The sequence below is a fragment of the Centruroides sculpturatus genome, unplaced genomic scaffold (genome assembly GCF_000671375.1).
Source record: "Centruroides sculpturatus isolate CEXI.00-Female unplaced genomic scaffold, Cexi_2.0 scaffold562, whole genome shotgun sequence".
NCBI classification, from domain to species: domain Eukaryota; kingdom Metazoa; phylum Arthropoda; class Arachnida; order Scorpiones; family Buthidae; genus Centruroides; species Centruroides sculpturatus.
The window spans coordinates 72,707-144,795 of record NW_019384698.1 but is presented as its reverse complement, the minus strand read 5'-3'; the positions used below and the strand labels follow the sequence as shown (position 1 = coordinate 144,795).

General features: G+C 31.2%; 3 protein-coding genes and 1 long non-coding RNA gene across 6 annotated transcripts; all 4 read left to right on the top strand.

Moving 5' to 3' along the window:
• The first annotated feature begins 28,984 nt into the window (after positions 1-28,984).
• LOC111627499 lies at positions 28,985-31,967 on the top strand. Its single transcript, XM_023371080.1, has 2 exons — positions 28,985-30,479; positions 30,576-31,967. The coding sequence occupies exons 1-2, from the start codon at positions 29,069-29,071 to the stop codon at positions 31,784-31,786; spliced, it is 2,622 nt and encodes an 873-aa protein (XP_023226848.1). The 5' UTR covers positions 28,985-29,068; the 3' UTR covers positions 31,787-31,967.
• Positions 31,968-42,452: 10,485 nt separating this feature from the next.
• Positions 42,453-43,853, top strand: LOC111627486. The gene is made up of 3 exons (XR_002757013.1): positions 42,453-42,665; positions 43,077-43,224; positions 43,311-43,853. It is a non-coding gene; the product is annotated as an uncharacterized LOC111627486 (long non-coding RNA).
• A 10,164-nt stretch (positions 43,854-54,017) lies between these two features.
• LOC111627485 (DNA-directed RNA polymerase II subunit 1-like) lies at positions 54,018-55,003 on the top strand. Its single transcript, XM_023371061.1, has 2 exons — positions 54,018-54,717; positions 54,841-55,003. The coding sequence occupies exon 1, from the start codon at positions 54,061-54,063 to the stop codon at positions 54,691-54,693; it is 633 nt and encodes a 210-aa protein (XP_023226829.1). The 5' UTR covers positions 54,018-54,060; the 3' UTR covers positions 54,694-54,717; positions 54,841-55,003.
• A 5,374-nt stretch (positions 55,004-60,377) lies between these two features.
• Positions 60,378-61,464, top strand: LOC111627482 (DNA-directed RNA polymerase II subunit RPB1-like). Of its 3 annotated transcripts, none has more exons than XM_023371058.1 (2): positions 60,378-60,696; positions 60,802-61,464. In XM_023371058.1, the coding sequence occupies exons 1-2, from the start codon at positions 60,381-60,383 to the stop codon at positions 61,149-61,151; spliced, it is 666 nt and encodes a 221-aa protein (XP_023226826.1). In that variant the 5' UTR covers positions 60,378-60,380; the 3' UTR covers positions 61,152-61,464. The 3 variants fall into 3 exon arrangements, with proteins under 3 accessions (XP_023226826.1, XP_023226825.1, XP_023226824.1); XM_023371057.1 differs by having other exon boundaries at positions 60,378-60,801; positions 60,844-61,464; XM_023371056.1 differs by having other exon boundaries at positions 60,378-60,990; positions 61,033-61,464.
• The last annotated feature ends 10,625 nt before the right edge of the window (positions 61,465-72,089 follow it).

Sequence of the window (72,089 nt, the reverse complement as noted above, 5' to 3'; positions counted from 1 at the left end):
TTTAGATTGTTTTAGAAGTTCACCCCGTCCCTCTTGAGATTTTACATACTGGGAATTGTTCTTCGGCTATATTCAACGGTAGTTGTAGGGCCGAATGGGCAGTTTGTCCTCCTTCCATAAGTGTGGCTGCAATGCCGGATGATGCCAGTGCAAGTGTGATGTGTTTTTTAGCACGTATTTCCGCCAGCAATAGATTTATTAGAAACGTTTTCCCGGTGCCGCCTGGTGCATCCAAGTAAATAATTCCACCAGTGTTGTTGATCAGGTCCATGATAACGTTGTAAATTTTTTTTATTGTCATTGAAAAGTGGTTTGTTGTGAGCAATGTATCGAAGTAGTTCGTTCATGTTGTAGCTTTTTTCCTTCGCAATTTCGAAGTTTAGCACGCTGAAAGCATCTTTTCGTGGAATGTTCCACGATGATCTGGGATGTTCCGGGATGTTCCCGAACGTTCCAGAACATCCCGGAACATTCTGAAATGTTGTGGAATGCTCTCGAATACTCTCGAATGTTCTGGACTGTTCTAGAAATATCTAGAGGGCGAAACTTCCGGCCCTTATATCTTCAATAGCACGCCCTTCGGGTAAAAACGGGAACTTTCTTCATGGATAGGGGATAGAGGGCTACCACACCATATAACTCCCTTGATCGTACCGGGACTCGTTTTTGAGTTTTAGCGGCACGCACATTGTACATTTACCTTCATAATATACATTGATTATGGTATGCAACTTTATTCATACAATAACAGTTGTATATCATAATTTGTTATAAATTTATATGAAAGATTGTTGCAAAGTTGCATAAGTTGCAAGGTTCCATAAACACAAGTTATTGTAAAGCTGCACACCATAGTTTGTTATTAATTTATATATTAAAAATTGTTGCAAAGTTGCGTAAGTTGCAAGGTTTTATAAACATAAGTTATTGTAAAGTAGCATACGTTAAGTTGTTGGAAACCTTGCAAAAACTTATGTTTATGAAGCCTTGCAACTTATGCAACTTTGCAACATAGCTACTCGAATTTCAACTGCTGTTCACTTTAAACTTTACGCATACATTGCAACTAACGCAGCACAAACTTGCAACATATTCTATCAACCTTGATTTATGCACGATTTTAATAAAACATCTTAAACTAGAAACTAAAAATCTACTAAATTAACTCCAAAAATACACCGAATAATTTAATAATTAAGCTTAAAATTCGAAAATTTCCTACGATAAGTCTCCTTTAGAGAGACTTACAGCAAGTGAAAGTCATTTTCTTTTAGTTTCGTGGAGAAAAAAGTGAAAGGAAGTGACTTATTCTCCCTTCTATTAAGCTGTAAATAAAGCTGGAGCAACACGAACTTCGAACTTTAACCCGAAAACCAAATGAATAATGCCTTCCAGTGTTAAAAATTAAGACACGAAATTAATAGAATAACTTCACAAAGTGTAAAGTAAATGGTGGGGGAGGGCATTTGCAAATTTATTAGGTGTTAAATTTAACGACTTTTAAGTGTAACAGATGTCAATGGTAGGAAAAACCACCGTACATAAATTTAGGTTAAGATTTTGCGGATGGACCGCACCAACAGCTGTCCACCATCTTTAATCTTTAACGTATCGGCTGTTATGTATGTACCGTATATCACAACAGTTAAAAGTTCTATGGCATCTCGTAATGTGTCTGTGGTTCTTCGATAAGCGAGACGTTAAAGATATATTGTAGAAGTTAGGGGGTAAAGTTGTACGATCTGTTGATATTTTACGATTTAATTTTTGTAAAATGACCCCCCCCATCAAAGGGGCTAGATTTGCAAGTAATCTAAACTATCCCCAGCTTAGGGCCTGATAATACACGGCTACATTTTAGAGCCTCGAGCTTTTAAACACAACGTGTAAGAGGCCCTTTTGCCTTTACAATATTTTAAAGAAAGGCTTCTACGATATTCTAGGAAGAAAGGCCTCTTAGATATTAAAGTTTAGGGCCGTATCAAATTTAAATTCGTACCTCCTGTCATAAACTTTGATAGAGATTTAACATGGTATTTTGTCTACAGTATTGTGAAGAGTATCTTGACCCTCTCCTGATGTTAGAGCAGTGCCATACCATAGGCCTTACCTATCAGGAATATTGGCAAGTTTAATTATGTAAAATTTATAAGCCTTAAAAGCAGAGGCAGGTGTGTACACAACACGAACAATCTGCAGTTTAGGGCCTCACGATACAAGGCCTACACTTTTAAATTTAACTTGTAAGAAGCCCTTCATCCATCACAATATTGTCTACAAAGGGGGCCTCTTATATATTACAGTTTAGGACCTAGCAAATTTAAATTCGTTAGAAATGGGACAGGTTATTGCGAAGAAGGCCCTTTTCTAGTGTTACAACTTAGGGCCACAACACCGGCCCTACCTAATAGAAATATTGGCAAGTTCAAATAAATCTACTCCGCCTATCAGGAATTTTATTAAGACGATAAGAGACACGTTAAACATTGAACAGGTTGGAAGTTTCTTATATTTACTCCATTAAAATGAAAGTAAACATTGTTAATCACATTTTTTTTTCTATATAAAAAAGCGTTAGCTCTTATTTAAAATAAGAGTTGATAATTGTTCGGAAGAAATATTCCAACGGAGCGTAAGAAACGAATCCAAACAAAAGAAGAGCAAGAAGAGGAAGAGAAAGAGAAGATATTCAACATTACTAAATGAAGAAAGTTGGAGTTAAGAAAAAAAAAATACTGGAAAAATATAAAAAAAAAATCACATTTATTTAAATTTTTTAAAGTGTTTGGCTTCTCTCACACTAATTACAAACACAGCTTTGGTAGGATTTTATTGATCAATTGAATAAACTAAAATTTTTAGCCCCTTTGTACACGAATCTTTTCTATCTCTTAAAGTAAAAATGTAATGAATTCAGCGACTTAAACGTTGAAGAAAAAGAAGAATTTGTGATGTTGAAATATGATTTATTCTTTTACGAATTTGTTATTCTGTTTTTTAAATATTTTTTACATACATTTTTGTATGTTTTTTTTTATTTTGCCTCTTGTAAAACAATTTTTTTTGCAGTATTCAAAAGAAGAATTCGTTGTTAAAAAAACAAAACAGTACAACAACTGTTTTATTTTGTTTCTTCCAACGGATAAAATTCTTTTATCCAACTTCACATATTTTAAAATTCAATTGTTCTACTGAAAAGACATTTTATTACATTTCTTTTATTCTAATTGAATTTATTTTTTACGATTAAAGTATATATAAATTTATATATATATAGATATCATTTTAACTATATTTGTTGAAGGTATCAAGTCTCTCTCTCTCTCCCTCTTTCTCTTCTACTTTTTAAGAAGAAAAATTGATAATTTCCTTTACATAAATTGAAGAATATTGATTTTTTTTCGGTAGAAAAATGACAAGAGAAAGAAAAATTCGTAGTTTGTTCCAAAGTTTTTTGTACATATTTTCTTGTATTATTATTATTTTTTATTATCTGAAATCTCGAGACAATCATGAAATTGGAGAATTGAATGGACTGCAATATTATTTTTCCCTGTGTTTTATGATGTAAACTGATAAAAAAACATTTGTTATTGGAAATTCGTGATTAAAATATTAAATATTTAAAATGTATTTTGTGTTAAGTGTGATGTGAATATATTTATATTCCGATAGAAATATCGAGTTTTGATAGGGAGATAAAGCGGGTGTTTCGTTTGTTTAAACGTTATAAACATGCTTTAAGTAGGTTATTGGATTGATAGACGAAGCAACATTAAACAAGGGAGAAACTAGTCCAAATTTAAATGGATCTTTCGGGGGATTTCTATAAGAAATTAGGTGAAGAAAATCCGAAAAACTGCACGTCGACAGCCTGTTGGTGAAGTGCGAACACTCAGCCAACTCTACCAGTGTTCGAGTGATTTTTAATCCATTCGGCCATTGCTGGACCTTAAAATAAGGGAGAGATAATGAAAATAATATATAAATAATTATTTTTTAATGATTTTTTTGTATTTTTCCTGAGGTTCAACACTTACATCACCTGTCATCGGATAAAGATGTAAAAATTTTGTTAATTTGTTATATTTAATAGAGGAAAAGTATGGCGATCCGTCAAAAAATGACCCACTCCCGCCATGATTTCAAATATCTTTTGAATCAGGGGACTTTAAAACGTAGAGAAATGGTTTCCTGACTCCATAGACACAGAAAACCCCCCAAAATTTGGGTTTTTTTTAATGTATGTGTTTTAAAATAAAATAAAATAACAAAAGGAGCCACAGACAAGTTTAACTTTACTGGAAAAGTTACGCAACTGGGTATTAAAATTGCTAAAATAAAATAATTTATAAAAGAATTTTATTTTTATTAACGTATTGTAGAATTGTTATACGATAAAATGGGGGTTTTAAAAATATATAAATAAAATATTACGTTAAAAAAGAAGAAGAAAAAATGATAATATAACTTTTGACAGCCGATAAAAATGTATTTTATTTACTGCCTGACAGATATAAAAAGCAAAAAATACACATACAAAGTTTATATAACAACCAGGTAGGAAAGATAATCAAGAAAAATAGATGATGCACTTTTATGAAAACGTCGATCGATTTCAAACATTAGTAAAAGATACGATTAAAAAAAAATGATGTTTTATTTGTTATACAAACTTTAAATATATTTTTTAATCATAACGAAACTGTCGTTAAGCTATTTTTAGGGGTTTTCACAATGCGAGGTGAAGCAGAATATTTTAATAACACCCTTAATAAAAGTTAGTGTTATCCAATTAGAATGTATAAAATTTTAGAAAAAAACAAGACGTTTACTACCTTATAAAAGCTGGAATTATTCTTTCCATTCTAATAATTGCTACCATCACTTTTAAGGGGTATTCAGAAGGCGGGGGATCTCCCTATTTTCTTTATCAACGTTTCAAGACCTTCCTAGTCCGAAAATATGACTTGTGGATCGATTATTTGACCCTTTACTACACTTTCCAACTGTATAATTTATAAGTTTTAACACTTATAAGAAAGGGGAGTAGTTCTTTTAGAAGTTAAGTAGACGTGTTTTGCCATTTTTTTTTTATATACCTTTACCCAATTCCGAAAGGAAGATAAATAAAAAAAAAAAGGACATCTAAATGCAGAAGATGATAAAGAAAACATTACAGAAACAAAGAAAAAATAGGGAATTACGTATTGAAGCAAGACTCTATTAGGGAGAAAACCAGAAAGGATGAGAAAGACGTTCGTCGATCCATGACAGAATTTTCTAGTCTTCTTCCAGAGTCGATTTTCGAGATCCAGACAGCATTTGCATGTGAAGTTATTCTCTCGCGACATCTAGTCGACTTGAATCTCAGATCACCTGCCTCACCGTGACAGCCAGTTGCCACAAAGTGCAATTTTCCAACATGACGGATCGTAGGCGGCACTTATTTTGGCAGAGCTGATTGGATTGAAAAAGTCAAATGCCAAAACATATATATATATATTTATACTCAATTTTTAACTATCTTTCAATTAAAATTATATATATTTATTTATATATATTAAAATCTTAACGTAAATATTTAAAAAATATAATCCCTTTATCGATTGATTTCGTTTAAAATTCACAACTACTTCGGACGTGCATCGATCCAGGATACTCCTACATCATCACATTTATCTATCAAAATATCATTTATATTAATTATTATACTAAAAAATAATATAATTTAATATTATTTTAAGATATAAACATAAAAATTTTATCAAAAATTATATTTAATAACTTTTCTTACGTGGTTTGGTGTCATGGGTGCAACACGTGGACGATCTTCTAAGGGGGGTAACTTCTACGAGAGATCTAGTTAGTCCCCTATTTTGGGTGTTAAATAGGTGAAGAAAACACGTGGACAGCTCTAAAGCTCGTGAACCCTTGGGTAATCAGCCAAGGTGGTATTTCTTGGAGGAATTTCAACCCCCAATTTGGGTGTATAAAACACTGGAAACTGTACGTTGGCGAATTACGAACAAGCGACAAGTGTTCGGCGCTCGGTATATCACACTTTATATTAAATTCTAAGTAAATTTTTCTGCCATACTTCCTATTGTATCAATTTAATGCACTCGCAGCGTCAATCTACATCACTTTACGTCAAGTATTATTTTCATTTTCATTTCATTACTTTAAAAAAAAAAAGAAAAAAAGGAGAATGAAAATGTCAACTTTAACTTTTCTAAAAATGCATTTTGCAAATTTACGACAGCTTTATTTCTTTTTTATTTTTTTCCTTTTTAATCTAAAACTTCTAACCTGTTACGAAAAATAAAATATATTTATAAAAATAAAAAAGTATAAATTTTTATTTCTTTATTCACTCTCACACCTTTTTTTTTTTTTAAGTTTAGCTGCAAATGAGAATGTCCTTTCTGATTACTTTGTTAGTTTCTAAAAATAGCAAAAAAAACAAAAAATGGGGAGTCGTTTCGTATTTCTGACAGCTGCATTATTGCAATTCTCGGCTTTCATATTTTTATTAAAGACGTTTAAAAAATAATTACTTTTTAAAATATTTTATTACAATAAATACACTTGGTCTGTGAGTACTGAAAGGATTGTAGGATAAGGCAAAACGCATCTGTTATGTGTTTCTACGAGAAGGAATTTCTGGAGGATAAAGAATTTTCGGGGGGTGTTTTTATAGGAAACGGGCCGAATTCAGGTGTTAGATACTTCTCCAAGTCAGGCACTAACCAACGATTTTTTTTAACTCTTTCCACTCTGTGGGCCTCTTTTTGCAGATTTTTTAAAACTCTTTTCCCTCTGTGGGTCTCTTTTTGCAGGCCCATTATGGGTTAAGTCCACAAAGGGGCTGCCAGGTGGTGAGGGACGGGGCCAGAGATATTTTTCGGGGGACCAACTCCCGAAAAATTCCTAGGGATTTTCGACCCGTTCGGATTCGAACCCGGGTCCCCTAGAGCGGTGATCTGCCACCTTGACCGCTCGGCCATCCGGCCGCTACTAACCAACGATTAGTGTTGAATACTTTTATCACTATTGTAATAAAAATTGAATTGTGTTCCCTGGTTTAGTCAAAAATCTTTAATATTTAGGCAGTTTTATTATAAAATGAAGGCAGAATTTATTAATTTTGAATTGTTTTTGATATAGAGACTACGTAAACTTCATTAATATTAAAGAGAAAATCTAGATAAACCCTATAAATCTTATAGAAAAATGACAGAATATATATATACTAAATTACTGAATATTATTAAACATAATTTTTAAGAATTCAAAATATATTTCTACCCGAAACATTCAGTAAATTTAAAGTGAAAGCTGATGTAATTAGTCGATCCCATAATTGACTCGAACATAGAAGTTTATTAATGTTTGATACATTTATTTGAATCTGTAATCTATTAATTCCTCAATACATATGCATGAAGTTTGAAAATTCTCAATTATTCAATTTGAAAATTTATTAATTGTCGATATATATATAATTAATAATAATGTGTACAGTGTTATTTTTGCTTAGTTCTTGTATAAAATTCAAATTTATGAGGATTTTTTTTAAGATAAAAACTAATCTTAAATCTTATATTCAGAAATTCTTGAATTTATTCTTAATTTAATATTTAAATATTCTATAAACTTATTCACTTAAGAGTAAAAATTTCTTACATCTTCTATTCATTTAAATCCTATTTATTGAGTGTATTATACAATTAGAATGGGATTTTTTTAAGAGAATTATTTACTAGAAACTTAAAATTTCTCATGCATACAGTTTACTGAAGCTGAAAATTTAATTATTGCTTTAAGATATTGTATAAGAAGTAATCAGAAATTTTTAAAAAATCAGCAGAATTTCTTATTTTTTCTGTGAATTTACACTCGATATTCATTAGGAAATTATGTATAAGAATCTCTTTATAAAATTCATATGTAACGAAGTATATAGCGAGTTTACTTATTGAAATATATAAAGATTATCATTAATATATCTATAACAATATAATAAACTTGTAAAACGATAAGCTGTAAATGAGTGTTTTAATTTTAATCCTAGAATAAACGGATGAAAACACATTAAAGAGAGTATCCAGATCAATAAAGTGGCATTTACAAGGTCTGGTGTACATAACAAGCACTTCATTCCGAGTAGTGCTCGAAACTCAAAGACTAATTCAACAACAATACAAAACCATCTAAAAAGAACTTGAAGTGGGTGGAGATGTAATGACCAAACAGTAGCCGTATAAATGGATATGCTTCCGTCAGATTTCACATGACGCAATACATCCACTCTGTTGGTCCATTGTCTAGACTAGCAATCATCATCTAGCTGGGGATTTTAGCTCTTGAAGATACGACGTCCAGTCATTTGCTGGCAAAGTCAGGAGCAATGGGCCGAAAAGAATAACTCCCCCATTACTGTTCACTCAATTCTGTTTAGATGTAAGTCCATTTTCCTTGTTGTGTTCGTTGTAGCATCTTCCGTCAAGCATATCTTGCGTGTGGAAACTAAGAATTTATTACTCGTAAAAACTCGTTAATATCTTTGAAGAAAACAAATTCTGTGATTATCATCATTTACAACTTTCATATTTTCTAGAGTTGTAACTTTTTCCCCCCTGAATAAATAAATAAAACAGCAACGATTACGAACTTCTTCTCTCCGAGTAATTTAATCCCGAATAACAAAATAAGCAGCAAGTTTTATCAGATTAGATATACTTTTCTACATTCTTTAAAGAATCTTAAGAAGAATTCAACAAATCTAAATAGTAGCATTGTGTTTACATTTCTTTATTGATTCACTTCATTACGTCTTATTACGATTCTCAACACTGCGTTGTTACTGCAGCAGCACCAAGATAAGTCATACTTCACTGAAGGGTGATGGAAATACGTAACAAGTACTAAGCAATTCCTTATTCTTTACAGGATAATTACTCAAGACGTACGCAATGTTATACATCAAACAGAACACTACAAACATTAATTACTTTAAACGCCTAATAAAAATAAATAAATACACTTTTTTTCGGTTTATAAACGTCTTCTTATCTGAATTAATTGTTAAAATTACTAGGAGGCTTCCAAATGGTCGAAGAAACAAAGACAATTTGTGTTCAAGAAGAGGAAGGAAAAAGGGCGAATGTCTTCAAACAACCCGCATTTGGAAAGAAAATACATTCGTTTGTCAGACTGCATCTACCTTTTTTTTTTAACTTTTTTTCTTTAGATTCTGTGGACCAAATCGTTTTGCTTCGAAGTGCAGAAGATAAAGTGGCAAGCATCATCATTACAGCAAACCAAAGAACCGACATCGTCGTTGTATTCACTTCTTCACTGGCTTCAATTCATTTTTATTGAAAAACTAAAAAAAAAACCAATTGTACAATGAGTAAGATATTTTATAACTACATAAAAAAAAGATNTTACAGGATAATTACTCAAGACGTACGCAATGTTATACATCAAACAGAACACTACAAACATTAATTACTTTAAACGCCTAATAAAAATAAATAAATACACTTTTTTTCGGTTTATAAACGTCTTCTTATCTGAATTAATTGTTAAAATTACTAGGAGGCTTCCAAATGGTCGAAGAAACAAAGACAATTTGTGTTCAAGAAGAGGAAGGAAAAAGGGCGAATGTCTTCAAACAACCCGCATTTGGAAAGAAAATACATTCGTTTGTCAGACTGCATCTACCTTTTTTTTTTAACTTTTTTTCTTTAGATTCTGTGGACCAAATCGTTTTGCTTCGAAGTGCAGAAGATAAAGTGGCAAGCATCATCATTACAGCAAACCAAAGAACCGACATCGTCGTTGTATTCACTTCTTCACTGGCTTCAATTCATTTTTATTGAAAAACTAAAAAAAAAAAAACCAATTGTACAATGAGTAAGATATTTTATAACTACATAAAAAAAAGATATAAAAGATGAGAGAAATGATAGAATAAATCGAATATTTTACAAAAAATTGAACACATTAAAACATCTTGAACTATATCTGAATAAATGTAACCAAGTATACGTTGTATACGATACCGTAATCATATTATATTCGATCAATACTTAAAAGTGCAAGCAAAGATTTACTTCATCTATGATTTATAGATGATAAAAAAGTATAAAATAAACATGTTTACTAGTTTCTTAATAAAATCTTTCATATTTATGCACATATATTACACGAATCGAATAACCTATAAACAACAAAGAAAAATAACGATTTAAAATTCAATTTTTTTTAACCCTCCATATTTATGAATTTAGCTGGAGTAATGTGTTTTTTTTTGTATACACAAAGAATTTTTTACGGTAGAAAAAACACTAATGCATAATTAATGTAATTAATAGGGTCTGAAAAAGTAAACGACACACTAGTTTTCACTTAACGCCATCTATCGCCTGTAATAGTAACAGTTTCAACACTAGAAATTTTGAATGGAACACCTGTGTTGTTCTTACCGTTCTGATGAGTAAGGATTTAAAAAAAAATCGAATTTTATTTAAAGAAAAAACATGGATACTTAGTCTAAAATCGATCCTTTTTTTAATATATAAGGGTAGTGAAGAACATGGGTTGTCTGATATTTAGTAGTGTCTTTGATCACACATGTACATACATAAATTTTTCCAGTGTATTTATTACTTTATGAATTTTACAAAGTCTAAGGTTTCTAAAATTGTGGCTAGCATGACCAGAAATTATAAACAGGATCAAATTTAAATATGTGCATGTGTTATCAAAGACATCAAAAGATAAAAGTAAACTGTATTTTAGTATATTATATCGATACTTTGCCACTGTATTCGGATATTACACCCATCTTGCTAACTGTACTTAATAAAATACTGTACTTAAAAGTTTTATTAGTACTTTATTATTACAAAAATGCAACAACGAGTTGCGTAACTTTCCCGGCGAAGCATTTAAAATTGCGTATGGCGCTATCTGTTATGAGGTTTTATTTAAAAATATTTTATAGTAGTATTTATATAAAATGGCAGACAACTTAATTTTGAAGGTAGCGACGTGTTTCATAAGAAAAAAAAATTGTAAATGAATAAAATCTTCATTAAGTTCAACCTCACTCATAAATGACACTCCTCTATCTCGACACCCCTTTGACCTTTAACCACCAAAATTTAATAGCATCGATCCTCCTTAAACACAATCCTTCCTACAAAATTTTAGAAAGTTTTGACAAAAGGTACAGGAGTTATTAAGCATCCACACATACAGAAAAAACACCCAACTTTTCTTTGCACTTCTGAACGTTTAAAGGCCGTACTTTTCCTCTGTTATAAATAATAGCCAAGAAACTAAAATAAAGCAGAATTTTATTTTATTTTGAGTCATATTTATTCAGCGAACTTTGAAGTACTTATGACTTTGGACTAAGTTTTAAGATCATTAATTCAAAAACTTTAAAAAATATGATCTTTCAGAATTCAGTTTTATTATCTAAAGTTGGCCTTTTTTAAAAGAGGAAAAAGTATTCTGTTATGCCAGTAGAATAGTTGGAAAGCAACGAACTTAAATATGTATTCGTCTGCCGAACGTGTATAGATTTGACAAGTTATTTAGACAAAGGAAATCTGTGTTTGGAATACCTTAACTCGAATAAGCCAAAAATTATGATCAGTTTCTTTGTTACTGTCTTCATTTTTTATAGTTTTTTTAAACAATTTTTCCGCTTCATTAAATCCTTATTAAGTTACTCACCGAACTCAGCAAGTTAAGAAGTACAGGCCTTTACCATTGGAAATCGAACCTGTATCATACGTACTTTCTATCAGACATCTTTCAAGCATTAATACGTGACGTTACCTACATCTTAATTAGAGATTTCTGCTATAAAAACTGGTCCACTTTCTTCTTAAAGTATGTGTATTATTTATATAAGGGGTGAAGAATGAGTGGCGCCATCTAGTGAATCGAAATTTGAGTACTGTAGGATAATTTATCAAAAAATTCGATTAAATCTTTTATTACGTATTCATACCTTTTAAAATAATTTTAAGAAAAATGACGTAAAGAATAAATAAAAATTTATTCTCATTTTCAATTCTTCTTTTATTATTTATGCGTATAAAATTTATTAAAAATTTAATTATAAATGCATTATTCTAGTATTAAGACAATTTACTTTTACTCAAGCAATTTATTATTAGTGTGACGCGTTAAAATTTAATATAGTTTCGCTTAATGTATGCCATAAAGAAATAAACTTATTAGCTTTAAACATTTATTAATTATACTGAGAGGGAGATTAATTAACAAGGTTTAATTTTGTAATAAGTTCAATCAATAAGCATTTATTTTTACATAAATTTTTTGGAAGAAAAATATATTAATTGTGTTCCATTTTAATCATCTTTTCTTCGAAAAAATTAAGTGGTTAACGGTGTTAAAAAATTAATTTTCTTTTACGGTTATACATCAATATTTAATTTAAGAATAGCAATGCCTTGTAATGTTAATTAGTGGAAATTAGATAAGAGATGCTTACTTTTTAACTAATTTAAATGTGATTATCGATAAAAAGAAATAAGAAATTAATAAAATTTACACTTAATTTGATCATTATTTTCTAGAATTTCTAGTACTTGGTGTTTTCTTTCTTAGTAATCCAACAGAAATCTTACGATATTGTTTCAGCGCAGCATCTTCCATCATGGTGTTCAACACAAACAAATTCCTCTTCTTTCTAAGATTTTGATCCTTTTCTTCAGTTTCTTCTACTGAATTTTTAGGAATTCCTGATGAAAATGGCAACAAATCGCTAACTTTACCTAAAGATATTAAATCCATTTGTGGTTTGGTGGATTCTTTGATGCACTCATCCTTCCTTGTTTGAAGTGCTTGAGAGCTTTTTATGGACAGGCAAGAAAAGTCTCCATCGCAATCCATCTTACCTAAGCATTGTAATTTGGCTATGCAACTCGAATTTCCATTACAGATTAGTAGATGAACACAAGGAATTACGTTGTAGTACGTTTTAATCGCTGCGTATTGACCTACGCATGGAAAAGTTCCATCACAAGAGATAATTCCTTCGCATCTCACTTGAAACGCGCAGATTACAGGAGATCCTGAACATCTAACATCTTTAGTGCATGGTATATGCTCTTCAGGAAACTCCTCTTCACATTCCTTTTCTGTTTGCTCAACAACGGATATCCCAATGTCGAATATGAAAGAGTACATCACAGGTAATACAAGAACAAAAAGCAGCAACGATTTAAACACAGTCATGGTGAAGATATCATTACTTTCAACACAACAAGGAGCACCAATTAATATAGATCTTTATGAGTTTAAAGGTTGCGTTACGTCACATTTCAAAGAAATATCACATAATACCACGTGTATAGTTGTAAATTTTTTGATTTAAATTAAAAATGTGTTACATAATATGGACAGTTTAATTTATGCAGATAAATTACATATTTTAATGTGAAGTTTAAAAACAGATGAAAGACATTGTAACGTAATGACACTGAAAGCAACTGATCAGATCTTCAATAAAGATTATTAAGTTGAAAAATCCAAAAATTTCCATCGATACTTAATATAATCTTGAGAAAATTTAAAACTTTTTAATATTTAACAGGATACGCATCTTAAACATGACTTATTACAGGTTTGTTCTGAAGTCCCCAAGCGTGACTATTGTAAATTTTCCCATTTCACACTTCTAATTTCCACAAATTGAAGATTATTTCTATTTCTAATTTAGAATATCGCATGAGCAACACGAGAACACACAGAACAGAAATGTAAATTAGTAAAAAAAATAATAAAAATTCATGAAAATCAATCTAAGACCATAAAACTAATGATGAAACCATGCAACATAAAAATCAATTCACCTTTTAAATATACATGAAACTATTGATTTTCTGATGATTTTTTTAAATTAATATATCGCATCATATTAAATTTATTCAAGAATTTATAGTAATTTACAATCGAGAAGGTTATTTAACTTCATTATCGACCCATTAAATACAAGAGAAAATATTAATTTTCATATTAACAACCTTGTAGATAGTAATATGATATGTGAAATATAATACTTAAGATATTTAACTATAATTATAATTTATAAAATTTCGTGATGTTTATTAATTAATTGGAATTACTTAACTAATAAAGAATTTCATTAAAAATTTACTGAAAACAATGAAATTAAATTTGTGTAAGGTTAAGGTTCTCCATAACACACGAAGTATATGGAAAAAGCTTTGTTTTCGTGGAAGAATTATAATTATTATAAACATCTTGCATTCTAAGCACACTCTTAATTCTTTTAAGTTAATGTCGTCCGTCTGTTTGCCTGTCGTGAGCGATGTTTTCTAACTCTTGTAATTAAAGAAAAACCTCTTAACAGACGAAAACTATTATGTTAATAAGAGTTTAACATCTTTTTTTAATTAATTTTGTTAATTTTTAATTCTTTAAAAGTAGTTAATGCTTTTTATTTTGTATTAATATGATTAAATAACAAATATTTAAGTTCTTTAGCTTATATTTTTAAGAAGGAGAAAGAAGAAAAACGAAGTAGAGGTAAAAAAAAGGAGGAGGCGAAGTAGTAGAAAGAGAAGGATAAGAAAAAGAAGATGTGGAAGAAGAAGGAGGAAAAGAAAAGGCATTTTTCTACTCTTTTTATTGAAGAGTAGATGAAATGAAGGAAAAGTAGGAGGAGAAGAAGGAAAAGCTAACAGAGAGATAGAAAAATACAAAAAAAAAAAAAATCGAAAGATCAGGAGGAGAAAGATTAGAAGAAGGATAAGAAAAGGGAATGCATTATTCTAGTATTAAGACAATTTACTTTTACTCAAGCAATTTATTATTAGTGTGACGCGTTAAAATTTAATATAGTTTCGCTTAATGTATGCCNTTTTAAATTTAGATTAAAATACTGTACATTACTTTAATTTTCTTTATGATAGTATGTAGATCTTTCCCTTCTTCCTTTTTTTATTCTTCTCTTTTTCTTTTGATTCTCCATCTTCTTTTTTTATTGTTCTCTTCCTTCTATTCTCCTCCTTCTTTTTCTCCTCTTCCTTCGATTCTCCTTCTTTTCTTTATCCCTTCCTTTAATTCGCATTCTTCTCCTTCTACTTCTCCTTCATCTTCATCTTCTCCTCCTCGTTCTACTTTTCCTTCTCCTCCATTTTTACTTTCTTGCTCCTTTCCTTCTTTTAGGTTATATATTACAAATTATAGTAATTATAATTGTTATAATTACAGTAAAATTTACGTTACGTACAGGTAGAGAGAGTTATAAATATATATCAATCACTATTTATTTATACGGTGCGGTTTATACCCGAAAAAGTGTCTTTTTATCATAAAAATTAACATTAAAGAATTTTAACAAGATAAAAAATTATTTCGTACATATTCTAAGATTTCCTGGAAGTGATTTAAATAGTTCTGAAGCAGTTTGTTTGTCTGTCTGTATCAAGTCAATTAATTTATAACAACTTAAGTAAATATTATTAAATTTAAACGATTTTAATAACATAAATTCCTGTAACAGTGTATAGTTGTAAATTTTTTGATTTAAATTAAAAATGTGTTACATAATATGGACAGTTTAATTTATGGAGATAAATTACATATTTTAATGTGAAGTTTAAAAACAGATGAAAGACATTGTAACGTAATGACACTGAAAGCAACTGATCAGATCTTCAATAAAGTAAAAGTATAATTTATTATTAATTTTATTGCCAATATATCAATTTTATAAACCTTCTCTCTATTAACTCTCTGTATTCAGCTATAAAATTTTATGTTCTAATAATTTATGTTAGTAAAATAAAGAAATATAAATCATTGTTTTTTTTTAGAAAGAAAAATACGATGTAAACCTATTTTTATATAAATTTAGTATTAAATGATGTATTTTATATTAAATTAAGTTATAAACTTGATAAGAAAAACAGAAAATTGAATTGAATTTTATTATTCAAGTTTATACACTTTGAGCCGATCACCCCGCGTGATAACGGCCACATTCATACAATGGATATTTTTAAATTTCCCGTTAGTGGCAGTGTTTAACGGGTTTGGCTCTAACATAGTATAAAGAATATGAAATTAAGCAATAAAATTTACAAATACTTAGATTAAATATTGCTTCTGAATACCCGCAACTTACTAATTTGCATACATCGAGTGAATAAGGCGGAAGGATTCTTTTAACAGTTTTTTTCCTTTATATACTTTAATTATTCAATAAATTTAAGATTATTCTAAAGAATATTCGGATAACACCGATTGGTTTTCGTTACGTTTTAAGAAATAAGATATTGGAAGCAAGTCTTCAATATTTTCTAAGGATATCATTTCCTCCAAAGGATCTGTTGTAGAATCGGCTCTTTCATCATCGCATGGCCTTTCTCTTGAATGCAATACACGATAACCCTTAATTGACAAGCAGGAATAATTACCGGGGCATCTAACAATGCCTACGCATTGCAATTTGGCTATACAACTGCCATTCTGAGAGCAATTAATTACTTCTTCGCAGGGTATTATGTCGTGAAATGTTTTAGAAGCATTGTATTTACCTTCGCAAGGAATTTTTCCACCGCAGGGAACTACTCCTTCGCACAGAATTCGAAAAGTGCATTTTACAGGTGCCCCTCTGCATCTGGTATATCTACTACAAGGAATGCGTATATCTGAAGAATCTTCAATACAGTCATCTTCTATACCTTCCACAAAATTCACTCCTATATCGAAGTCGTAAGGCTGTGAAGGCTGTACGAAAGGTGGCAGCAAGAATAACAGCAAAAGCAAACACTCGTACATTGTCGATATATAATGGAATACGTGTGTTTCTTCTTTGTTTTATAGGAGAGATTTCCGGATTCGGATCTAATTTCTCAATAGAAACAGTAACAAAAGAAAGTGTCCCGTAAAGGAAATGTAAAGATTTCATCAAGATTTCCTAGTAGTGTTCACGTCATTGATTTAAAACGAAGTTATATTGTTTCAGTATCGAGTGAAACAATTTGATATTTCAGTTTTTCATTACAGGGTGATCAAAATGTCACCTGTGCATTTTGCAATATGACTTTGCAATATGACTTTCTGATCGTCTTGCCTATATCGTAGATTTTAAGCGCCCGGAGATACTATATATACTGTTAATCCTTGATTTTACGTACTCCGATTTAACATATCTCGGAAACAATGCACAGAATCCGTTTGTTCTACGGTGTTGAGGGTAATAATATTGGAATTCGCTGAACGTCTACCAACCAGAGCGAGTGCTGTTTACCCTCTGTGTTTGGAATTCTGATGTTTGTTCTCATTATATTTATCATAATATAATTTTTTTGTGTTTCTTTATAAGTCATATAAAGTTTAGAATATACATCAGTACTTATTCATAAGGGGTGCTGTTTATATCGTAAAAACTGTGTTTTCAATCATAAAAAATTCAAAATTAACAGAAGAAAAATTAATTTATACACATCATATGATTTCTCGAATGATTTGAATAATATTGAAGCAGTTTGTGTGTCGGTCTGTAGCGAGTCAGTTAATGTATGATAAATAAAACAAGATTTATCAAATTTAAACGACTTTATTAATAAATTTCAATAACAGGTGTGATTACAACGCTTAATTTTTTAAACATTAGAATAAAATAAACCAAAGTTTTTTAAGTTTTGCTCATCATATGCATCATATTTAATTTTTTGTCAGGTCCATCTTTAATTTTACTATTAGTAGCCATTGTTAAGAGGTTCGGTTGTAATATACAATTAAGAATATCGAATTCAGTAGTAAATAAACATAAAAAATTTGCAAATTTACAAGTTACTAGTGTTAATTATTCAATAAGATTATTGCGAAGAATATCCGGATAACATCGATTTGTTTTTCTTGTTTTTTAAGAAATAGGAATTATTGATGACTTGCTTTCATTATCCTAACGATGTTAGTTCTTTGTAAGGCTCTCGTGTTGAAGAATCTTCTCTTTCTTTATCACAGTTCTTATTTTTCGATAACAATACACGAGAACTCTTAATTGCCAAGCAGGAATACTCACTAAGGCAATGAAAGACGCCTAAACATTGTAATTTCGCTATGCAACGCTCCCCTTGATGGCAATTCAATACTTGTACACAGTTAAATATATTTTTCTGAAGTTTAGGACCACCATATCTACCTTTACAAGGAATTTTTCCACCGCAGGGAATGATTCCTTGGCACATAATTTGATAAGAGCAAATCACAGGGTACCCTTTGCATCTGACATCTTTAGTACAAGGAATGAGCGTATCTGGAGATTCTCCAAAGCAATCTTCTTCTGTTTCATTCATAAAGTTCACTCCTACATCAAAGACGTAGGTCCGTACAAGAGGTAGAAGCAAAAATAACAGCAAAAGACACTTGTTCATTGTGGATAAACAAACGCATACGTGTGTTTCTTCTTCGTATTTTAAAAGATTTTCGGTTTATGTATGGCTTCGGAGTGAATTTCCCAATAGAAATGATAAAAGAAAGTGTTCCGTGATGAAAATGTAAGGATTTTATTAAGATTTCCCCGTAATTGTTACGTCAGTAATTTAACACGAAGTTATATTGTTTCAGTATCGAGTGAAACAATTTGATATTTCAGTTTTGCATTACAGGATGATCAAGATGTTACCCGTGCACCTACGTTTCAATCAGATTTTCTGATCATCCTCCCGGTATCACGTATATTTTTTACCAGAGAATCTAAAGAAAATCTCGGAAATAATCTACAAAATCCGCTTGTTCCACATTGTTGAGGGTAATTATTATGATATAAATAATGAAAGTTAAACTCTATTAGTCTATTCTACTGGTAATATAGGCCTACATATAATGTAATACTGCATATAACAGAAATTGTAGTACAATACAATATAAAATTGTAAACTGTACCCACTTCGAAGAAAGTAAAAAAAAAAAAAAAACTGTTTGTTTGGAGTTCATATTTGTTCAACGTTCCTGAGAAAATGTTATTCTAAAAAGGATTTTTTTTCTCATTTGGGGAGGTCAGTACACTCATTTCTCTATATACCAGTGTTATACACGAGTGCCTCTTGTGGCACCGGTATATACTGAAATGTGTGTACTAATCTCCCTACAAATATTTTTACTTCGAAATAAATCCCATGTCATTCCGAGTATTCTCTGAAAACCTCATTTGTTGAAGATCTAAATGTATTGAGACAAATTTTTAAAGTTGTGCCTGACTTTTAAACGGTAATTGGTTGAAGAAAAAATACTTTCTACACGTTATTCAATTACATTCGTTGTAAGTTATCTACTTGCAATGTTTTAGAAATTGTTTTAGTGATGTAAACATATCTACTCCACTGGAATTACTTATAGCAATTAATTGATTTTTTCATAGAAATAAAGTAATTTTTTAGAAAATATTGAATAATATATTGTTTTATCTGTAACGGCCTCGAAGAAAATATATTGTTTATTATTTACTTTTAATAATTAAACATAGAGCGGAAATGTTATTTAAATAAAATTATTATTTATTTTATTCCTTCATACATAAATTATTTATTTATCATAAATATATATATATAAAATTTAGGAATTAAATAAATTATTCATGTGGTTTTAAATAAATAATTAAATAAATAAACAAGTATATTATTTTATCTGTATCAAGAAAATAAATAAATAAATTGCATAGAAGTAAGTATAGGTGGTTTATCGCAATATAAGTAAGACATAATCTTTGATTCATTGTAACGACGTTATTGGTTGAAGATGCGATTATAACTATCAATAATTGGTCAAGAAGTTAAAGTAGGCGTGTTGTAATAAAATATATTAAATGATTGGTAAGTTTAAAATAACTTTTTATATGAAGCAAAGGACGAGCTATGTTTATGTAAAAATTTATAATTTATATTTTTAAAAATTAATATAATAATTTATTAATTTGTTTATTTATATTATACTTGTTTATATTTTATTACTGAATAAATGAAAGGAACATTTAAACAGGAGTAATAATAAATTTATGTTATTAGTATGATATAAAAATGCATATTAATTTCAATTAACGGTGTTATATAAATGTAAATTTTAAATATTTATCTTATAGAAGTCGTCTAAATATTTAAAATAAGTAATTTTTATTATGTTTAAATGTTAAAATGCGAATAAACAGCGATTGAAAATATATTTTATTTATTGTAAAGTGAACGAGGAACAGGTGGAGGAGTGCTCGTAAGGCCATTTGGTAATGGTCTAGTTCTCACTGGGTCTCATGAATATCGTATTAAATGAGAAGTATATTGATTGATTTAGCTGGCTGAAGGGGATAAGGCAAAACGACACCTTGGCCATCTGCCAAGAAGTGCCACCCGAGAAGACTATTATGAAAAACTGGCCCGTATTCGGGTATAAGATAATTGAAGAAAACTGGGAAATTTCCACATGGCCAACCGTCGGTGAGACACGAGCCTGCACCAACTAATAGTTTTCAGTGGTTTTTTAAATGCATATTGAATCTTTTAAACAAAACCAAAAAGGAGAGATTAGCAAGTTTATTTTGGCATCTCTTTTTATTGATTTTTTATCTAGAAGAAACTTACGTATTGTCTCCATTAAGAATGTTCTTAAATATCGTAAAGTTAAGAATTTCATTCGTCCTTGCTATTTTTATCAAATATACATTTTTATCCTCTAGAAAAAGAGTTTGGGCTTATCAGTAGCCAAAGGTCTTCATTCCCTGAACACTGGGAGTTCGGTCGTAGGTTTGCTCCTCGCTCGGACATGGAGTTTTCCGGGTTTTCTCCATAATATATGCTTAAATAAGGCCAATTACCCTTAAAAAGACCTCCCGGAAGGCATCTCCCCTAGGCAGATTGCCCAAGTGTTGCGTTAACTTAACGAAACAAACGTCAATACATACTGAAACCCCCGATTTTTTTGCATCTCTCGACGTTTCAAGATCCCGAGTCCAAAAATGTAAAAATCTGGAGGGGTCATTTTTTGACCGATCGCCATACTTTTTCTGTGTTATTTATAACAGTTGTTAAAGTAAAGAATAACAGAAAATGATGATTTTATTTGGTTAAAGTCCAAGAAAACATCAAAAACAAGTTGAAAAATCTATTTCTTTATTATATATTTATATATAATAAAATAAATGTGTAGATAGATTTACCAATTGCCAAGATATGTTATCAGTTCGTAGAATATACAAGAAATGTATTGTTGATCTGTCTATTACCTTACTTACGTGGAAATGGGAAATTCCAGTAAATAATTGAAACATTATATGATAAAATCAACTCTTATCGATTTACTTTATTTATTTATAATAAAAGTTTTATGAAAATAGTAATAACAGTTAAGTAAATAATCAAATATTTATTAAATGGATAAAAAAAATCAATGCTAAAATAGGATCAAATAAAAATACTTTTTTCTTGAAAGTTTAAATAATAAATTTTTCCATAAAATATTATAATTTGTATAAATTATCAACAGATATTTTTGTACTAAATCCTCGCTTATACAGTTTAATTTGCTGTCAAAATCATTGTTAATCGAGACGTCGTATTTTCCTCTCTTGGTGCTCATAAGGAGAAAAGAAGGCATTTTTATACCATAAAATCATAACAGTTACCTGAAACTGGTATGTAAGGTTCATTTCTATGAGACACGACGTGGAGAATGGTGGCGAATCTTTACTGGAACAAACATGAAGTTAAAGAAGATAAAACTACCGTCAAACCTGTGAACAACGGCCACTATGTAACATAAAAATGGCCGTTGTCGGGAGGTGAACGTTACTGAAGGTTCCACTGTATTTTTAATATATCGAAGTAGAATGGTAAGAGTGATGTGATAAGGCAATGAAACACGGAGATCTGTCAAAGGGGCTTGCTTCCCGAGAGGTCTTTTTATGGGAAACTGGTCTCTATTTAGGTGTAGGAAATCGGAAAACTTCACACGCCATACCTCCCATCAAGCACGAAACAGAGAATGTATATATATATGTAATCAAGCAGATACTTCTTACTGATCTTTATATCTTGTAGAATAGCGTGTTTCCCAACCTGGGATACGCGTACTGAGGAGGATATGCCACAACCGTGAGTACACAAAACGTTCTTAATACTTAATTACAATCGGTGTAAAATTATTACGAGAGAAACATAATTAAATCAAGAATTAACTCCAGAAGTGTGGAGCAATTTAATTAATACAATAGACAATGTTTAGACATAATACACTATACACTGATTCACTATAATCGAAATTGCTTGTAATACAGTTAAAGGCTTGTATGTAATATTACGTCTTTAAAATTGGATAAAAATCTTTATTTCTAGTATTACTGTTTGAGATAAACCCACGCATTTAATAAAAACAATTCGTTTAAAACAACCTGTACGTGAAGCGTGGGTTCGGAATATTAAAAAGGTCCGAACCCACGCTTTTTAAAGCACTTATTTTTATATATTAATTAATACAAAGCACTTTGTTTTACACATCATATGAATAATTTAAACTTTCGTAAACATTATTTGGTTGCAGGATAAAGAAAAATAAAATGTAATAAAAAAATTTAAAAAATCTTTTAAAAAATCTTTTAAAATTTTGTAATCTAATATATCCAACATACATTATTAAATTTTAATAATTCAATTTTTTAAACAATTTATTTTAAGAAACTGAGATCATATTAAGTAGGAAATTTTATTGGATTTTTAAAACTTTATTTAAAATAAAAATTCTATAAAAATTTTTTATAAAATTTTACATAATAATATAAAAGAGAATTACATAATAATTAAATTTATAACCGTTATAAAATTTTATAACTTGTTTTATTTAATAAAGAGTATTTTATACGAGTAAGAAGATAGTGAAGAATGTTTAATGAAACAAATAATTACATTATAAAGTATATAACAACTCCGCCAATTTATTATGTAATGCGGTAGCAGTTAACTTACCCTGTCACACTTGATAAACAATTAAGTGTGTAGAATTAAAGATTTTCGTCACATGAAAATGCATGATTATTTAGACATTTATCATTGGGAGACTGATTTTTACTAACAATTCCTGCAAACTGTCTGTCAAAAAGGCTAACTCTCTTCCCCCATTCTCTCCATCTCTCGTGCCCCTTCATTAAGCTTCTGTATTTCTCTTAATTACGAAGAATATATTACCATGTACTTTTTTGATAGTGGGACTTTGAAGGCCATTCAGATGACTTTTCTATATTGAGACGAACGAAACAATAGAATAACTGCAATGTTACAAACTGCATACTCGAGTTCAATCCTTCTGTTAATATAATGTGCACTGTTTTATCAGTTTATTAATAAAATTAATTAATTAAACACCCGCTTAATCTAAGATGTTTCATCGTGTGATATGTCCATTATAAATTGAATACGTCCCGAAGCCACGCTACAGATAAAACACAAAGGGACGAACTATAGGAGACAAAAGTATTAGGGAATGAAACATACGTTATGTAAATTTTCTTAGAAGCATTTTTTTTAAATGTAATTTTTCGATTTTAAGTTTCATGTAAAAGCTATTATTTAAATTTTATTATTACGTATTTTCTTTGTATTTAAGAAGAATATATTTATTGTTCTTAAATTAATAATAATAAAAAAAATATATATCAGACAGACGTTGAGATATGTGCTGTCCTCTTCCGGAAAGAAAATGAAATAATAATATAAAAAGTTTTTATATTTTTAACTAGTATAAAATGGCAAAAAACATTATTTTAAGGGTAGGGGTGGGTTTTATACAAAAATTTTAAATGCTAATAACGAGTAAAATCGTCATTAAGTCTGATCCTACTGGAGGCACACACGATCCCTTTATCTCCCCACCCCTTCAACCTTTAATCACGAAAATTTAACACCATCGATCTCCCTAATACGGAAACATCCCTGCAAAATTTCAGAAATTTTCAACAGAAACCATAGGAGTTATTAAGCTTTAAACAGGGTGAATTAAATCGTGTCTTCTCCCCATACATACAGAAAAAATCCTCAAAGTTGTTTTGCATTTTTCGACGTTTCAAGGACCTCCAAGTCCAGAAATGTAAAAATCTTGAGGTCATTTTTTGATCGATCTCCATACTTTCTCCGTGTTTTTATTTAAGCTGGAAAAGTAAAAATGATCGCCGTAAAGCGAGCTCTCTATATCCCATAAGTTCAGTAGGGGAAAATCAACTCTTATCGATTTACTTTATTTATTTATAATAAAAGTTTTATGAAAATAGTAATAACAGTTAAGTAAATAATCAAATATTTATTAAATGGATAAAAAAAATCAATGCTAAAATAGGATCAAATAAAAATACNAGAAATGTAAAAATCTTGAGGTCATTTTTTGATCGATCTCCATACTTTCTCCGTGTTTTTATTTAAGCTGGAAAAGTAAAAATGATCGCCGTAAAGCGAGCTCTCTATATCCCATAAGTTCAGTAGGGGTTAAAACCAAATTAAGTCTGTAAAAATTGGGTTTTTAACTATATAATAGTATACAGATATCGCGTAGAAAAAGCAGCGTAATTAAATATAATACAGTCGTAATAAAATTTATGAGACGTAACGAAGATAGTTACAAAGAAAATCATTTGTTTGTTTTGTTTGGGTACACCTTACAGGTTTTATCTAAGATAAATATCTGTCGGGTGGAAGCGAGCGTAAACTTTTGATTAATAAAGAAGAGAAATTGTCTCCACATTGCAAAACACAATTTTATAAGGCAACTACCGTTGTAATTACGAATTAATATATTTATATTCGGGGTATTATATATCTGTACGGTTTGATAGCGGCATACTTGCCCCCATAAAGAAAATTTTCCACCATAAGGCACGAATCCTTTGTATTAAGTTTGGAGGAACAGGGAAAGAGCGAACGGTTACGTGTCTACAATACATGGGATACTTAACTAGAGATTAAGTTACTTGTATTGATAACAGAATTAATATTAATTCTTAAGTAATGTAATACCAGATGGCAGTATTAAAGCGACGTTAGTGCTACCATCTAGTATATTATAACAAATTTATTTTAAATATTTATATAAAATAATAGACTAATATAGTAATTAAAAGTAAGTACTATTTAGGCCCATCGGTCAGCTGTCCATCGCCTTCAAATTTTACACCAACAAGGAGATACACACCGAAAAACACATCAGTAAACAGCCTCTGTAGAAGACCTGTCTCTTATGAAACGGATACATACGTCTCATTTTGTTTCCCGTATTTTCCTGTAAAGATCCCTAACAGAAAACTTTGAAGTAAATTCTTTTTTACGAAATCCTTTCTCGCATCCTTTGCGTTGTCTGTATACAAATTTTGGCATCAATACGCTTACTGGTTACAGCAAAAGAGTACTCTGAATAGGAAAACTTTATGGTCACCCTACATATATGGCCTGAGTCTACCGATCCGAATTTGTGGGCTCGAAAAACTCATGGAAGGATGGTCTATCCCTGATGTGTCAGGCCCCATCGCAACTCTTCCAGCCCCATTGTGGCCTGTCGGTTGTGATTTAATGGCTTCTTAGTGTTCACAGAGTAAATAAAAGTTTTAAATTGTCTATATATTGTATAATATTTTTAAAAAAATCATCATATTTTAAGATATTTAGAAGATTTATGAATCTATATTAAAAATTTTTAGTACGAACTTTATCCTTATTGTTTTAAAATTAACGAAGCGTACACTTTAATTTAAATAAATATAATATATAATAACTTAGTTATAGTTAATGTTGATAATTCAATTTATAAAGATCAATTGTGCTAAATAATTTATAAATGAAAATTGATATTTAATTAATTATTTAGATTTTTTAGTACGGTTCTGCTTTTCCCACCAGTGGATGAGTTGATAAAACTACTGACTACCTGCCCATTAAGGTATTGTGTCTAGTAGTATTTGGGCTTTTATAGATAACAGAGACAGTTTGTTGATTAAAATTAAAATATACATCTTATTATCAGTAGGAGTGAATTCCTGGGTGGGATAATAAGATATATGGTTAAAAACAAAGCAACTGATTCCACCTTATTTAAAGGAAGTCTTTCTTTCTTTTAGGGCACTTTTTCGCATTTAATCTGAACTCGAAAGTAAATAGAAGACACGTCGTCTATTCAGCATATGAGAGACAAGAGTAAGCGCAAATTTTTTGTAGAGGGAATTACAGGAGTGACATCATATTAGAAGTAATAATGCCCGTTTCCATGTTAGCTTCCATAACATTGGTATTAGTTAGAGTAGACTTCATGGTTTGTTTTGCCTTTCAGCTAAAAAATTTCCAATTGTGTTTAGATTTATTAGATAATTTGTTGTAAATATTACGCAAAAGACTAACACAAAATAAAAATTCTTATGACAAAATATTCCGCTCAGTTTCCTGAAACTGTAGTGGCACTTCGATTGGATTCAGGCCTTTGTCTTATGTCTTACACGAGAGAAGAAAACATGGAAAACTCCACGTTAGTGAAGCACGAACCCACGACCGGTATTCGATAGTTTTATTTACTCGTATTCCTCAGAGCAGTGGGAAATGCTTTATTGCCTGGTCCATCGATTACATTGTAATTACGAAAATTTCCAATCCTGTATATAAATATATTTAAAATGAAAAAAATGTTATTGACTTTTTTCACATTCTGAATGTCGTGAACTCTTGCAAACGCAAGTACACGTAATTATGTTACATACATTTTCAATTATTAACATAACTTTATTTCTATTCACATATTTAAAGAATATATGAGCTTTTATAACACGCATTACAGGTTTTTACGTATCGCATGACTTCCTCCTTAGAATTAGGTATTGTTTTTCAAGTGGGAAAATTCCAGAGAAGTTTATAAGGTATTGGGTTTTACATTGCGATCACTGTTACACATGAAAAAAAAGTGGGAAAACTTCATAAAAATTTTAATTTGCATTATTTTATTTAAAAATTCGTATAAAATACAGTAGAGCGTCGATTATCCGAAAGTCAATCATCCGAAATAATTCCAGTCTGCAAATTTAAATTTTCGCCAGTGCTGTGGCGCTGCAATCTTTGGCTATGTCTTGGGCTACTCAAATATTTTATGTTTTTGATACTAAATTAACTTCTCAGGTATAATTTTATATTGTTTTTATATTTTTCAATATATTTATTTTGTTTGTACAAAATAAAAAAATAATTTTTAACGATACAATAGTCTTCGTTAGGCTTAACATCGACGAAAATTTAACGCGAAGCGACACGCAACGGAGAAAAATGTCAAGATGGGATAAATTAATATATTTTTTCATACATAATCGGTTATCCGAACAATCGATCTTCCGAACAACCCCAGTCCCCAATTGATTCGGATAATCGACGCTATACTGTATTGCTTTTTATTTACTTTTATTCAATCTGATTCCATTCAAATTAATCAAAGAAATACAGGTGGAATGGGTGAAAAGTGTGTTTTACCTTGCAGACAAACAGATCCATTTAGTCACACAGCCACACAGCTCTGTACAGCCCATATAACCACACATCCACAAAGCCACAAATCACATAGCTCCACAGCAGCCCAAACCTATAATTATAAATTCATAATCACAAAGGCCCATAGCCACATGCACGAAGACTAATAGTCATAACGTTACAATCACAAAGCTATAAGATACACAATTATAACATTTCATAGCTCCGCAACTATAAAGACCCATAATCATAAAGCCATAAAGCTTAACAATCTCAAAGCCACTAACGAAATTTATATTCTTAATCATCTTAAAGAATAAAAAAATATTATACAAAATAAAATTCTTTTTACTCATGTACGAAACCTCAAGAAAATAATACTTATAATTAAATTATTAACTTATTAAACACACGAACTATAATTATAATAATCCTATATTTATTGTTAATAGGAAAATTTTATATTTTAATTTATGAATTATTGTTATAACACGTATTTTTTCTAAATAATACGTAAATGGATAGCAAAGAATTTAATATAAAGAATATAGAGCGAATGGTATATAAAGCTAATGACTTTTCACACACTTCAATCATTTGAAAATGGACAGAGTCACTGTAGTATTACTTATATTATTTATCGTGAACGTGTTCAATTATTGCTGTTCTAGAGTAATTTTCGAGTTTAAAGAAGACATGAAGGATCAGCACAACGTCAATCATACAGTTGTTATAGGAGATGTTATAGATGTTCAATACATCCAATTTGACAAGTGCAACTGCACCGATAAATGTAAAGCTAAATGTGCCATTTTAGAAGATGATAATGATCCAAAGCCCATAATGAATCTCCTATCTAAGAGCCTACACAGTGATATAAAAGAAAATATAGATCATGCTGTAGAAAGTGTGAACTCTGCAACGAGCAATCCTAAGAAGAATAATAATTGTGAGAAAACCGAAAGTAAAACTGAACACGTGAGTAATGTCATTCATGAAATTAAGAATGAAACACACCATTTTGAGAAAAAAGACATTTTGAATAATATTAAGAGGAATGTCTTATCGTCGTCTTCGAAATCGCAATCGTTGAAGATTGGTAAATAATGGTTCTATGATGAAAGAGTAATTGTTTATGATAAATTTAATGTTGCATGGTGCATTATATTCACACAATACATTAATTTTAATTTATAATACGTTTTAAACAATGTGAATGAAAGAAAAAACAATAAATTTATTTTTGTTTAGTGGAAATATAAGAATTGTCACGACTAAACAATATTTATCAAAGTTTTAATAAATTTAACACTCGAAATATGAAATTTCGAGTGTTAAATTGCTAGTTATTCATCAAATCTTTGTAACGTGTCTATTTTCATTTTTGTAACATAATACTTTCTTAAAAATTAATAAACGGCATCAGTTTTACTTTTCAATGTATGAGGTGTTTATTAAATTTAACTCGTTTATATAAATGTATAGTCAGTTAAAGTGTAGAGACTAAAACACACATCATGTATACTAAATTGACTTTTCTTAACGTGTTTCTGCTCGTTAGTGTTTTTTTGATGTATACTCCTGCCAATGGTGGTTTACTAGGTCGTACTCTACAAGGTGCTCGACAAGTTGGAAACAAAGTTCTACAAGCTGGACATCACGCTCTTCAGGATGGACGACAAGTTGGACGCCATGTTATATCTGCTTTAGATAAATTACTTCATCCTCATTCTGGAATTCGATCAAAACAACAGAACGATTCTAAAGAAGAGAAGGAAACTGATGTTAATAATAAACAAAAACAGCAAGACCTTAAAGTACAGAAAAATCCTAACAATTCTGATGACAAAGGAAAACAACTGGAAGGTTCTAAACTAGAACAGATGTCTGATTATGATGAAAAGAAGAAACATCAGGAAGATTCTAAAGTAAGAGAAAAAATTGATAGTGATCAAAATCAACAGGGTGATGCTAAATTAGATAAAAATCAAGATCGTAGTCGTAAAATGTTTGAAAGTGGCGAAGACCGCATCGATGAACATCATCGTGGAAGGCTCGGAATTGCTGATTTCGATGTTCAGAAAATTAGTGATCAAGAACAAATTGGTTATAGAATTCCAAAAATTGATAGTAATCGTGGTAGAGGAGTTTCTAAAATTGGTGATTTTCCTAGTCACGGACTTGGAATCAGTTTTCCTGATCATGGGCTTCTTGGATTAGACAGTACTACTCAACGAAGAAAACATTACAATCTCGAAAGCGATCACGGTCGACTTGGAATCGGTGGCATTTATGGTTATGGGCTTCTCGGTATAAATGATAATCTTAGTCCTAGAGGTTTTGAAATTAGTAGCGACCGTGATCAGCGATTTCTTACAACTGGTGATCGAAATCGTAAGCATTTTGAAGTTTCTGGTGATAATAGTCGTGAGCTCTTTAGACTTCTTAATGGTCGTGGTCACGATCTTCGTAGAATTTTTGATGATCGAAGTTACGATCTTCTCGATAGTGTTAATGACCGCGACCGCGATCTTCTCGGTAATGTTGACAAACGTGGTCACGATTTTCTTCGAATCGCTGATCGAAATCGCAAGCGTCTTGAACTTACTGGTGATCGTAGTGGTAAACTTCTTAATGATCATGGTCATAATCGTTTTGGTACTGTTGATGATCGTGGTCGCGATCTTCTTGGTACTCTTGGTAATCGTGGTCGCGATCTTTTTGGTACTCTTGGTGATCGTGGTCGCGATTTTTTTGAACACACTGGTGGTCGAAATCGCAAGCTTCACGAACTTGCCAATAATCGTAATCGGGAACTTGTAATCTCTGGTAATCGAAGTCACAATTTTCTTAAAACAGTTGGTGATCGTGGTAAGGAACTTCTTGGATATACTGGGGATCGTGGTCGCAAGCTATTAGAACTCGCTGGTGATAATAGTCGTGAACTTCTTGGACTTCTTGGTGATCGTAGTCGCGATCTTGTTCGAATCGCTGATGATCGAAATCGCAAGCGTCCTGAAGCTGGTGATAATAGTCGTGAACTTCTTGGACTTCTTGGTGATCGTAGTCGCGATCTTGTTCGAATCGCTGATGATCGAAATCGCAAGCGTCCTGAAGTAGCTGGTGATAATAGTCGTGAACTTCTTGGACTTCTTGGTGATCGTAGTCGCGATCTTGTTCGAATCGCTGATGATCGAAATCGCAAGCGTCCTGAAGTAGCTGGTGATAATAGTCGTGAACTTCATAAACTTCTTGGTGATCGTAGTCGCGATATTCTTGATACCGTTGGTGATCGAGGTCGCGATTTACGTGGACACACTGGCGATCGAAATCGCGAGCTTCTTGAACTTTCCAACGATCGTAATGGGAAAGTTGTACTCTCTGGTAATCGAAGTCACAGTCTTCTCGAAACTATTGGTAATCGTGGTCGTGAACTCTTTGGATATGCTGGTGATCGTGGCCGCAAACTTCTTGAACTCGCTGGTGATAACAGTCATAAACTTCTTAGACTGCTTGGTGATCGTGGTAACAATCTTCTTGGCACTGTAGGTGATCGTGGTCGCGATGTTCTTGGCAATGTTGATGATCGTGGTCGCGATGTTCTTGGCAATGTTGGTGATCGTGGTCGCGATATTCTTGGCAATGTTGGTGATCGTGGTCGCGATGTTCTTGGCAATGTTGGTGATCGTGGTCGCGATCTTCTTGGCAATGTAGATGATCGTGGTCGCGATATTCTTGGCAATGTTGGTGATCGTGGTCGCGATGTTCTTGGCAATGTTGGTGATCGTGGTCGCGACCTTCTTGGTTCTGTTGGTGATCGAGGTCGCGATGTTCTTGGCAATGTTGGTGATCGTGGTCGCGATCTTCTTGGTTCTGTTGGTGATCGAGGTCGCGTATATCTTGGACTCAACGGTAATCGAGGTCGCGAACTTCCTGGAATCACCAGTAATCATAGATATAATCTGCAAACGACTGGCGATCTAATTCGCGAACTTGTTAGACTCATTGGTCTAAGAAGTCGCGGTCTTGAACTTGGAATTGTTGATGCTCTTGCTCGTGGTTTACTAAGACTTACAGACATTTACAAAGATAAAATTGGTGGTTATCCAAATGTTAATCAGCAAGATCTTGGTTTGTTTGGTATTGGTTTTCATCATCTTGATCCTGGTAAACTTAGCCTTGCTCGACAATACCAGGACAACAAACAGAAATATAATAAGCAAACAAAAAGTTGACTTTCTTATGAAATTGAAAAATAAATACATACATATTTCCATTACTGACACATTAGAATATTTTCATTTGCGTGTAAATTTTTATAGTGTTGAACACTATACTTTATTAAGACACTATTAAATATTGTGAATATTTTGTAAAATGTTGTGTAATATTTGATGTTTTTGTTGAGTGTAATAAAGTAATAAATAATCATTTGTATAAATAAAATTAAATTTCAACAAAAGATCGCTAAATGATTTTTTTATAAGATATAGCAACAATTTATCATTTTATTTTTATTTATTATTAATTTTACGAGTAAATTAAAATTAAACAAAGAAGTTTTCGTATCGGTCATTAGAGTATAATTGTTTATATGGTTTTTAATACTCTGTAAAATCATACAGCTTCTTAAATTAAACATATTCCCGATTTCAATGAAAGTAAACGTGTTTAAATATATTTATGAAGACACTACACAGAAATAAATTAGTTTTTATAATTCATATCTTTTTATATAAATACCCAGCAAAGTCCACCTTCCTTCTTAAGATCTTCCTTGCCAAAATATGAAAATATGATCAAAAATTTATAATTTGTACATCAATAAATCATGAGATAAACTTCACCAGAAAGAATTTTTAAACAAATTTATATATTTACTTCGAGAAGTCCCTTAAAATAAATTGAAGTTCCCTGTATTATCTATATTCTTGGGGTACGACACTCGGGCTGTACAATGACAGGGCCATCGAGAACTAGAATGGTGCAGGATAGAAGAGGCTTTTTTTTGCTCCTTAGCGATTTTCTTTTCTCATATTGCTTTTTGGACGCATGAAATACTTGAAATGCTTCTTTATAAACAAAAAGAAGTTTTAAGGATTTTGTTTTTTGTTAGTAAAAATAACATTAACTTCCTAAGGATAGAAACCACTGCGAAACGCTTGATTTTCTTCGGACTCAGAAAAAGTTTCCTAGTTTATCCCCCTTTTGACGGTCCTCTACTTTTGCCATCCAGAGGATAATGCTCAATATAGTCTTTTTTTTGCAGGTGAAAAACCTGAAGGGGATGAACTGTGTTCAACAGCTTTCCCCTTACATTATAATACTGTCTTTCAAGGCGACCAAATTTATAAAGTATTTTCCGAAAAGTATACTTTTTATGTTTTGCCACAAAGAAACTAAGTTCGAAGCTTAAAGCGTTAAAATTTCCATAATGGTGAATTCTGATACTAACATTTTTTTAAGTGCTAAATATCTATCTAGACATCAGCGAATAAGATAGACAAGATACATGATAGAAGACAACATACACGTGGATGATCACCGGCATATAAAACATATACAAATAAAAATTCATTGATAATGATCATAGAAACTCTTAAGTTGACATGTTTAAACGTAGTTAAGTAGATAAAGTCCGTTTTGAGCATAAATTCGAATCTTCTTAATGAATATACCAGGTTTTTTCATCTCGCCACACTTAGAAATGTTTAAAATTTTAAAAATCACAATTTAATATGAAATTAAATTCGAAAATATATTGAGTATTTGTAGTTTTATTTTGCTAATTTTAGATACTGCCGAGGTGACAATTTGGCTAAGGCCTCAACCAAACACTCGCGGGTCGAAAACTCCCAGAAAGTTTTGAGGAGTGGTCTGTTTCGGATATGTAGGGTCCATCCTTTCATCACTCGGCCGTCTCATTGTAGGCCTGGACGAACTCATAATTGGCTTGAAAAAAGGCCTTCTTAACGTTCACAGCGTGAGAAGAGTGAAAAGTACTTCAAGACTTTTCCAACAAGGAATACACTCTATTGTTTCTAGGTAAGGAAAAGCCCCACAAAGAGATGAAAACTATAAAAGAATAATGCTTATAAATAAAGTATAAAACTCTACCTATGCTAGATCTTTCTAATTACTTGTGGTGAAAAAATAAGTGACAGAACTTTCTCAGTTATCCCTGGGTAATTTGGAATAATAAAAATCATCACATATAAAAAATAAATACATAAAATATAAGTTAAAAACATTTGAAATCAGTAGTAAGCAGAAACAAACAGAAATAAAAGGACGTTATTACCTTATTATTACCTTTCTATATTATCATTCCCATTTGCTAATTATAAACATTTTCGTAAGATTAACACGGAACTGAGCATTTTACTTCTTGTTTAATGAAAATGCCTCATAAACATGTTTATAATTATTTGTAGAGACGTAACTAAACATTATGTTGAAAATTAAATTTTTAAATTATTCATAATGATTCTCTATGATTTTATTTTTTATAAATATACGGTATTTTTTTAATGTTATCCTTCGATTATACCTCTTGTACCTGGTCCTTGTCAGAAAAAACTTGGTCCTAGAATAAATGATTGATAAATGAAGTGATTACGAAAATTTCAGGCACTGTAGACTTCAGTTCCAGGCAAATTTTCAGAAATATGTTTAGTTGGTATAATTTTGTGCCCTGTCACTTGTTACATAAATATATCATTGAGGTTATGGCCGAATTCATATTAGGCATGGTTAAAAGATTCTTTTAGTGCACTCATCATAACAGCATGCAGTGTTTGGATTTTCTTTACGTGCCAAACACTTAAATAGGGTCTATTTTCCCATAAAAAGTGTTCACTCGATGCACCTTCTTAGCAGATTGTTATATGTTTGGCGTTACCTCATTCTACTAAATCCTGTTTAGTGTCCATATTACTGAAAGGCTTGAAAAATCTTAGGCTTTAAAAGCTAAATTTTAAACTTAATAAATCGATAAAAATGCTTATTATAAACTATAATTAATTAAGATATAATTTTGAACGATTTTGTGATGATCTTGGCTCTTACCACATGAATAGTTAAAGACACACTAGAGAGAACGAAGGGTACCTACCCAAATCTATTTTATTAATATTATAAATTAGTTTTTACTCTATAATTCTCTTTCACTTCTATTAAAAGAATGTTGAAATATTTGCATGTAATTTAAACCATTAATTATTCTTACTTCTTGTCAGAATAAATAATAAAATCAAGTAATTTCAAGATATTAAATGATGTTATTATTGAAGTACTATATTAGAATGTCTCATTACAATGTCACTTCTGAAAACATTTATCAACATTTTAATAAAGTTTTCTTCAAATTGGCATAAAGTTGCTCAAGAAAATCATTAATCTTGACATTCTTCACCATGAAAACTTCTCATTTTTGCAATATAATATTATTTATAAAATGAATAATGGTGCCATCAATTTAGTCTTCTATATTTAATTAAATTTAACACATATATATACCGACAAGTTACATTGCAGAGGTACAAAGAAGGAAACACCATGTCTACTAAACTATTCTTCGTCAATTTACTCCTACTTGGTAGCATTAGCTTGAAGTTTACCACTACCAACGGTTTTCGTTTACTTCATCATCTTTCGAAACCGAATTCTCTTTTAAACATCAACCGTCGACATGGATACCAATCAGAATATGAAGCAGGCGATTCAATGAATAGTGTTGTGAAGGATTCTCTTCATCATGATAAGCATAAAGAACTGGGCCATGGACCAGGATCAGAATCAGATCATGAGCATCACAAAGAAGATTTTAGGATGTCCGGACCTGAATCAAGTGGTCCAATGAAGCTTAGATATAATGTTCATTATAACCTTCCTCCAAGCTTCAGCAAGAAATCATTTGGAGCTACGATGTTTAATTATCACAAGCCAGTTTATGGTATGGATTATAGTGGAATTCCTAATGTTTACTCTCGCGAATTGAATGAATACAGAAGTGGTTCTGATCACGGGATTGGCCATTCATTCATTGGTGGTCGAAATAACGCTGGCCATTTACTTGGTGGTGGTCTTCACGAGATGGGCCGTTTCCTCGGTGGTGGTCTTCACGGGGTGGGCAGTTTACTCGGTGGTGGTCTTCACAGCATAGGCCATACACTCGGTCGTGGTCGTCATAGGATTGGCCATTTAGTCCGTGGTGGTCTTCACGGAATGCGCCATTTAGTCGGTGGTGGTCTTCGCGGGGTGGGCAATTTACTCGGTGGTGGTCTTCATGGAATGGGCCATTTATTCGGTGGTGGTCTTCACAGGATGGGCAATTTACTCGGTGGCGGTCTTCGCAGGATGGGCAATTCACTCGGTGGTAGTCGTCACGAGATTGACTTTTCACTCGATGGTGGTAGTCACAAAATGAGCAATTCACACGGTGGTGGTCATCTCAAGATGAGCCATTTACTCGGTGGTAGTATTCACAAGATGGGCCATTTACTCGGTGGTGGTCATCACAAAATTGACCATTTACTCGGTAGTGGTATTCACAAGATGGGCCATTTACTCGGTGGTGGTCATGCCAAAATTGGCCATTTATTCGGTGGCGGTCTTCGCAGAATGGACCATTCACTCGGTGGTAGTCGTCACGAAATTGACTTTTCACTCGGTGGTGGTAGTCACGGAATGGGCCATTCACACGGTGGTATTCGTCACGAGATTGACTTTTCACTCGGTAGTGGTCATCACAAGTCGGGCCATTTACTCGGAGGTGGTCGTCATAGTATGGGGCATTCACAAGGTAGTCAGAATGCCAATCTTCTCAGTTACGGCCAACAACCAGTTGGTTTTAATGGTGAAGATTAATATGGATGTCGGCAAGATGGAAAATGTTCTGACAAACATCATGGTTAGCAACCCTATAATCGAGAAATGCTTCAAGACAAACACAGATAATATGGAAAAATCAAGAACATTACTTATTCTCGTTCTAATTTAAAGACGATTGAGAAAAATGTTATTTAAAATACACAAAATTGTAATTTTTTTCACTTTTTATTTTGGATAATGATGTAAATTACAGTTTTGTTTCTTAAGGTAACGGTTCACTAAATGCTTTATAAACTTTGTTGAACACTAAATGCTTATGAACAAAAGTTTGAAATTTTGTATAATTTGTTATTAATTAAATATAAAAAATGAATAAATGAACGTTTATGCTAATGTTTTGATTAATTAATTATGTTTTTCAATGATCTTTACGTTTGATATTATATTTCTTTTAATTAGAAAACAATAATATTTATATTTATCATACTGATGTTAACTTCATTCTATAAAATAACATACAAATTTATAAACTTTTGTAAACTTTAATTAGAAACATTAAAATTTCGTTGAAAATACCAAAATTGATTACAGTTTAAGAGCCAGAGTGTATAAAAAAGGAAAAGATAAAATGGCTTGGTTTGTTGGTATGAGGTAACACAATACATGGGCAATCTGCCTTTCTGGAAAACTTGCTCCTGTTTAGTTGAATAAAATCCGGAAAGTTTTACGTGGACAAGCTGTTGGTGAGATGCGAACCCGCGACCGATTACCATAATTTAGTGATTTACTCCACTCGGTTACAGATGGCTACAAGGATAAAATAGAAGAGGAAGATCCTGGTTTGATTGGTAGAATAAGGCAATGCAGCACTTTGATGATCTGACAAAAAAAGAAATGTTCTTCCAGGGACTTTCTATCGTAAACTCTCCTCTATTCATATGAGAGTATCTTAACATGGGGATGCGAGAAAGTATTTTAAAGGGTGCGAGTTGTAACGATAGGTTTTCATATAAAATTTAAAGCAGTCTTATGATATAGAAATGTGATTCGACTTAATGGATACTCTATGACAAACTGAAAAAGCTACGACTACGTCTGGTACCCTCACTACTACCCTCTGTATCTTTAACATCTTGAACACAATTTTGAAGTGGTGCGAAATTGTATTTTGAGATTCAATGGTGCCGGCACTAAAAGGATCAAGAAACACTGATTTAGATGGTAGGCAAGTAAAGAAAATCCAAAAAAATTCACATGGCCAGCCCGTTGGTGAGACGAAAACCCGTGATGAACTACCAGTGATCATTATGATGAAACCCACTGATCATTATCAGTGGTTTTATGCAGTTCCCCAATGTTAGCGTGAAATTTCTGAAGATGATGAACACGAGTTAATAGATGCGATTCGTGTTAATAGTATACACTATTACGTCAATCTGACGTCGTTTTTCACTTTTCCTTTACAACAGACATAGGAATGATGTTAAACTGACGTAGAAGTATCATCCGTATTCTGGCAAAAAAAAAATTGCACTGAAAATTCTATGAATATAATAAAAATGGCGGTTAATATTAGATACTTTATTTAATTTTATAACTAACATTATTGCACTGATTAAATTTATTAAACATTATACATTTTTTCCTAGCATTTTAAAAGAATATTAAATTACTAAAACGTGACCGAATGATAAACACACAAGCTTTAAAATTAAAATATAAATTTTAATCAAAATATAAAGTTTCAGTTATATTTATTCGAAAAAAAAGTTATGAATTAAGTTTAAAATTAAACTTTCTATGAGCGTTATTAAATGTTAATGCTACATAAGAAGAACCTATTGTATTTTAATTAAATAAATGAATAATTTTTTGGTTAAAGGATATTAAAATATATTTTTCTCTGCTTTAAGTGTTCTAAATGAAATTAAATATAAATCAATATGGAGAAAGAAACTGTACTGTTTGTAGTGTTTTTATGTATTAATGTTTTCGGTAATGTTCTCTTTTCACGCCTCTGGAATATCAATACAAGTCGACCCCCCTATAACACTGTTGATAATTCCGTTTTATTTGAATTCCATGTTGTACGAGTCACTTAGATTTTACAAATACGTGAGCCGTTCACAGCCCAGCATAGGTATTTGTAAAATCTAAGTGACTCGTACAACATGGAATTCATATAAAACGGAATTATCAACAGTGTTATAGGGGGTCGACTGTATTCGCTTTTGTCGTTCATCGTTGCAACGTGGACAACCCATTACCTCAAACTGTTATAAATGAGGGTTAATTGTATGCCATTGAATTAAAGGCTTATAATTTTACGACGTTCATGAATTATTTTGTATTTATTAACAGTTAGGAAAGAAATCGCATAGAAATGGAAACAAATACAATGCAGATTTGCTAAACCCAGTCTCAGTAATCGGGCACTCTTGTTTCTCTGATAGGTCTAAGCGAGATTCTAGTGAATGGAAAATCTTTTGTTGCTTATTTGATGGCAATTTTTCTGAGGATAATTAAGAGTTCTTACGTCAGCTTTAGGATCCCTCTTTCACAATACATGTGCACAGTTTTGATATTAATTTAACACTTTCTAATCGTTAAAATTGAAGCGCGATTTACGAGTTCACCATTGCTGCACGAATCCATCTGTATTGGAAGATACAATCGAAGTTTCTTCTTTAAAGTATTAAAACTTAAATGAAACCGTATATTAATTTAATTAGTGCATTTTTTAAATTAATTTCTATAATTCTATAATTAGAATATTTAATATTCTGTTAAATATCTCAACAGCACGTATTGTTCAAATGGAATATAAAGCGAGAAAAATAAAATTAATCATAAATTTTCTAAATAATATTATAAATGTCTAATCGAGCACGACATTAGTATTAGTTCCAAATGTAAACTTCTCAGAAATATTTTTATTAATAAAGAAAGCATGGCGTTGAATTTTGGATTACACAGGAAGTTAATCCGTTCTCCCTGCCTCTACGTTTACCTGGTCTGCACTTTCATCTACGTAACTCCGTTCTCGAGATTAAGGAAAGACTGACGGACAGACAATGAATGACAGTGGGAATTTATAGGTCTACAATGTTTTCAAATTGCAGCCCGATTAGCTCAAAACTACCTAATATATAAACAATCAGCTACTGGTAAGTTGATTTGTTATAAATATTTAATTATAAATAATAGGATTTGTAGGACTAGTCAACAGTAGAAACTTAATTAATTCCGTTTAATATGTCGCAAATTTAAAGAAGTAAATGAAATTAGCCATTGCTCTTGTTTGGATGCTGCTATAAAAAAATTCACCAACCAATTTTTCTGGAAAAAAAAGTTAAAAATGCGTGTGGCGCCATCTTTTACAAGATTTTATTTAAAAAATTTTTATATTACGAATTATTATACCAAAATTTAACAGCTTTGAATGTATTAAAATATAGTAAAAATATATGAATACGTATCCTTTATCTATCAGAATGTTCATCTAGCCTTTCAGTGATTCTTAACCTACTTAAACTCCATTCTATCTATATATTTATTTATCTATGCTTTTTAATCAATATTACAGTTTTATTTTATTTATTCAGATATTCTGTAATTGTTTACTTATTCAGGTAACGAGAATAAAAATAAATATGCTCAAGAGAATTCTTGCTTTTCATCGTTTACATTTTAAAGGTTATTCGCGATAGTGATCAAATAACACTTGTATTGAGAATGTGGGCAGTTACTACGGCAGGGAATGAGGCCGTACTTGAAAAGAATTTCACAATTAGGTAGCGATTCCACAGAACAACTTACAGCTTCATATCTGACGTAGCAAGTAACTTCTGGCACTCACCAGTGCCTGAGTGGAAAACACTGCTGAACATTAATCGTGCGTTGGCACTTCACCAACGTGGAGCTTTCCATGATTTTTCACGTGTGTAAGATTTAACTCTACAAGATCTCACACGAGTATTAAAATAATCATTACTTTTAAAAATTACACCTAAATACTTACGATACACCCGAAATTAGAACACCTCAGAACCACATTTTCAGCCTTAGAAGCCTTGCCACCATTTCGAAAACCCACAATTTCAGATTTTGAGAGATTTCATTGTAAACTGTTATCCTTTAATTAAATATTTATCTGAAAGGTCAATCGACCTTTGTAACGATCTCGGAGAATCCGCCACAATTACCACGTCATCCTTATACGCCAATATCTTAACAGAAACGCCACCAACATCTATATCTTCCTTCCGGGATCATTAATACAATTCAATGAATCATTTAAAAATAAACTAAAAAGAATAGGGCTTACAATACAACCATGTCTAACACCCGTGTCAGAAAAGAAAGGCTGAGAACAACGATTCCTCCATTTAATCCTTACGGTCGAACCACTATATAACTCTGCTAATAAAGAGACAAATTTAAAACTTAAACCAAACTTTAATAATTTCCTCCATAATAAATTCCTATCAACAAAATAAAATGCTGATGCTAAATCTATAAAACAAGCATAAACATTACGCCGTTTCCTACTTAATGTCTTAGAAATAATAGTGTACAAAATAAAAATATTGTCAACAGTCGAATAACCTGTACGAAAACCGACCTGACTGTCTGACAGAATATCTCTCATATTCAAGCAACTTATTAACCTATAATACAAAACTTGACAAAAAATCTTAGAAACACAACACAATAACGAAATACCTCTATAATTTTTCAGTACTGACCTCGAGCAACCCTTAAGCACCGGATCCAATAAAGAACTCTTCCACTCATCTGGAATCACACCAGTTCTCAAAATCTTATTAAAATTATCTAATAAATAAAGAAAAATATTATTAATTTTCCAAAATTCAATAGGAATAACATTTATTCCCGGAGCACCACCAACACTCGACTTACTTAAAACGTCTTTCAGTTCCTCCTCCGAAATATACGAATCCAATATTTCGTTCGTCCAAGTCAAACAGTCATTAAAAGCATCAACATTATATGGTCTGTCAGAGCCATAAAGGGAGAAGAAATAACTATTGATAAATCAATCTAGTAAACTAATATTGTACCCTAACACAATTTCCTCTTGCTTTACATAAATTCCAAAATAATCTATTATTTTTTAATAAAAATTTATCCTTACAAAATTCTTTCCTCTTTGCTAAACGTAATCTCTTTACCAAACTTCGGTACAACACAAAAACTCTCCTCTGAGCCACCAAACCATTTTTCTTGAACTCTAACCAAGCTCTATTTCTGCCTTTAATCATTAATCGACAATCTAAGTCAAACCAACCATTTATTCCAACCATAGTTTTTTTTCTTTTGACTCAATCCCTTCACTTTAGCACAATCCAATATCACCTTACTAATCTCCAGCAGAGATAAATTAGGGGTCTGCACCAAGCAGTGTTTCAAATCAACAGACAACGACTCCAGCCGATCACTGTCCCAGAAAATCCTCTCGTAACAAATGCCAGAACCACTGAAGGAATCTATAACAGAATCTTCCAAATAAAGTACTATCGGGCAGTGATCAGACCAAAAACAACTCTCTATTCTAAAACATTTAATACATTTCCACACAAAAGGAGTAACTATTCCCAAATCCCTGAAGACCCTTGATTAGAAACAAAAGTAAATTCTCCTTCTTCATCACCACAAGCTCTACCATTTAGAATTATTAGGTCATTATCCATACAATACTCGAGAACTTTCCATCCTCTCGCATTCGTATTTACATCCTTGGAGGCTCTACTTCTCTTATTAGCAAGAATACCACAACTATCAGATATACTTGGCGAATGGTCATACTTCATCAGACTAAGATGATCTCTTTTAGGAAGGTTTATAACAAAAGAAACTAAAATCAGTGATAAATGTAATATTATATATTATTCAATAAATCTGAAAATGTTGGATAGATCACGTAATTAATATTAACTCGAATTATATACTTAGAAATAGTTTTACTAATAAAGAAATATAGAATCTCGAGTTACTTTATTTTAATCTTTAATTTCATCGAATGTAATATATAAAAGCCCGTTTTTTAGACGACTAACAGAAAACGTTAAGAAGTGATCATGAAAACATTACTACTGTTAAACCTGCTAATAGGAATTTATTCATCTCAAGCTTATAATTATTACAGAAACAATAACAGGAATGTTATATTAAATGATTTTGTTTCCTCATACAGGGAAAATTATCTACCATTCGAAAATAGAGACTACATAACATCAAACCTAAGAGTTCGTGAATATGGTAAGTTCTTTGATAACTTCCAATTTGATAATGAAATTTTCTTCGTTTTACGCATTGTAAGGTATTAGTTTATTAAGATTCTGATTCCAACCCGCTCTACACTCGATAATTTATGGTGTGAGGAAGTTATTTTTCATGGGAGTTCATGGGAGGGGAGGAGTTCAATCGTGTTAGTCGACCTTATTGGCAATTAGAAAGAGTGACTGTAAAGTTCTTAGGCGAAGAAATAAGGCATGGTATATACGTAAGTGCCGTTTAAGTGAATGCACATATCCTCCCCTCATGGTAATCTAATTGCTCTTCTCTTTGTAACTGGCTTAAGGTCTTGAGGAATAATGTAGAGTACAAAACTTTATGAGATATTTTTGTAAATAATTATTATAAATTTAATTATTATTATTTTTTATGTAGCTGACGAAGCGAATAATTCTAAGATTGATAAAGAGAAGATAGATGAAATGAAGAACATAATTGAAAAATATTTAGAAGCTATAAGACAGTTATATAGAAGTATAATGGAAGCCACCGAAGAGTAAATATCTCATTCAAAATTTTTAAAGTAAATATATTTTTCAACAGTTTAAATATTATTTTTTTGGAAATAAGAATAAAAGATATGTAATATGTGTAATTTATTTTCCACAGAAAATCATCCATTTGTTTTGCCGTATATTACGAAACAATAAAATCATTATGACGAGTTTACGAGTTAAAATATGATATGAATAAGGAATTTCGCTTGAGTTTTACAAGAGGAATACTCGGATTTATTGAGAATTCCTGCATATTTCTGTTATTTAAGTGTGTTATAAAATATTCAATAAATTTTAAATGCATTAAAATGTTAATAAAATATAATTATATATAATTTAATAAATTTTTATTACATTAACCGAAATTTAGTGTAATTTAATTGATTCTTCTCATGAGAAAATGTTGTCAAAACTCGATTTTCTGAAAATTTTTCGGTTTGTTTTATTAAAAAATTATGGAATATATTAAAGAATACATTTACGATATGAATAATTTAACAGTTATTTTATAATGTCTGAATATTAAAATAAGCATGAAATCCAAATGATTATTATGCACAAATGTGCCCAGTCTACATGAGGCACTCAGGAATGTACACTTAAAAAAGACACGTGAAATAAAAGTTGCACATGTAGTTTATGCAAATTAGTTACACCCACAAAATAATAGTTTAAAGTGTAAAAATTTCATTATGAAATAAAATAGTTTATGCAACTTTTAGTTATTCTACAATGCATAATTTAATTAAGATATTTCATAAAAAGATATATGCATTAGAAATTTTTGAATAAGATTTTACTGATTCTCACGAAATTGCAAGAATTGATCCACATAACATGTGTAAACATTCTGTCATTAGAAGGGTCTTATTGAATTTATGAATTTCCCTTTATTAATCACTTCTCTGTCTACTGAACCGAGTGAATAAAACCACTGAACCTGGTAGTTGATGGTGGGTTTGCGCCTGACCATTTAGCTGGTCACGTAGACTTTTCTGAGCTTACTTCACGTGTCTAACACCGAAATTTGTTTCTATAACCGTATACTTTGTGTCAGATATGGTGGACAAACGAATGTAAAATATGCCCATTCAAAAGTCATTAAAAAGTATGTTTTTCTATGTGGGAAATGTTTTTATACGAAAAATCCGCAGGAATTTATATTCGAACTATGGGAGACGAGGACCAGAAAGCTTGAAAAATGGTGGGTATAGCCTACAACAGAGATGGCAAATCTTTGGCACTCGTGCCGTCAGAACAATTGACTGGCACGCTACTTATTACACGATACCTTTAATATATCACTATATGAATATAAAAATTATCTTAATTTTAGATTTTTATGATTTATGTGCAGCTTATTATTTTCAATTTTTTTGTTAAAAGTATTGTTTTAATATTAAAATTTTAGTATGAATATTTTGAAACATAATTATGACTACTATTGGTAAATAACAGGAGGAGTTAAAGATTCGCCAAGCCTGGTTTATAACGTGCTTTTTCCTTTAATATATTAAGTATTTATTTATAACAAAGAAAAATAATTTCTACAAATACACAATCTATAACGGTGAATTGTATATAAAATTTCATTTTGATTAAAATATATTCAATTTTCTTCAATATACAAAGATTATATTTATAATATCTGAAATTTTAATATAAAAAAATTATTTTTATATAAAATTAATATAAATTTCATATTTATCCGATCACTTAAAATTGCAGATTGCTTCCAAGAAAAATATTCTTATACGTAATAATTTTGTATTCAATTACTGGTAAGCATTTATGATTACGATAACTGAATATATAAAAACTCTCTGCAGTCATCCGATTTAGTCATAGCGAAAGAAATAATTGAGAAATTCACAATTTTACTTATCCTTGCAGCATTAAGTATAAGTCAAGCCCAGCATTAAGGAAGAAACAGAGAATTTGATCACATTTATGATGTAACTCCTGATAAAATTAGCAAAGCTAAGATGTATGTATATCCTGGTCGTGTTCGTCACTCTCCTTTTCATATAAGAAACTACTATGAAAATAAAAATTTGTAAAATGAATAATTGCTTGAAATAATAAATTCATTATGAAACATTTTAGAAAAAAATTAAATTTTTTAAACACGAATAAAGTTGTAAATTAAATACGTGATATTAATTAAAGCATCAAATAAAGTTTAATTTCACGTAATAAGGCAATTCAATACCTGAGCGATCAGTCAAGAAACAGTGCCTTCCGGGAGAAGTTTCTGTGGGATATTGGTCTCCATTTAAGTGGTAAACACGTGAAGGAAATTCAAAAACTCCACATGGCTATCCTACTAGCGAGGCACTAGTGTTTGGTGGTTTATGCACTCTAACGCTGGTAGGCCATTGTGAAACAAAATGACTTAACATATTAATTAAAAATACAGTAGAGCGTCGTTTANCCTTTAATATATCACTATATGAATATAAAAATTATCTTAATTTTAGATTTTTATGATTTATGTGCAGCTTATTATTTTCAATTTTTTTGTTAAAAGTATTGTTTTAATATTAAAATTTTAGTATAAATATTTTGAAACATAATTATGACTACTATTGGTAAATAACAGGAGGAGTTAAAGATTCGCCAAGCCTGGTTTATAACGTGCTTTTTCCTTTAATATATTAAGTATTTATTTATAACAAAGAAAAATAATTTCTACAAATACACAATCTATAACGGTGAAATGTATATAAAATTTCATTTTGATTAAAATATATTCAATTTTCTTCAATATACAAAGATTATATTTATAATATCTGAAATTTTAATATAAAAAAATTATTTTTATATAAAATTAATATAAATTTCATATTTATCCGATCACTTAAAATTGCAGATTGCTTCCAAGAAAAATATTCTTATACGTAATAATTTTGTATTCAATTACTGGTAAGCATTTATGATTACGATAACTGAATATATAAAAACTCTCTGCAGTCATCCGATTTAGTCATAGCGAAAGAAATAATTGAGAAATTCACAATTTTACTTATCCTTGCAGCATTAAGTATAAGTCAAGCCCAGCATTAAGGAAGAAACAGAGAATTTGATCACATTTATGATGTAACTTCTGATAAAATTAGCAAAGCTAAGATGTATGTATATCCTGGTCGTGTTCGTCACTCTCCTTTTCATATAAGAAACTACTATGAAAATAAAAATTTGTAAAATGAATAATTGCTTGAAATAATAAATTCATTATGAAACATTTTAGAAAAAAATTAAATTTTTTAAACACGAATAAAGTTGTAAATTAAATAAGTGATATTAATTAAAGCATCAAATAAAGTTTAATTTCACGTAATAAGGCAATTCAATACCTGAGCGATCAGTCAAGAAACAGTGCCTTCCGGGAGAAGTTTCTGTGGGATATTGGTCTCCATTTAAGTGGTAAACACGTGAAGGAAATTCAAAAACTCCACATGGCTATCCTACTAGCGAGGCACTAGTGTTTGGTGGTTTATGCACTCTAACGCTGGTAGGCCATTGTGAAACAAAATGACTTAACATATTAATTAAAAATACAGTAGAGCGTCGTTTATCCGAAAGTCGTTTATCCGAAACGTCGGTTATCCGAAAGAATTCCAGTCGGCCTAAAGTATAATTTTTATTTGTTTTCGTTTGTAAAACATAAAGAAATCATTTTTAACAATACAATAGCAACGATTATTATTTTAAAAAGTTTACGTTAGGCTTAACATCGACGAAAATTCAACGCGAAGCGACACGCAACGGAGAAAAATTTCAACACGGGATAGGTTAATATATTTTTTCGTGCATAATCGGTTATCCGAAAAATAAGTTATCCGAACAACCCCAGTTCCCAATTTATTCGGATAAACGACGCTCTACTGTATTACATTGGCAAAGGGACAAGAAAAAAAATGAAATTTTTAAAAATAGAAACATTATATCCAACAATGATATTTAAGATGTATAAAATTACTTACAGTTCTTTATTGTCTTTTATTAATACACCAATACAAGCAAAGTGTATCCATAAAATTAATAAAAAATTAAAAACCACCCTTGATAAACTTGAAAAGCAAAATATTATTGACAGGACTGAAAAACATTTTATCTTAAGAGGTGAAAACAGAATACCGAAGTTTTCTTACAGAGTCAAAACTCACAAAGACCCCATTACTTATAGACCTTCAGTAAATATAAAAGGCTATATATTTTACAATCTCGAATTATTTTTAAAGGAGAAATTAAATGCTTTAGAGAAATCTCACCACAGTATTAAAAATACCGATTGTTTCACACGAAAATTAAAAATTATAGAGTTTAAGCCAAGTTATAGACTGGCCTCCCTTGACATTCTCAACATGTATCCGTCGATAAAGCATAACAGAATTTTAGAAACTTTGAATACTTATAACTGTAACCAATGGATCGTATACATGATAATCCTTGTATTTGAAAACAAATACTTTATTAACTATAATAAGTTCTATAGGCAAAAATATGGCATCCCAATGGTGTCGGCAATAGATCCTATTTTAGCTGATCTTAGCATATGTGAAATTGATAAGAAAGTCGCAAACATTATGGGCATTATAGATCTTCAACACTATGTAGATGACCTGCTTCATTGTTTACGATAGTCACATTATAAATACTAACCAGATTCTAAAACTTGTTAATGAAATAGACCCAAATATAAAAGTTGATTTAGAACCTGAAAATAACTTCTAGTTACCTTTTCTAGACATCCTTGTCACGAGATTTAATAACAAAACCACCTTTAATAAATACAAAAAACTATGCACCTTTGACATTGTCATGCATTACACTTCTGAAGTACCCACTTACATTAAGAAAAACATCTTTTACATGTACATGGACAAAATCTTACATTGTACCACTAATGACACAGATAGAAGTACTGAGATACAAGATGTAATAAAAATGTTTTTAATGAATGTTTACAGTAAACGCATAATCAACAATTGGATCAATAGCAGAGAGACTAATAAACACAAACATAAAACTAATACCACCACTCAAAAGTTTTTTAAAATTCCATACGAACAAAACATTTTTGAAGGAGTCAAATCTAAATCACACAATTATGGTATAATTTTAGTGGCAGAAAAAATTCTTAGTGTTAATAGTAAGTTAAACATACATGATAATGATAATAACAGAGAGGTTGTGGCCGAAGTTTTCATCTCTGAAACGTGAACGTCAAACAGTGTAATAATGGAGGTTGCCAAATTATCAAGGAGACCATAAAAATTGTTAAAAGTGAATCTAATATACAAAAAAGGAGATGGTGTGAACATCTAGAAATACTTGAAAACAAAAATAGAATGATGAATAATAATGTTGGTAAAAAATTACATGAAACTTTTTATCCATATTTGACCAAGAGGGGGAAGGGGGAGTGTTTAGATCAACAGGTAAATGGCGGCTATTATCTTGTTATTTCTGTGAATCATTCCATAGTTTACGATTCTACAGTAAATAATTTTTCATTCTTATTTTTTTAACGGTGCACTTATTGTACTTCATCATTTAATAGTTTACAGTATACGATGTCACGGTTTCAAATTTTATAGTTTTAACTGTGTACTTTATTATGTATATTGTTTACCTTACAATGTTATGTATAGAACCGTTGTATTTGCTGTAAGTTCAAAACCTTTTTTACATCTATGTTTAACATTTTTGATTTTATAAATCATTTCCATCTTAATTATTGTCTTAGCAAATACCTGTTAATTAATAATCATCATCCATATTGTATCCATCGTCGCAACTTCCTGTGCTTCTTGTAATCATGTAAGTTTAAAAATCTTTTACATATTTTGTAACATTGCAAAATTTTTATGCTAACTTGTATGCATTATTCCTTAAACAGTTATATCAAACCGAGTTGAAAAGGTTACTTAATGTCTGAAATGCATACTCCTCAGGGAAATAGTTATAATTTTCTAGTTTGTCCTCTTTCTGACTGATGGTATATTAAGTGTTGCAAAAAAGGAAAAGCTGTCATAGCGCTAGTATAATTGAACACAAGACTAGACAAGAAGCGTATTACAGAAAAATTTAGACATATGTAACATATTAGATGAAAATAACACCGGATATATCTTAGAAATGGATTTAAAATATCCCAAAAGTATTCATGATAGACATAATGATTTACCATTAGTTTTCGAGCATGTTAATATCCGGTATGGTTTATTATCTAATTATCAAAAATCAGTATTAAATAAACTAAATTTAAAATACACTAATGGTAATAAAATTAAAAATTAATCTCCACTCTTTTGATAAAACAAACTATGTGATTCATTGTAGAAATTTAAAATTTTATCTAGAGGAGGGTTTATGAGGTAGCTAAGCCCTTTCAGCTTAACAATACGCTTAATAAGTTTATGCTTTCATCATGTTCACTTTGGCTACTGTTATTTATTTCTACACTTAAACTGTAGCTAAAAAGCATTGTGTTACCAGAAAAAAATTTGCCAGTTACAATTCTTTCGGCCATCCGATCATTTATTCCTGGCTTCAGAAAAATTTGAATCTGAGCCCCCCAAAAGCAGTTGGTTGATTTAATTGATTATAATATTTGACGGTCTTTAACTAACCTTTATTGAAAGGTCTGCCAAGTGTATATAAGCTGCCTTCGTTAAACTTATAAATACTGTCCACCTGAAACTCAATGAAAGTACAGTAATTTTATAATATCCAGCAACCAGGTGTTTAACTTTCCCTACAACATTTGCATCTGTTATCATATTTAAAAAAATTTTTTAAAAATATTTTTAAGTATTATTAAATGTGAAAAAGCTTAATTTTGAGGGTAGGGATAAATTTTATAAAAAATTATAAATGCTGGTAACGAGTAAAATCGTCATTAAGTTCGATCCTACTCGAGATACGCATGATCTATCAATACTTATCTCCCTCCCTATCCTGTCGACCTTTAAATGCGAAAAATTTAATAGCACTAACTCCAATACAGAAACTTCTCTGGAAAATTTCAGAAATTTGCGAAAAGCAGCACGGGAGATATTAAGCTTTAAACAGGGTAAACAAAATTGGAGTACACAAGAACTGAACGATTCACAATGGGCCATAGTCAAGTGGGCGGCGGTTAACTGGGCGACTGTCATTTCCGCAGTTTTTGAAATGATAACATGTAAAAATTTTTAAACATACATCAATATTATTAATTTATGAACTGTATATTTTGTATATAACTGCAAAAATATTTTATGACTTTTTATTAATTACGTAATTAATCGCGCTATTGTTTTTATGGGAGTTTTTTAATCAAATTAATTAAATCTTTCTAAACTTCTTTTTCACAGATTTGATTTAGGTAAAATTTTTTTAAACGCTATTGGATGTTTTTATTACATCAGCAGGTTTTTTTTGTTTTTTGTACAGTAGAATTTTTTCCCCATACCTTTTTTTCGGTCCCCTTCTAATTTAATAGCATAAAAATCGACAATATTATGTTATATTTGAACAGATGCAGTAAGTTAGCTCCCCTCGTGCTTTAAACCAGTATTCCCCTAAAGCGTACATGAAAACTGCCCGGGAAAGCAGACTTGAGCTGTTCTCAAGGTCAACCACTTTGTAAACAATGTAAACTACACATGTGAAATTTCACGCCTTGTTAAACAAAAGAATAACAATGATTACAGCTATATTTTTCAAACAAAAGCATTTATTTTAAATTATGTTTATTTTCTTATATACTTTTTTTGCAAAAACACTTTTTGGAGGGGTTTTTATTTCGCGGGGATTATTTCCCAACGGAAATTATTTTTTTGGATGTCAGATTCCCGTTTAAGCGTAAATAATTATTTCATATAAAAATTTTTTTTTGTGAATTTCTTAGTTGCATTTGAAGCAAAACAAATGTATTGAAGGAGTTAAATTCCAATTATGGTACATCACTTTTCTTACTCTACAACCACATAAATGCTCCAGTTGTGCAGGCTGCAATACGCTTTGTTTCAGATTGTTAATCAGTCCCAAATCACTTAATCGCACTATAAGAAAAACAAATGGTCGTATTTAAACTTTGTTTACCGTTAACGGAGAAATCTTTTACCAGTTCATTCAAGCTAATTTGAAGAAGTGCTCTCATCAATACACTTAAACAGTTCAAAGGATCTTGAAGTGGCCCATACTCATTCGTATTTTGTATTGTCAGATTTGTTTTTCTGATTTCATTACATCCGATTTTATCATTCTTAATGCATCTTTTAACGAGATTCAATTTTTATTTCATACTATTTGTGATCACCAAACAGAGCTCTGTATCGAAGGAGTGACAGTAAAAATTTCTGTTTCATACATTAGAGCGAATACACACGAATGGGATACGAAGATGGGATGCATTAAACTGCAATCGGCTAGTCAACGGCCTTGCCATAAAAATCTACTGACATTTGCATAAATTTAAAAACAATAAACTTTATGAAGAATGTCTATGACAAAATTTCTTTTCTCGATATTCCGGTAATAACACTTAAGTAGAATAAAGAAAAGTATAAAATCTTCGAATTTTCGAAATTCTTTAGAATCTTCATAGTTTTTACTGTTATATTGGTAAAGTTATAAAATTGTTTGTAATATTTCTTCTTTTTATTCCTGGTCTTCAGAAAAATACATCAACTTAATTAATTCCTGCGACATTCTGCATTAATTTCCTAGTGATATTTTCCTGTAAACAACTTCTATAACATAGACCGAATTCGTTTGCAGTAACGAGTTTAAATTCAAATTCTGTTTGAATTCGTTGTAAATCAAACCAAACCAAAATTCTATTTTGATTTTGAATATTAACATATTTAGAATGTTTCATCATATTTTATTTTGATTTTGAAGACATATTTTATAAATAAATTCAAGAGGGGTAGAAATGACTACCTGCCAAGTAAAAAAAGTCACGGACTAATTATACTATATACAGGAGTCATAGTTGCCGACTTCGGGCATCGATTTCTACACTCCCCAAAATCCGAAATAATTTCAAATGTATTTCGTTCGAAAGAAAATTGTTTTTTATATAATGTATAAAATTTCAAGATTTTCTGTAAAGTGGTTGCCAAAATATAAGAAACTGAAAAGTGCGAAAATAGCCAATAATGCTGTATTATTTTTCTTTATCCGGCACAGCAGACGCTGCTAGAGAAGAAACACTGGGTCTGAAAAGCTCAAAATTTAAACTTAAGCCTTCCTTCTTATTAATGAGATTCCGGCGAAAACATTGGGGTAAATCGATCAAACTTTACAGCGGTTTCCTCTTAAAGATATTTTATTTTTACGGCTTAATTTTAAGCTTGTAACAATAAAATTGTATGGAAAAGAATGACTTTCATCTTAAACGTTACCCAGAATAAAAAAAGCCAATGAAAACTTTTTATAACGATATTTTAAAATGGCGCGCTGTTTTGAAATACAAGTCGACCCCCTATAACACTGTTGATTTTTCCGTTTTATATGAATTCCATGTTGTACGAGTCACTTAGCTTTTACAAATACGTGAGCTGTTCACAGCGCAGCACACGTATTTGTAAAATCTAAGTGACTCGTACAACATGGAATTCATATAAAACGGAAAAATCAACAGTGTTATAGGGGGGTCGACTTGTATTGTTATAAAAAGTTTATTATTTATTTATTTAGCAATTATTTATTATGACATCGCGACAATGCCGAGCTGCAATTTTTAATCATATTATTAATTTATTAACGAAACTATGTCTCGTCTCTACAATCGCACTGCTGTCAATGGCTGCACACATTAAAGGTATGAAAGAGTACATGTCAGAAATTGCAATTTGACACAGAATATTTCGTGCAGAAATCATACGCACATTAAATAAACCAGACTTGTAGGTAGTCAGGGGACTGAGAACCGGGTCAAAATAAAACACAAAATCCTAAGACAAGTTTCTACAAACAGCCGCAAGTGCGAAATTTGCACATGCATTGCTCGAGCTCCCTGAGACAATCTTGTTTCAAGAATGGCTTCGCCGTTTTATGTGTTTGATTTAAATTATACGCTATTTACCTCAAATTAGTAGTCTTCTCCTGTACAGTTCATTGTACTATTCGTATTCCTCTTAGAAATAGAGTCGTATAAGACATATGTCTAACTCCTTTCAGGAAAAATTTCAATTGAAACAACGTGACTTTCGTTGAAACCCAAGATATTTTAGATCGTTAATTGGAGTCTCCTGCTCCTACGCTTTTCATATCTGGTCTCGACTTACATCTATCTAACTTCGTTATCAAAAAAAAAAAAAAACAGTTAGACTGACATACAGACAAATGACAGTGAGAATTTATAGACCTACAATATTTTCAAATTGAAACCAATTAACTTTAGAACATTAACACGAATAATTTGGAAAATAATTATGCTTGATATAAGACATGAGAATTCAGAAAAGTTTTTGTTTGTAACGTGATTTTGCCTTTGATAAATTTATTACTTTAATTAAAAATTATAAGAAAGAAAACAATTTATAGAATTTTACAATTTATCACGACAAATTTATACTTAATATTTAATTTCGATTATTTGTTTAAATTATTTGTTTCGTATAATTTTCTTTAAAGTACAATGATTATATTTATAACACCGTAAGATTTAATTAAATAATTTTGTATAAAACTAATATTAATTTATTATTTTACTGATTTCTTAAAATTTGCAATTGTTTCCTAGAAAAATATTTTATACGCAACAACATTGTATTCAATTACCGGTAAACATCCTTGATTACAATAACTGTACATATAAAAACGTCCAGCAGTCTTCTGATTTAGTCATAGCAAGAGAAATAATGGAGAAATTCATAATTTTACTTATCCTTGCAGCATTAAGTATAAGTCAAGCCCAACATTATGGAAGAAACAAAAAACTTGGCTACAATTCTGATGCAGATTGGAACAGAAAGATGTATGCATATCCTGGTCCTGGCCGTTATGATCCGTTTATGAGTAGTGTGTTAGTGCTAAGAAACCAAGCATATTCACCAAAAAATGAACCACATATACCAAGAAACCAAGCATATTCATCAATAAATGGATTTCCTATACCAAGAAACCAAGCATATTCATCAATAAATGGACCACATATACCAAGAAACCAAGCATATTCACCAAAAGATGGACCACCTATACCAAGAAACCAAGCATATTCATCAATAAATGGACCACATATACCAAGGAACCAAGCATATTCACCAAAAGATGGACCACCTATACCAAGAAACCAAGCATATTCACCAAAAGATGGACCACCTAAACCAAGAAACCAAGCATATTCACCAAAAGATGGACCACCTATACCAAGAAATCAAGCATATTCACCAATAGACCGATCATATCCACCAATGCACGGACCATGTATACCAAGAAAACAAGCATATTCGCCAAGAGATCAAGCTTTTGTACCAAGAGTTCCCGGAAAATAGAAAAAACTTCCGGGAGACCAATTGGTAAGAACAATTTATTTTTACAAAAACAATAAATACGTTTTATATAATGTAGTATTCTATACATAAACTAAATATTAATTAATGTTATTTATAACTTTTTTAAAATTTCAACTCTTCTTGTAGATGTTCTTATCAGTGGAAAGAAATCATATACGTAATTTACCTTCTGAAAAAGAACGAGAAAAAATATTGCAGGAAATAGTGAAATATCTAATGATGTATATTGCTGGGTGAATATTTTGTATTACGAAGAATTCTTTGCTATAATAAATTCATTATGCAAATATATGTAGCCTCTGTATGTAAATGAATTGAATTCACGTTTTTGCTGTATATTCGTTTGTTCGAATACCACGTGCCCATACTCGGTGCACGTGGTATTCGAACTAGAAAACTAGAAAATATGAACTAGAAAAACTAGAAAATAGAAACTAAAAAGTATCAGACATAAATACCTTCCGAGACATATCTTACTTAGCGAACAAACAGTATGTATTGTAGGTATAAGTGTAGCTAGTGACATTATCAACAAGGACATTGATATTTATTGGTCGTAATAGAGAACATAATGTGCATAGTGTAAGCCTGGTCGAGTCATTAACTACATGAAAAAAATGATCATTTGCTGTTTAATTGAAACTCGTTCTTTCGATTGTTTCATTAATCAGTAACTTTTGAGCATACTTTTTTTCTGAATAGAACTAGAATAGAACAATTTACACAGGAAACAGCTGTAATTGATTATGCTAACTTTATTATTCAAGACAACGCATTCGAGTCTTCTGCTCCTCTTTTGTCCTTTATTACAGACTTTTGAATGTATGTATAAAGTTGACGTAATCAATTACTGGTGTGTTCCATGTGTGAATTGTTCTCTTCAAAAAATTTTGTACTTATCAGAAAGGATTAGTTGTTTATCATTCTAAAATATTGCATAAATCGAAATTTTATTTATCATAGAAATATTGGATTCAATATGTTATGGCTTCATAAAAACATAAAACAATTTGGACTATTACTAGGTAATTTCTATGAATCGTAGCTCAGCTCCGCCACGTAGGTTTTTCTGTTTCGGTTTTACACAAAAACATAAATGTGGTGACACGCTTATGACGTTCTTTCTAAAGCAGTTGAAATCTCTAAGGTTCGTCAATGACAGACATGTTGTACAACGTCATAACAAAGAAAAATGCCAAGAAACGTTTAAAACATCAACAGCTGCCTACCAAATTCAGGAATCAGTTAAATCGCACATGTGCAGGCCATGCACATTAACTAAAAACCTGTCGTATAAATCAAAATAAAAAATTGTGGCAGATATTATGTAAGTTGACAACAATTGGAAACTGGATTCACACGTTGCAGGCGACCAACATCGAAGCGGCAATCTGCTCGTACACTTCGTACACTTTACATAGAGAATTTTGACCTCAAACACCTGGTCGCAAAAATCGAATTACAAAATTCCGGCTTCGTCACTAATCGGACTTTTCAAATTACACATATTCGCGAAAAATCAAGTGTTTTCCTTACTACATGCGGATATACTAAAGTGAGTTTTTTATATTTTATTGGTGTATAATAATTATTTGCTTATAAGACGAGGTTTTCATTCATTTTTCTTTGCTTCAAAAACCTAGGTAGTCCTATACGCGTGAGCGAAGGATTTTTTGCGTTTTTGCAATAATTTCTGTGAACAATGTATAGTTCACGCTGCCATTATACCAGAGTGCTATCGAAATTAAGGTGGATGATCCGAAAATAGCTGGTCACTTAGCAATGATTATAAATGTAGTTACAGTAGAGCGTCGTTTATCCGAATCAATTGGGGGCTGGGGTTGTTTGCATAACTTATTTTTCGGATAACCGATTATCTACGAAAAAATATATTAACCTATGTCGTGTTGAAATTTTTCTCCGTTGCGTGTCGCTTCGCGTTGAATTTCGTCGATGTTAAGCCTAACGTAAACTTTTTAAAATAATAATCGTGGCTATCGTATCGTTAAAAATTATTTTTTTATTTTGTACAAACAAAATAAATATATTGAAAAATATAAAAACAATAAAAAATCATACAGTAGAGCGTCGTTTATCCGAAGGTCGGTTATCCGAAAGAATTCCAGTCGACAAATTTAAATTTTCGCCAGTGCTGTGGCGCTGTAATCTTTGGCTATGTCTTCGGCTACTCAAATATTTTACGTTTTTGATACTAAATTAACTTCTGAAGTATAATTTTTTATTGTTTTTATATTTTTCAATATATTTATTTTGTTTGTACAAAATAAAAAAATAATTTTTAACGATACAATAGTCTTCGTTAGGCTTAACATCGACGAAAATTCAACGCGAAGCGACACGCAACGGAGGAAAATTTGAACACGGGATAAATTAATATATTTTTTCGTACATAATTGGTTACTCGAAAAATAAATTATCTGAACAACCCCAGTCCCCAATTGATTCGGATAAACGACGCTCTACTCTACTTCAGAAGTTAATTTAGTATCAAAAACGTAAAATATTTGAGTAGCCCAAGACATAGCCAAAGATTGCAGCGCCACAGCACTAGCGAATATTTAAATTTGCCAACTGGAATTCTTTCGGATAACCGACTTTCGGATAAACGACGCTCTACTGTATTATCATATTTGTTAAATTGGTATTTCTGATAAATATTTGTACATTCTGAATCATTAAAAATAAACTTTTTTTCTGTTACGTGTATTATAATCTTTGGGTTTTGCTAAATGGGTATCAGGTGTGTGGAAAAGCAATCTTCAAAAGCTGATAGCAGTAATTGAGGAAATACCGCATTTTGAATTCACTCAACAGACCAGAGGACGATGATTTGTGGAGTAAGAGTGAAAAAGAGGAGAATTGTAACGAACCTTCGGAGTGGCGAGTCCCAGTAGACAAAAGGTGATAGTTTCAAGAAAACATGGTTGCTTGCATTTGATGATAATTTGTTTGTGATTTAACGAATAAACTTTGAATTGTATTAATAAATCTAATTTTCTTTATTTTGATCTTGAAACTCGCATCTTGTCCTATATGCGAGATTGTCTTATACGCGAGTAAATACGGTATTTTACGTATAAAGTTTATTCAATTATACAATATATATTGTTTAAGAAGCGTGAATCATCATCATCTTTTCTTCAAGCACGGAATGAACCAACGTGAAATGCGAATTCGATTTGCATTAAGAATAATTCACAGATAATAGCATAATGGAGCATGCCCACAATCAAGGATTTCCCCTTTCCTCGTCACTCGTTATGCGAAACTTCACTCGTTAAGCGAGTCATTTCTAATAAGCTTATTTGCTCTTTATGCAAAACACTCGTTATGCGAGGTGCTCGTTAAGCGAGTACCTCGCATAACGAGCACTTCACTGTTTCACTGTATTTCCAAGATTTTCCTTTTTTCCCATTTATTTTCCACCAAAATTAGTTGTTTAGCTTTATCTGCTCTTGTAAAGGTTATTTTCTTTAAAAAATTTTTTAAATTAAATTGTAATTTTTAAAATAATTTTTTGCGTTTTTGTCTCATGATAATATTTTTCTGTTTCTATTCTTGTTTACTATTTTACTAATTTCTTTTTTAAACAAACAATTATTTATTGATATTGCCGAGCTGCAATTTTTAATTACAGTTCTAATTTATCGAAAAGATTATGCCTCGTCTCTACAATTTCGCAGCTGTCAACGGCCGCACACCTTAGAGGTATGAAGGAGTACATGTCAAAAGTTGCAAATTGGCACGGAGTATTTGGTGCGAAATCATGCTCACATAAAATAAACCAGACTTGTAGGTAATCAGAGGACCGAGAACCGGGTCGAAATAATACACAAAATGCTGAGACTGTTTTTACGAATACGATAACTCACTATTTTTTATTCTGGATACACTGGAATGCCGACACCAATTCCTAATGCTATTTTCACAACAGAATAAGTTTTCTTCAGCAGGTGGACAACACGGAGTTTCTTATCACTGTAAAGTTTCTTCGTGACGACGCATATAACGCAGCAACTCATTTGTATATTTATACGTTAACATCTCGTTAATATGCACAAAATTACATTGTTTAACTTTGATATTATAATAAACTAATTTATGCGTCAAAATCCTCTTAATGCAACTATCAGAATTTACACACTATATGTATTTTGAAAATATGAAAATTATTTTAATGTTTTACTTTTAGGTAATGATCTTTCGGCTGATTTGTTTCATTTTTATTTTACTTTTTGCAAATCGAACACTTTTTGCTATTCTTCTATAATACTGTACGTATGAACTTTAAGAGGATATTAACACTTACTGCATATTTGTCTGTATTCCTGTATAACATGACACGACGAATATGCTCTGTATTACTTTATATCAGTCCAGCAGTAGCCGAATGAATTGGTACTCGTGGGTTTGAGCCATACCAATGAATACGTCAAGTAAATTTTCCTGGCTTTCTCCTGTTCACCTCAATGAGGTCCAGTTGCTTATAAAAGTTCACCCGGAAAACATCCTCCGTTTGGCAGACGGAATTGCGTTGCGTTGACTTCTCTCACCATGGCATAATACTCGTATTAACAAATCATACAGTCTAGCATATAATAGAAATAACGAATCTTTGGCAGTAACAAGTCAGAGCAAATGGTTAGCATGCAACTTTTCACACAATTTCGTTAATATTTTGGGTATAAAAAGAGAATTATCATATTTACCGATTTCTTATAGTTTTATGAACAGCTCAGTATATTATTTCATCAGGCATTTGAAAATTAATGCTAACTAAAATAAATTTACTTCATTTCCTTAAAATAAACAAGCAGTTATTTATTGACAATGCCGAGTTGCTATTTTTAATCATATTTTTTATTTAATCAATTTAAAATATACTTTCTTCGCCTCAAATTAGTAGTGTCTTGCCCCTGTACATCATACTATTTCTCTTAGCAATAGAGTCCCAACTCTTTTCAGGAAAAATTTGAATTGAAATAACGTGACTTTCAGTATAAACTGGAATATTTTATACAGTTATCATCGATGCCACCTGCTTCTAAGCTTTCCATATTTGGTCCTGACTTTCGTCTATGTAACTCCGTTCTCGAAAGGACAGTCAGACTGACATACAGACAAATGACAGTGAGAATTTATAGGTGTACAATATTTTCAAATTGAAACCAATTAAGTTCAGAACATTGGCATGAATAATTTGAAAAATAATTAAGCTTGATATAAGACATGCGAATTTAAAAATGTCTTTGTTTGTAACGTGATCCTGCCTTATAAATTTATTACTATAAGTAAAAATTATAATAAAAGAAACATTTTATAGAAATCCATAATCTGACAGGACGAATTTATATATAAAATTTCATTTCGATTAAAATATTAAATTATTTCTTTCGTATAAATTTCTTCGAAATACAAATATAATATTAACAATATCATAAGATTTAATTAAATAATTTTGTCTAAAATTAATATGAATTTATTATTCTTTTTTGATTTCTTAAAATTTGAGATTGTTTCCGAGAAAAATATTATTATATGCAACAACACTGTATTCAATTACTGGTAAGCATTCTTGATTACGATAACTGAACATATAAAAGCGGCCAGTAGTCATCCAATTTATTCACACAGCGAGAGAAATAATGGAGAAATTCATAACTTTACTTATCCTTGCGGCATTAAGTATAAGTCAAGCCCAACGTTATGGAAGAAACAGAGGACTTGGCTACAAGTCTGATTTAGACTGGAACAGAAGGATGTATGCTTATCTTGTTCCTGATCGTTATGCTCTGTTCATAAGTAGAGCGTCCGTGCCAACCAGAAACCAAATAAATTCACCAAGATTCTACGCATATTCACCTATAGCATATTCACCAATAGCATATTTACCGAGAAATCAACTGTATTCGCCAAGAGACCAAGCATATCCGCCAAAGCACAGACCATATTCTCCAAGAAATCCAGCATATTCACCAAGAGACCAAGCATATTTTCCAGGAAACCAAGCATACTATCCAATTGAGAAAGCATATCCGCCAAAGCACAGACCATATTCTCCAAGAAATCCTGTATATCCACCCAAGCACAGACCATATTCTCCAAGAAATCCAGCATATTTACCAAGAGATCAAGCAGATTCACCAATAAATATAGCATATTCACCAAGAGACCAAGCATATTCTCCAGGAAACCAAGCATACTATCCAATTGAGCAAGCATATCCACCAAAGCACAGACCATATTCTCCAAGAAATCCAGTATATCCGCCCAAGCACAGACCATATTCTCCAAGAAATCCAGCATATTTACCAAGAGACCAAGCATATTCACCAGTAGATGGTAAAGATACACCAAGAAGCCAAGCGTATTCGCCAAGAGATCAAGCTTTGGTACCAAGAGTTCCCGGAAAATAGAAAAAGTTCCGGGAGACCAATTGATAAGAACAGTTTATTTTTACAAAAACAATAAATACGTTTTATATGATGTAGTATTCTATACATAAACTAAATATTAATTAATGTCATTTATAACTTTTTTAAAATTTCAACTCTTCTTGTAGATGTTCTTATCGAACAGTGGAAATGATACGTAATTTGCCTTCTGAAGAAGAAGGACGAAAAAAAAATATTGAAAGAAGTAGTAAAATATCTAATGGTGTATATTACTGACTGGATATTTTGTATTACGAAGAATTCTTTGCAATAATAAATTCATTATGCAAGTATATATAGTGTGAGATTCGGGGAGTTGTTTTTCCGTAAATTCGCAAAACAGGGAAATTATAAGAAACTTTTCTTTATTCTGTCTTGTTTCCACGTCTAATTTCTTGTCAATCTGTAATCTTGTCTAATTTCCCTACAGATCGCCGACTTCCGATCCAGTTTCGCGGACGATCCATAGAAACCGGATCGGGTAACAACGAATCATCCCGAAGTATTGTAATTTAAATTGTAAACACACTCTCTCGGCCTAGCGTATAATTATGTAGATAGTTGTTATCGTTTAAATCTTAATTATTGAACATAGAAGAATCTTGTAATCCGCTTTATTTCTATATTAAATATGTTATTTTGTCAACCAGTCAACCTGTTATTATTGGAGAAACGGACACTTTTTCGATTTACCAGCGACCTCGCCATTCGATTCCGCCCTCTAACTAGATATTAAAGTCAATCTTTAGACGAGTATAATGGCGATAATACTCGTCTTTTATTTATAATCTTATTAATTTATCTTAACTGGTGTCACATCTTACAAGAAAGGAAAATTTTACGATTTTCCCACCTCCGACTGTAAACAAAGAAAACAAGCCATTCAGTGAAAATTGAACGAGGACTTACCGTCCCGACGTCAGAAAAAGGGTTTCGAGTTTTGCACTGTAACCCCCGGCCTCTCACATATAGCCTATACATGTATATGAATTGAATTCACGTTTCTGTTGTATATTCGTTTGTTCGAATACTGTGTCCGTACTCGGCGACAAACTAAAGAAATAACTAAAGAAATGACGTGGCGAACATGCAATATGTATAAGAACATTGATATTTTTTTATTGCATAGAAAACATACCGTAAATAGTGTAAGCAACTGTCTGCCAGGTCGAGTCATTAAGTACACGAAAAAAATGTTTATGTGCAGGTTAATTGTTACTCGTTCTTCAGATGGTTTCTTTAGTGATGTCAAGAAAAATGCCAAGAAATCTTTAAAATACCAACAGCTACGAATAGCTGCCTACCAACACTAGCAATCAGTTAAATCGCACATATGAGGCCGCATACAATACATATTAAAGGCCCGTTGTAATAATTAGAATAAAAAATTCTTGCAAATATCAATGCAAGTTGATAACGTTCAGAAACTCGATTGACGACCAACATACAAGTGGCAATCGGCTCGTAGACTTTGCACAAAGAACTTTGACCTCGAACATCTTGTCTAAAATTTCAATTTCAAAAAAATAGTTATTTGTTCAAACAACTGGTTCATTTCTTTCTGAAATTTATGAAATTCTTTCCATAAAAATTTTCAGATCAACTTTGTTGATTTCGTAAATCTATCCGTAAAGGTTAAATAAATCTTTATAGATGGATCGCATATAAGTATAATATTTGGCTTTTGTGTCAGTTAATAGAAGCAGACTTAAGTTCTCTTGAGCCATTAATTTTAAAGTCCCATCGATTGCTCAACCAAATAATGACATAACAGCAATTTAGGGAAAGTCACGACATGTTTTGTCCAGCAGTGTTTCGTGAATGACGAAATGATTAATCATTAAAACAACGGTATGACAATTCGACACACACTCACTTTTTAAATCTCGTGCATAACTACTACTCTGAATTCCGCCCTCAAGCCTGTGTTTCTATTAATTATTGCCGTGATGTTATTGGATGATATCGGTTGCACAAGGAAGACGGTGTTTTCTTCACGTGTTCCATAGAATGTCCAAACACATGGTATTTGACAACTAAATAGATAGAAAATATCTTAGATTATATACACGTGGTTATCATTATTTTTTTTATTGTATTCTGCGTTTAAATTTTCTTAATTATCTGGATATCATTCTTAGCTTTCGCTGTGAAATTTCAGACACATCGAACAAAAGGACTATTATTTAATAATCGTCTATTAGAGAAGTAAAATAATAATATGTATAATATACAAATTATGTTAGTTGAACATTTCTCGAGTATCTGCCATACTCTTTAGGCCTAAAATGTAGTACGACAAAATAACCAAAATATCACGAGAATAATAATCGAGATGCCATCAAATTATCGTCAATGTAAAAAACGATAAAATTTTTAACCACGCGAGGATAGAAAGTGTTCAATATACCATGTTACAATTTATTGTTACATGGTAACAATGCCGGACTGCAATTTTTAATCATATCTTTTAGTTTATTTAATTTAAAATATCTTCTTTCCATCTGAAATTAGTAGTGGTTTTCTCCTGTAAATCATACTTTTCCTGATAGCAACTGAGTCGTCTATGTAACTCCTTTCAGGAGAAAAATTTCGAATTGAAATAACGTGACTTCAGGTTTGCATCGAAAGTAATTATGTAGTTACTGGGGCTTTCTGCTCTTAAGCTTTCCATATCTTGTCTCGTGTTTCACTTATTCAGTTCTCTTCTCGAGATAAAGGAAGGACAGACAGTTTACTGACTGACATACAGCGGGCATTTATACGGGTACAATTTTTTTCAAGTTGCAGCTAAATATATATCCTTTTAAGAAATTAGCAATTTAGTAACACGAAATTATCTATGATATTACGAAATAACCACCTGTACGTTGGTCTTGATCTACACTTTATGCTGCAAAGATTAGTAAAATAACGAATATTTCTATTATTTGTAGTACTGTGCGACTACATCTAGCGACCGCTGGGTGTTTTAATATCTTTCGTTGTAATCAATAATGCTTTCCAATACCGTATGAAAATTTTATTCTTGGAAACAATCTATACTTTCGAGAAATCACATAAATATTAAATTCAAATTGTTCATATTAAAAGTTCTGATATTATTAATATGAATATGAAAGAAAATTAAATGAAAGAAAATCATTTTTATCAAAATGAAATGATATACAGTATATAAATTCGTGGAAAGAAATTGTGGTTTTCTAGAAATTACTTTTCTTTACAGTTATTCCTTCTTAAATTCGTTCATCATTTCAGGTAGCCTCAAGTTACGGTAAACATTGGTAAATTCGTGATAAAATTAATTATTTATTAATTATCGGATATATGTTTCGTAAATGAACATATTAACTAGACTATTAAAGGGAATACACTCTTAAGATAACAACATGGCTTTTTCTCATTATGAATATATTTATATCTTAGTTTCTAGGAACATATTTTTTTGTACAGGTAGTTATTATCATAGGTAATTTCGTGATAATAAATTGCTAATTTCGTAAGAGGATATATATTTAGCTGCAACTTGACAAAATTGTACATATATAAATACCCACTGTCGCTCACTGTATGTCAGTCAGTTAGTAAGCTGTGTGTCCTTCCTTTACTTCGAGAAGAGAGTTAAATAGATAAAACACGAGACCAGATATGAAAAGCTTAAGAGCAGAAAGACCCATTACCTACATAATTACTTCCGATACAAACCGAAAGTGACGTTATTTCAATTCGAAATTTTTCTCTTGAAAGCAGTTATATAGAGGACTCAATTGCTAACATGAAAAATATGATGTACAAGAGCTTGATAATAAGAAAAGTACGATATACGGGTGCAAACCACTACAAATATGGCATCTCGAGTTGTAGTTTCGTGATATATTTGTTATTTTGTCGTACTTCATTTGAACCTAAAACATATGGCAGATACTCGAGAAATATTTACCTAACATAATCTGTAAGTTATACATATTATTATTTTATCAATACTTCTCTAATCGACGATAATTAATTATTGATAGTCCTGGTTATGGATTGTAAATTTACCGACTTTTTCATTTACCGGTAATTCGGTAAATGAAAATTAAAATACCGGTTTTTCCGGGTAAATTACCGGAAAATTTTTTTCTGAAAAATAAAATTAAGGTGATAAAAATTATAAATCATTTTGATTTCCATTTCACATTTTTTATTTCAAAGATATAGAATATAAAAAATATAAGAATTAAAGTGTTATTCTAAACCAGTGTTTCTCAACGGGGCGATATCGCTTCCATGTGGGCGTTTTTTCATGTTCAGGGAGCGATTAGTAACAATTTATATTTTGGAGGCGAAAAACAATTTTCTGGGCGATATAGTAAAACATTATATTAAGAATAATTAGATATTTTATTCGTTATATCGTGCAATAATTAAACAAATAACATTATACTAGTCACTAGTCTATTCAATGCAGTATGAATTTGGAGTTAGTCTTGGCCCTCGGAATCGGAATTTTGTAGTGAAGGAGGAGATACTACGTAACGGTTTTGTTGAAAGAGGCGATACTACGTTTAACGGGGCTACGATTCGTTAGAGGTTGAGAAACACTGTTCTAAACAAACTATAATAATAACTTTTAGAAACAAATAAAATAATACAGAAAAATAAAAATACAACAGAATAATATAACAAAGTAAATGATATATAGTACCTAATACCATTTTATTGATTATCAGTTTTTAAAAAATAACTTATTTATAGTCTTATCTCCTGATTTTGACGATCTGTATCTGTAATCTGTACGATTTACATCGCCTCTCAAACCCAAGAAAGTTTAAATTAAAATTAAACGAAAAATGTCTCTCATAAAATTAATAATTAGGTATATTGTTGCTTACACTTTACCTGTTTTTTTCAATGTCCCTTTAGCCCTTTTAAATATCTATAAACACAATATTTTCTACATAAAAATTTTTGGTATGGATTTTTCATTTACCGAATTACCGGTAAATTTCAAAAATTTACCGGTAAGTTTATCGAATGTTTTTTTGTCAATTTATCGGTTAACCGGTATACAATCCCTAGTCCTGGTGTTTGATAGTTCTGAAATTTCACAGCGAAAGCTAGGAATGATCTCCAGATATTTAAGAAATTTTAAACACACAATACAATAAAAAATTAATAACCGCGTGTTTAAATATATAATCTAAGGTGTTTTCTATCTATTTAATTGTAAAATACCTTCGATCATGTGTTTGGATTCTTGTGTTTCTTCTATTTTTTCTAATTAGCAAGAAAATATTTTCTCTTAAATACAATTAAATTTGATTTGAATTTTGTGGGCATCTCAATTAACGAAGATGAAACTCGCTAGGAACTTAAGAATCGCTTAATAACACAACATTCTCAGCCCGTTAGAAAAGAAAGAAGCACAATAGACAGTGTGTGAAAGTTATTTCTATCTTGAAATATGGTTTCATAATATTTCTATAGCTTATATACAATTTTTCCAAGTAATTTATATATAACACGCTAATTAAATTTGATTGAATACGGCAACACAACAAATGGACGATTGACAGAGGAAAAAGATGACCATGCTAACCACTTAAAAGTAGGTTTTTGGACTAGCAAACAAATTGTTATGTCTTTCTAATCTGACTGTTTACTGGAGTTCAGCAATTACTCAGCAGCAATTGTAATTTTCACATGTTTTAGTTATAACTTAAAACGAAATATAAATAAAAAATTACAATATTTATGCAAATATTTTTTTACAGTAGGTACCATTCGATAGGTACAGAAATATCTTTAATAATAATACCGGAAATATGTAAAGCAATAAATTTACTTAACATTAAAACAAAGGAAAAGAGCAACTTAAAAATGTTTAAAAAACATATTATTAAAATAATAAACAAGAATAGAGACGGAAAAATATAATTATTAAACAAAAAGCCAAAAGACGATTTTAAAAAAATACAATTTAATTCAAACATTTTTAATAGAAAATAACATCATTTTTATAAGAGCAGATAAAGCGAAAGATTTTGGTCGATAATAAATGAGAAAAAAGGAAATGCTTGGAAATAATCGAAAACGACCGAGTAATTGTTGAACTCAAATAAACACTAGAATTAGAAGGACATAAAAATTTGTTTACTAGTCCAAAAAACCCCTGTTAGATGGTATGATACATAAGATATTAACAAAGCTCATATAATTTTATAGAACTAAAATTGTTATACATTATTAGTATCGTTTATGACAAAGGCCCCAAAAATATTTAAAATTGTTCTTCTCTTTTAAAACACCAATTGATCCGTCTTACCAGTAGCAGGTGGCTAAAACCACGAACACCGCTGGTTCGCGCTTAGCCATCATGCTGGAAACATGAGGTTTTCCGGGTTTTCATCACGTTATTAACTCTTAAATAGTAGTCAGCTTTTCATAAAAAGGTTTCCGGGAATCATTCCCTTCGTCAGAAGTTCACCCACGTGTTGCGCTATAGTATACGAATAAAACCAAATCAACTCAATTGATCTAAATATTTTTATGAAAAGAATTTCCTAAATTTCAGAGATAACCATTTTTTAACTTATGAACTCAATGTTGTCGTTTGTAAACAGAGGTTTATCTCTCAAAACAGTATAATAGAAAAATAATTATTATATTCCAATACAATGGGTAAATTCAATTGACTATATCCTCCATATAGTAGAGAAAAAATTGAATTTTTTCGCAAATATGTGTAATTCGGGAAGGCCAATTAGTGAAGAAGCGAAATTTTGAAATTCGATTTTTGCGACGAGATTTTTGCAAGGAGAAAGTTTCCATAGCCGATTGCCGCTTGTATTGTGCAACGTGCGAATCGAGCTTTCGATTGTTGTCAACTTACATTTATATCTGCCACAATTTTTTATTTTGATCTTTACGACGGGCCTTTAATTAATATGCACATTAATTAATATGCATGACGTGCACATGTGCGATTTAACCGAGTGCTGAAATTGATAGGCAGCTGTAAGCAAGTGTTGTTATTTTAAACGGTTTTTGACATTTTTCTTGGTTATGTCGTTGGACGTCATGCCTGTCATTGACGAACTTTAGAGGTTTCAAGAGCTTTAGAAAGAACGTTATAAGCGTGTCACCGCAGTTCTGTATTCCTGTGGAACCGAAAGAGTAAAAGCTACTAGGTAAAGCCATGCTTCGTTTTCTAGAATATACTTAGTAATAATCCGAATTACTTTATTTTTTCATAATTTACTTATGAATACTTATATGTTTAATCCATTATTTCTATGATAAATAAAATTTCGATTTATGCTATATTTTAGAATGGTAAACAGCTAATCATTTGTGATAAGTACAAAATTTTTTGAAGAGAACAATTCACACAGGGAACACACCAGTAATTGATTACGTCAACTTTATACATACATTCAAAGGTCTGTAATAAAGGACAAAAGAGGAGCAAAAGACTCGAATGCGTTGTCTTGAATACAATTACAGCTGTGTCCTGTGTAAATTGTTCTCTTCTAGTTCTATTCGCGAAACGGTATGCTCCAAAGTTAGTGATTAAAGGAACAATCAATAGAACGAGCATCAATTAAACAGCAAATGATCATATTTTTCATTTAGTTAATGACTTGAGCAGGCGGACCGTTGCTTACACTTTGTATACTATGTTCTCTATGCGACCAATAAATATCAATATTCTTTATTGAAAATGTCAATGGCTATAGGTATGTCAAATAAGTCTTAAAAGGTACTTTTGTCAGATATTTTTCTAGTTTGTCGCCAAGTACTGGTATGTGGTATTCGAACAAACGAATATAAAGCATAAACGTGAATTCAATTCATATACATATAGAGGTTACATATATTTGCATAATAAATTTATTATTGCAAAGAATTCTTCGTAATACAAAATATTCACCCAGCAATATACATCATTACATATTTCACTATTTCCTGCAATATTTTTTCTCGTTCTTCTTCTTCAGATGGTAAATTACGTATGATTTCTTTCCACTGTTCGATAGGAACATTTGCAAGAACAATTAAAATTTTAAAAAAGTTATAAACGCACATTAATTTATATTTAGTTTATGTATAGAATGCTACATCAATATAAAATGTATTTATTGCTTTTGTAATAATATACTGCTTTTACCAATTGGTCTCCCGGAACTTTTTCTATTTTCCGGGAACTCTTGGTACAAAAGCTTGATCTCTTGGCGAATACGCTTGGTTTCTTGGTATATGTGGTCCGTCTACTGGTGAATATGCTTGATTTCTTGGTATATGTGGTCCGTCTACTGGTGAATATGCTTAGTTCCTTGGTATAAGTGGTCCGTCCATTGGTGAATATGCTTGTTTTGTTGGTGTATCTCTACCGTCTACTGGTGAATATGCTTGGTTTCTTGGTATATGTGGTCCGTCCATTGGTGAATATGCTTGGTTTCTTGGTATAGGTGGCCCATCTTTTGGTGAGTATGCTTGGTTTCTTAGCACTAACACACTACTCATAAACGGATGATAACGGTCAGGACCAGGATATGCATACATCTTTCTGTTCCAATCTGCATCAGAATTGTAGCCAAGTTTTTCGTTTCTTCCATAATGCTGCGCTTGACTTATACTTAATGCCGCAAGGATAAGTAAAAGTATGAATTTCTTCATTATTTATCTCACTGTGACTAATTCAGATGACTGCTGGACGTTTTTATATGTTCAGTTATCGTAATCAAGTAAGTTTACCAGTAATTGAATACAGTGTTGTGTATAAAAATATTTTTCTAGGAAACAATTTCAAATTTTAAGAAGTCAGAAAATTAATAAATTTATATTTATGTTAGACAGAATTATTTAATTAAACTTCATGGCATTTTAAATATAATCTTTGTATTTTAAAGAAAATTAAACGAAAGGAATAGTTTAAAAAAATAAGCAAAATCAAATATTAAATATGAATTTGTCGTGATAGATGGTAAAATTTTATAAATTGTTTCCTTTCTTATAATTTTTAATTAAAATAATAAATTTATAAAAGGTGATATTACGTTACAAACAAAATCTTTTTTGAATTTTCATGTTTTATATTAAACATTATTTTCTAAATTATTACCGCGTTTGACAGCAACGCGTTTGCAGAGACATAGTCTCGTTAATAAATTAAAAATATTTTTAAAAATTGCTGCTCGGCATTGTGGCCTTGTCCCTATACATAATTGTTCGTTTATATTAAGGAGAAAAAGGAAGTGAATGTATTTTATTAAATGTAAAGTTTATTTTTATGTGATGAAATTTTTAACTTTTCTGAAATTTTTGTTTTTTTGTTTTTTTTTGCGATAAAGGCGTGTAATATCATTTGTCGCTTTTCTTTTGTTAAGCAAATGTCTGTAGCAGAAGATCGCATCCAAAACGCCTCATTCTGCCTTTCACTCCTTTCAAAATCTGGATCATTCCTACAATTTGCTCAAAGATTTACTACGGAAATCTGTAGAGACATTTTTTTGGGTTCTTCATTTTCATAATCTCCATTTTCCAGTTTCTCACAAATTCCGTGTTCTACCAGTTCTTGAAGGTCATCGTTGGTACGACTCTCACCAGAAACCTGTAGTAACTCTACATTATCCTGCTCGTCTACATCTCATAGTCCTACTGTATCGATTAAGTTGAGTTTGGTTAACCTAACAATACAGCGATAGGATCTATTCGTTGAGAATTCTTGGATACCTTCAGCCATAACTACTTCCATACTTCTTTCGTGTATTTATTGGTTAATTCTTGCCAAGCGAAGCCAATATTGCCTATGGCATCCGTGATTTTATATTTTTTCCAAAATTGCACCAAACAAACATATATTTGAAGAAAGTACATCTCTTTTCGTCACCTTTTTCTGATCGGTTTGTGTTCGTAAATAATCGTACAGTATTATATACCTGTGAGAACCAAGGGCGTAGAATAAGTTCACGCCACTTATGGGCACGCGATCGAGAGATCGGCTCACAGAACTTTTTATAGGAGAGCGTTAAAACGAAACGATCAGAACTGTGAAGTTCAAATCTATGTCAGGACTTCCTTTGACACCAGTTAATCACATTTATATCCCGCGGATTAACACGCGATTAGGGATCTGATTTTGACAACAACCAAGAGACGTCTTTATATATCAATAATAACTATAAACGATTTAATAAAGTAATAAGGTAAATAAAAATACAAATCAAACTTAATACAAATAAAAATTAAACGAAGGGTTAGACATATACTTCGAGCTAGAGAACGGATATTCTTAACCTATACAGTGTCGAGAGAGAGTGCTCACAATTTCATTTGAAACATACAACCTGTTTAGATGTCTTCTTCTTCTTTTATTTGTATCGAATATACCATCAGTTATGAAGTTCTCATTCTCCTATTCATGGACAGGTAATGCTATTCCAACATCTAATATATCTTGTATGTTCTGTATCAATATTAACTCAATAGCATTCGGCTATGGCCGTTGGTCTTCTGGAGCCTGCATGGATTCCGTCTCCCTCATCTGGGATCTGTTGACGAACTCTCCGAACTCTCCTAAACTTCGACTATATCTTCGGATTTACAACCAATCATCATACTAGAATTCTTCTATGTGAACGGATGGGAAGGGGGGAAGAAATGAAGGGTCGTCACCTCCCATCGTAGCGAGATTTTTAAGAGATAAGGGAAGAACAGAAGATGCTCATACTTCTGTCAAAGGAAGTGACTCTCTTATCTGCTTTCCCACGCTAGAAAAACGTTATTTTCCCATCAAAATAGAAGAACATTTTTCTGTAAAGATTTTACTTTACTTCTAAATTATTATTTTAGACCCGGGGGCTATTCAGATCTCACATACCAATCAATGAAATGCCACTATAATTTAAATCGGCACACATTTTGAGGTATTTTTAG

What these genes read in the sequence shown, in the direction of transcription:
- LOC111627499 (XM_023371080.1), top strand. Translation starts at nt 29,069, where the DNA reads ATGTATACTAAATTGACTTTTCTTAACGTGTTTCTGCTCGTTAGTGTT. An exon ending in CAAGCTATTAGAACTCGCTG is followed by an intron (nt 30,480 to 30,575) that starts GTGATAATAGTC and finishes GTCCTGAAGCTG; the next exon opens with GTGATAATAGTCGTGAACTT.
- LOC111627485 (XM_023371061.1), top strand. Translation starts at nt 54,061, where the DNA reads ATGGAGAAATTCATAATTTTACTTATCCTTGCAGCATTAAGTATAAGT.
- LOC111627482 (XM_023371057.1), top strand. Translation starts at nt 60,381, where the DNA reads ATGGAGAAATTCATAACTTTACTTATCCTTGCGGCATTAAGTATAAGT. An exon ending in CAGACCATATTCTCCAAGAA is followed by an intron (nt 60,802 to 60,843) that starts ATCCTGTATATC and finishes ATTCTCCAAGAA; the next exon opens with ATCCAGCATATTTACCAAGA.